This window comes from Anabrus simplex, chromosome 6 (assembly GCF_040414725.1).
Source record: "Anabrus simplex isolate iqAnaSimp1 chromosome 6, ASM4041472v1, whole genome shotgun sequence".
NCBI classification, from domain to species: domain Eukaryota; kingdom Metazoa; phylum Arthropoda; class Insecta; order Orthoptera; family Tettigoniidae; genus Anabrus; species Anabrus simplex.
The window spans coordinates 88,544,055-88,616,143 of record NC_090270.1 but is presented as its reverse complement, the minus strand read 5'-3'; the positions used below and the strand labels follow the sequence as shown (position 1 = coordinate 88,616,143).

Sequence of the window (72,089 nt, the reverse complement as noted above, 5' to 3'; positions counted from 1 at the left end):
AGGTCAGGTGATTCGGTCAAATAGCTTAATGATTCGGTTCAGGTTCTGTCAGTACTGGAGGTCGGAAGCAGGTACACTTCATCGGAGCCAGAGCTGCTTTCACTAACGCATGTGTTCGAGGTAAGATAGTTGAATGTAGAATGTAGTAGCATCGATGGTAGTAGAGTTAAAACCACCTTATCTACTTAAAACTGAAGACCATTTATTGAACATAATATATTCGCAACGTAATTACATGCCGGTACCGGTAACAACTCAAATAGCAAAGCATGTGTCTGTAGAAATTTTTATGTAAAGTAATAAAATTCAAAAACTTAAGAGTGTCTGTCCTCACGGTTTTCGTCTTCATCGTGATGTGATGTCTTGCAGATGTAAACGGCTTGTGTACTCGTTTACTTCTATTCCCTTATTTTCAGCCCAGGGTATTCATTGCATGATAACAATGAACCTATCTCGTGGACTTCCTGAACTAGTAACTACATTCGTCCTTTTGTGTGTGGATTTCAGTTAATTTAAGCTACATGTTCGCTTTCCTATCAACTCATTACTTTTACTGACATCTAAACTTTAGAATGTGCCTGGAGTCAGACGACTTTGCAGTTCTCGTTAGGTGTATTACTCTAGGCGTAGCCCTAATTGATTCTTTTTATCCCTAAAGTGACTTGCTTCCTGTCCTATGGACGACTGAGTAAAAAAAAATCTCTAATCCGCATTTTACCTTAAACGTCTGCTGCAGAAAACTTTCGGTCTGCTTGTAGCATCGAGTGAAATGGTTTTTTTTTTTTTTTTTTTTTTTTTTGCTAGGGGCTTTACGTCGCACCGACACAGATAGGTCTTATGGCGACGATGGGATCGGAAAGGCCTAGGAGTTGGAAGGAAGCGGCCGTGGCCTTAATTAAGGTACAGCCCCAGCATTTGCCTGGTGTGAAAATGGGAAACCACGGAAAACCATCTTCAGGGCTGCCGATAGTGGGATTCGAACCTACTATCTCCCGGATGCAAGCTCACAGCCACGCGCCTCTACGCGCACGGCCAACTCGCCCGGTAGTGAAATGTTTAGACGTCCAAGTAAGGCAATGGGTAACATTCAATTTCACGAAGATTAAACTTTTCATAACTTAGTCGCACTATATAGGCCTAGTCGTGCCCCGAATGTCATTACTCAGCACCACTCGTGTCTCGGCAGTTTCCATATTGTCACAGCCATGGATGAGACTGGGACTTCGCTGGAAGCTACACTTTGCTCTGGCCTGTGCCAAAAGTCAGATACAAAAATATAACATCAAGAAAAGGCAACATGCAGAGATGATGGTACGTTACTGTAATTTATAGAACTTATTGCATTTAATGTTCTAGGTAAACAGGCTCAGTTATACTGAACAGAAATGGGTTGCATGCAACGACGGCCGGTCCAAATGGGGCATGGAGGGCTCGTGGCAGGTATCTACATTTCTACAACATTGAAGACTCGCATTGGCGTTCTCTTAGCAATACATGCATACCTCGAGGAAACTCCAGTCCAATTATTTAGTTTCATTATTACCCAGACTTGCAGGCCTCCCAGTCTGATAGCGAGCAGCCATCACTGGTTACTTGGCATCCATATTGAGCGATTTTATTGGGACTGAGGATGCAATGATCTAATAAAAAACATAACTCTGTTGTGAGTACGAATAGTTTTACTAACCATTCAGTTGGCAAACTTCTGTGAACTGTTTCTTTTGAATACATGTGAAGGATAATGTTGGCCTTGCTTAGACATGTTTCATGTGACAATTTGGCGGGGTTCGTATTTGAATGTGCTAAAATACGATAGACTCGTGTCGGTAGAATTATTTGGGAGGCCGGGGTGTTGAGAGTACGCAATTGAGGCTGCCCATTGAAAAAACTTTTAAATCTGTCGGCTGTTATACGAGGTTTAGCTGGAAGTAAGGTACTCAATTTCTAATAGGCTTGGGGTTTTAAAACTATGCCTCGAGTACCCCTAATAACGCAGATTTAAAGACAGTTTCTTCAGTGTGGAGGTTTTAACACATAGTCAACTAGCGGTTCATGTACATGCAAATTATAGTCTAACCTGGATATGTCAAACCTCCGTTACTCGAATGTTCAGTATCTCGAAGTAACTTAATTTCCCGGCCGTTTGTCCTATTCTTCACGTGTATTTCTCTATTACTCGAAATTCGGTTACACGAATTTGATTTCTCGAAGCAAACATTTCCTCCCTTGAAGCACAAAATACTCTTAACTCGAATTTTATTAAACATTAACAGTGCAATACGGCATTTGTGGTTTGTGAGGAACAGTTAACCAGTAAAAAAAAAAAGGGATACAGTGATGCTGGGAGCTAATGACTGGAACCGAAAAAACAAACTCATAGTGATAGGAAAATCGGCAAAGCTTCACTGTTTCGCTGGTTACTGGTCACGTACGAAAGCAACCCCTGAAGTCACGGATAAACTCCATTTACGAATACCATCTGCGTACTATTCACGTGAAGTTTCGACGTTAAGGGAGGAAAGGTTAACAGTAACAGAAGAGACTAACGGATTTTTTCCAAAGATGTTAACGGAGGTATATTCTGTTTCTTTCACAACTGGTAGTACTGTATCCTGTCTTCTAAAAAGTTACTATAATAAAGGTTACCGTATACATTGATGCCGTAAAATATTCTATATATTAAATACTGTTAAAAATAATGTATTCAGTATAAGCTCGGAGACGCATCTGGTTCAATTATCTTACTATATATGCTCAAGAACGGTGTTCTCTATATCTCGAAATTTCGATAACTCAAAATAAAATTTAGCTCCCGAGGGGGTTCGAGATATGGAGGTTCCACTGTATTTGTAAAAGAAAATTAAGCCAAGTAGGCCTATTCCCATCCCGCACAGGCGAATAGGACTGGAATTGATACAAAAAATATTCGCATACCCCATGTTGTACTATTGGGAGCAATGAACAATGTAATATGCAAGATATACACGTAGACAGAGATACGGTAGATACACAATATTACGTTTGACACTATGCAGGGACACGAGCAACGAGCGATTTCGAAAGGAAAATAAAGTATTAGAATCGCCAAATTATTGGCACAATGGAGCCCTCGTACGCCTCTGGTATGTATCTTCATCGTCACTAAGGCTTGTTTACCAGTCAGATGGTAGATGTGTAGTGCTCAGTACTGTCAACATGGGACCAAAAAAAATCATCTGCCGTTCGAGAGAACATTGTTACTGCACTCACAAGGCAGACGTTAGAGAGATCGGTAGAATGCTTACTATCAGCTCTTGCGCTGTGCGATCTATTATACACAAATATAAGGAGCATGGATCTACAGAAAACAAAGCCAGATCAGGTCGCCCACGAACACTCACACGATAGAGACGGCGCATCGTACGTTTAGTCCAAAAAGATTAGACAAGAAATGCTGCCTCGTTAGCTGCGGACGTCGCCGCAATATCTAACAAGACGGTAAGTTCAGACAGTACGGAATGTCTTACATAGCGCCGATATACATGGCAGATCCCCACGAAAGAAACCACATGTCTCAGAGGTAAATGGGAAGAAACGCTTGCGTTTGCCAAGGAATATTGTGGGAAACCGCTGGAATTCTGGGACAGTCATATTCTGAGACGAGTCGAAGTTCAACCTGTTTGGTTCTGACGGACGAAAGAAAGTGTGGCGAAAACCTAACACCGAATTAAACCAACACAGTGCCAACAGTAAAGCATGGTGCTGGACATGTTATGGTTTTGGGGGGTGCATGGCATCCTCGGGAATTTGAAAGCACAAATACATTGGTGTGTTGCGGGTTAATTTATCCAACAGTGTACAGATGCTCGGCCTGGATAGGGTCTTCCATTTCCAAGAGGAAAAACGACCCCAAATACACTGCTTTGAAAACTCGACAGTGGTTAATGTATAATGCCCCCAGACGACTTCTTACTCCACCACAGAGCCCCGATCTGAATCCCATCGAGCATTTGTGGGATCATCTCGGAAGAGGAAAGGCCAAGCGCCGCCCGTCTGGTAAAGAATTGAAGAGGGTCCTACAAGATGGATGGCACCTGAAACGAGGAAGTTGGTGCATTCATGGCTGAAACGTCTGGAGGCTGTCATTCGTGCTAATGGCTTGCACACAAGATACTGAAACGTACGCACGAACACCTACAGTGTTTAGTACTGCATACTGTGCCAATACTACTTGTTTTGCAGTGTTAAAGTGGATGTCCTTGTGTAACTACATACGGTACTACTTTTGTTATTGTGATGGCAGTGTATTGTAGTTTGGTTGTACCGGTACATTATATTAAGGGCTACACACGTTTTCTTTCACGCTTGCTGTATATCGATACACATATTTTGGGAAAACATAGGGTGTGCCAATACTTTTTGTAGCAAGTGTATATACTGTAGGCCTACTGCACATTTTGATGTAGAATAAGTGCGGAAGGCTACGTCCATAGTTTCGTTCCAGACAACCTTCAATATTTTCAAAACTATAGGAGCTAGCAAATCTATACAAATAAAATCGTAACGACCGTGTCTGTACATAGATTATTTTGGCGAAATTTTCAGTTAATCCGGTTCAGGTGAAATAATGACCATCTGCATATTTTTTTTGCTTTGGTGTCTGAGTTCTTATAACTTAAAAACTACCGGAGATATTTCAACCAAACTTAATATTTAGCATCCACCTGTCCAAAGGTGCGTTTTCAAGTTCATACCATGTCAAATTCCCGGAGTGGGCCGGGGGTTTATACGGAACCGAAACAGTGATTTTACTCTCCCACAATACATACCAGACCTACCTGACTGGAAATCGACCAACGTTAAAGAAAATCCGTTTCTAAAACACATTTCTCATGTGCATTTTTTCGATAGGATTAATAAGGGAGATATCATGAACGGTCGGTTTTGTAGGCTAGCCCAAAAGGTGTTGTACGCGGAACAGATTCCTTATCTATATAAATAAAATTGTAACGAGTGTCTGTACTTTGACTATTATGGCGAAATTTTTCATTCAGTTATCCCCGTTCCAGGTGAAATGACCAGCTGCATATTTGTTAGCTTCAGCTTACTGAAAGTAATGGGTTTCCCCCCCCACCGCCCCCCTCCCTCACTCCTCCACCGAAAGCAAGATTGCGGCACAATCTGCCAGACAAGTTCGCCTGTAAACGACGGAAAGCTTCCAAGATTTTTAAATATTTAACTTTTTACCCCCGAAAAATATCGAAATATTGAGGCAATTTTAATGTCGGTGCAGACCTTCGTTTCGAAGTATTTCTTGGATAAACGGCAAGTCTCATCACAAAACGGATGGCACAATCTCCGTTCAATTTGTAGTGATCCACAACTTTGGTCCTATGACGTTTTGTCGTATCTCTATTCCTTAGACGTTGTCTGGCTCCATGGCTAAATGGTTAGCGTGCTGGCCTTTGGTCATAGGGGTCCTGGGGGGTTCGATTCCCGGCAGGGAATGACAGAGGAGCCCTCTGTTATATAAACAGGATGTTATTGCCATGATAGTCCAATCCCCATCCCATTGTGTATTTGTACGATGTAGTTAGTAACGTTCAAAGAAGTGACAAATTTATTTTTTAAGCGGTGAATAATTGTTTTCCTAATTTATAGATTTGTTTTGACAATGTTTTGTTGTAATGTGTGCTTGTTGTCCAGAAACATACACCACTGCTTTTTTAAGCTTCAATTACCTGGGCTAGATATAGATTTAAAGTGTAGTACTTAAAACTTCCTTTTCAACATTATCATGCATGCAATTTCAAGATAGTAAAGGAAAAATGAATTATATGCATAGTTCCAGCAAATTCTTCTACTGCAGAAACCAAAGTGGAGAAAGTGTCTGGCCCTCTTTTACTGTAATGAACAAATTGTTTCCTGTTTGAATTAAGTTTGGTTTTTCCTCAGCCTAAAAATTTTGCTATCTGCAGGGTATGGGATACCACTGTTTCATTTACACACATATTTCACATCAGTTTTCTTAAATATTTCTTAATGTCCCAGATATTAAACATTTTAATTTAGCAACATTGACTATAGGAAACTGAAAACAAAGCACCAGAAAAGCTGATCTGGAATTATTCAAACCTGCAGGGATAAGTTACAACGAATTGGAAAGATCACGTCAACAGAATGGGAAGAGAAAGAATCGGTAAATCATAAGATACCAGTCCAGAGGAAATGTGTATCAGATGTCCAGCTAAGAAATGGATAGAGGATGTAACAAGCCACTTGACTTAATAACCTGCCATGATCATTCTTTTAAAGACATTTGAAATTTTGCAAGACCTACAGTATGTTAATCAAAACATATTTGAAGGGTACAGAGAAAGAACGATCAGTCAAAGAAAGCTATTTTTTAGTTATTGTTACCATCGGATTCATCACTATGTAAGGCATAACCACATGCAGGCAATCCAGAGAATAAACGAATGTAGTCCGTGTTATGCGCTGGAAAAGATTTTGTGCACAGAAGTATCGATCAGTCAACCTCAAACAGCGAAGAAACGCACAGTCAGGATATTGCCTAGCCTGCCCCTGCATACTGCACGTGGCGCCATAGCTTGCCAGTTGAAACTCATTCCGAGTTTATGGTGGTTGTGAAATGAAAAGTCACCTGTGATGTTCAAAAGGCACAAGAAGTTAATATAGAAAAGGCCAAAAGTAACTCTGCAGATCCAGAGAAAATTAGGGAATTTGATCAACAATTGAAAACCCTTCACAATGAGATGCAGCTTCATAAGAGCAACGCTGACTGGTTTTACCGTGTGAAATGGAATGCCAGAAATCATGCACAGATGAAGGATACGAAGCAATCACTGTAGACTTTCGTAAAAACTTGCCTGTTCCAAATATAACGACGAATAATCTGTACTACAAAACACAACTGTCTTTTTATCTCTTTAATGTACACATTCTTTCCAATGGATCAGCTGTTTTTTACACTTATGATCAAACAGTTGCCAGAAAGGGAAGTGATGATGTATCTATGCTTCACCACTTTTTTACAAACTTTCTAAGCCCTGAAGTCCGTGAATTACACATTTTCTGCGATGCCTGTAGAGGACAGAATAAGAATTTTACAGTTATTTGATTTCTGCATTACACAATGGTTGTGTTAAAGAGGTTTGACAAAATTAGTGACTTACCCTGTGCGAGGGCATTCATATATAGAATAGGATCAAAATATGGCCCTCATTAACCAAAAGACGCCAGCCGAAACTCCAGGAGACTAGCGGGACGCAATTTCTAGTGCCAGGGTCAAACCAACACCCTTTGGAATTGTGGAATGTGCTTTGGAAAAGTTCAAAGCTTGGGGAAATGCCTTGCAATAAAACTACAGCAAGAAGTTGGCAGTTGCTACACGCCCTATAAAGCAGATTGTGGTTACTGCTGAAAATGCTCAAACGATTCTGCATCGGGACACGTACAGTGGTGCATACAGATCAACAGTCATTGTAAAAAAACAGGTAAACAAAGTAACAAACAAATTGATCACCTTCGGCACATAGAACCCGAAATGTTATATAAGGAACGTATTCCTTTCAATGCAGCAAAATACAGAGACATTCAATCCTTGAAGAAATTCTGCAGACAAGAAGCACAAAATTTTTCGACACACTTCCAGTAGTTGGAACTGAGAACTACCCAGAGGAGAGGGACAGCGATTACCAGAGGTATGAAATTTGACATCACTCTTCACTTCATCACTCAGAACTTCTTAGAGAATAAAAAGTATATTAATTTTTTTTCCATTTCAGACACAAAAATCAATGTCTCTTCTAAAACAGTAAGAAAGAAAGAAAACATGGACATTCAAGGAAAATTTAACATTCAAATTATAATATATATGTAGTTCAATCCTCAGTTTATAACTGCTATCATTAACATAACAGAAATTATTGCTAGTATTTTGAGTGATCTACAATCTCTATACCTAGTGATACAGAGAAAGAATGATCAGTCAATGTAGAGGTGGATAAAAAATTATTTTGTACTGTATGAACATCCAATAATGACGTTTTTTACTAAAAGCTTATCACCAACAAGTTCACACACCCAACGAAATGTTTAAAACTGTGATATATTCAAAACTACAATCATAAAAGCGTTTCAAAGTTTAAAAATGTTCTCCTTGAAAATGTGGTCTCCCTGACTCTGTGCATTCTTTCTCTGTACCCTTCATTTGTTCTTACTCTGTCTAATTAAGTCCTCATGTCATTTGTGAGATTGCTAGAATGATTTGTTTGAATATCAGTGACAAGTATTTGTATTTTTGTCTACAGATGCTGTTAAAGCTCCCAGTTCATGCAGACCCTTCAGTCTACATAAATGAAGTTGGTTGGTTGGTACTGGCCACAAAACTGTAAACTTGCACTTGGAAAGTGGTGGGTTTGAACCCCACCATTGACAGCCCTGAAGATTTCCTGCAGTTTTTTCTCACCTTAAGGCCACAGCAGTTTCCTTGTTGGTTTCATTACTGAAAACCTAGGAGACTGCGTCATTAAACCACGAGCAAAAGATCATAAACATAACCATGTTTTATTTAGGCCTTGTCTGTGACTAAATTCTTTATTTATAAAGGAATAGTCAATCTGCATCCATGTAATTGGATGTATGTACCTTTAGAGTAGAATTAGATTTTTATAACTGTCTAGTTTTTCCAGTCTGCCAAAAAACAAAATGTCTCTGAGGACACAACATACCAGTAAAATAATACATTAGTAACAGAATGATGGGTTTTGTACATGTTCAGACTGGAAAATCTTGGAATTTATACTAGCAGAGTTGACTCTGAAAAAGAATGGCTTCCTTAAAAAAAGTATTAGGTTTGTCATTGCAGTTGTTAAAGCTAGATTATGATATCTGATAAAAATTTGTTTTGAAAATTTGTTTTGTTTGCTAGAATTTCCTATAAAGTTGGTTAATCTTAAAGGAGTTTTGAACTCAAAATATAATATTATAGAATAAACATTGTAATTGTGGAGAAAATTAGACAAATGGAAAGAACCAAAACATTTCACGATAAATAGATTGGGCTTAACAAACCTTTCTTTGCATGGTATCACTGCGAGTGACTGGAACTTTGCAGCACAGCTTTTGAAGCAAACATGAGGCCACTGCAAAGGTCAGTTCAGCAATAAATTATATATCAGTCTTTGATTCAAAATTATTTAGTTTGTATTTCTTAAAATGACACATTATTGTTGGCTGAGACTTTTATCAGAGTATTCACATCTCTCCTGAGATTCCTGCAATATTTAAATTCAGGTTTGCAGATGCCTTTGATGGCATGAAGCATGAAACATCTGACCATGTTGGTTGCACCTTGTAGAAGTGGAGATTGTGCTACAGCCTGATGTTATGCCTTTTGACATTTTTCTACCATCTCTCTGATGTACATGCTCTAATTGTGCAACAGCAGCTGCAGTAGTTTGGTCTTCTGCAATGATGTACCAAATATTTCGATCAATGTCAGTGCTCCTGACGGTCTTCTTAATCTGATCTTCATAGCACTTAAGAGGGGAACCATAGGGTTTCCTGCCTTTACTGATTTTACTATGCAGCATTTTTTTGAGTAAGTCTGTCATTCATGTGCTGTATATGCCCAGTCCATCGGAGTTGGTGACCATCGATGGTGGCTTCTATACTGTTTATCTTTGCCCTTTCTAGAACTGTTGTTTGGAATGTAGTTGTTTGTGGGGTATACTGAGGGCTACCAAGGCTATCAGTGAAGCCCAAACCTCAAATGAAAATGATGGGAATCTAAAGCACATTATAATGTAATAATCTGACACATTGTTCCATTTACAAAACTTAAAGCGATGAGACAAACTCTCATTTCCAAGTGCAAGGCATCGGAGACGGACATTGCAGCCCAAGCATGCTGTCAATCTCTCCTAGACTTGCCCTGTGCAGCTTGTTGCTGAATGTCTGATAGGTGTGGGGACCAAGGGGATAGGTGTGCAAGGCTTCGTTCCATCAGTTCACTATATGAGAGGTAGCTCAGAGACTCAAAGTTCTCTGGAAGCCTCAGAATGGACACGATTGACAACCATGCTTTCTTCATCGTATAGACTTCCTGACCTCATACTTCTGAGTTAATTATATAGATAACAGAGTGCTAGTATTTCACTCCCATCTACTTTTACACCCTTGTAGTAACACTGCAGGGCTGCTGTTATAGTAGTAATTTTTTTGTAGGTGGATGTGCTACAATGGAATGCCATCTTTCAGGTTGTTGTTTGGAATTGAAACCATGATCATTGGTTGGACACCACCATAAATGTACAGAGAAAGCTAATAAACTGGTGAATGATGGGTATGACTGCTGGTAATGCTGTAAAATTCTATATTTTAATGTAATAATAATAATAATAATAATAATAATAATAATAATAATAGTGCATAGCTTCTGGAAAGGTTTGGTGACTTGATGAGGATGAAATGAATGGTGAAGATGTCATAAATACCCAGCCCCAAGCCAGGGGAATTAAGAGTACAAGGTGGTTGGTTCCAAGAATTGAACTGGGCCCATTGGACTTTCTAATTTCATTTCACAGCAATATACAGCATAGAATCCAGGTTTTACATTCATAGAGCAGAGTGGAGATGACAACTGCTGGATACACCATCAATTTTGTACATCTTAATACGTAGACTTTCACGACCACTAAATGACATTATGATAATTATTTGGGGATATTAGGCCGTGTAATAAATAAATAAATAAATTTTGCGATTTCACCTCTTAAGCTTCCGACGGAGGAGATCATCTGTGGTGTTGAGGCTTCTCTAAAGCCCTTACTGGATCATATTGCTGAGGAGATTCGTCTTGAAACCGCCACCATTATCAGACATTTCAAACCCCCTTGTCCTAACCTTACTTCCAAAGAGAGATATGCTCTTAAACAACTAAAATTGAACAAGGACTTGGTGGTGTTGAAGGCTGATAAAGGCAATGCTACTGTGGTTATGAACACTGTTGACTACAATAACAAGATTGAGGAACTTCTCAGGGATCCCACCTATAAGGTGCTACAAAATGATCCTACCAACGCCATTGATAGGAAAACAGAGTCTCTTCTTAAAGCTAGCTCGATTCCGAATGATGTTTCTCGTGGTTTGCGACAGCAGGCTTCCCCGACTTTATGGCCTTCCTAAGATCCATAAAGACAGAGTTCCCCTTAGACCTATTGTTAATAGTAAAGGTTCCCCTACATACAACCTGGCCAAATACCTTGGAGAACTTCTCAAGCCAAACATAGGTAATGAGGCATCCATCGGGAATTCATCGCATTTTATTGGCATTTTATCCAATCTGCGTGTTTCTCCTGGTGATATTCTAGTCAGTTTTGATGTTGTCTCTGTTCACTAGGGTTCCAATCAGACACCTTGTCTCTGTTGGATAAAATCTTTCCTGGTGACATTGTTAATCTGTTTCACCTTGTCCTCACTACCACAAATTTCAGTTTTCATGGTACAATATACGAACAAATAGATGGTGTTGCCATGGGATTGCCATTGGCACCAGTCATCGCTAATTTCTATATGCAAGATTTTGAAGAGCGTTGTCTTCAATCTTGCACGCTCAAGCCGTCCATCTGGTTGAGATATGTCTGACACATTTGTTATCTGGCCCTGTGGTGAACATGAATTATCCATATTTTTGGATCACTTGAACAGCATACATCTAAACATTAAATTTACCATGGAGACTGAACGTGGAGGATGTTTGCTGTTCTTGGATGTTTTGGTTTCTCAGAAATCAGATGGAACTTTAGGTCATTCGGTTTACCGTAAACCTACCCATACTAATAGATACCTTCATGGGTCCTCTCATCACCATCCTTGCCAAAAGCGTGCTATGCTTAACACTCTTATCAGCCGAGCATGGGAGATTTGCGAGGAGGATAAATTAAACGGTGAACTTGAGTTCCTAACCAGAACATTTCTGAGCAATGGCTATTCAAGGAAACAGATTGTCGAAGTGCTACATCCTAAGCCAAAAGACAGATTGTCACGTGATTCTCGTCCTTTGAGTTTGGCCTTCTTGCCATACGTGCAATCTGTCACGGATTGGCAATATTCTCAGAAAGCACAATATTAAGACCATTTTTAAACCTAATATCAGCATAGGTAATTGTTTGCGATCTGTCAAAGATCCTATTGGTTTAAACTGCGCTGGAATATGATTCCTTGCTCTTGTGGATCGGTTTATGTTGGCCAAACATGTAGGACAGTAGCAACAAGGGTTAAAGAACATCGCAGGCACTTGCGTCTTTGCCAGCCAGAGAAGTCTGCTGTGGCAGAACATGCCATACATAATGACCATCAAATAATTTTTGATGCAACTTCTGTCATTTGTAAAGAGAAACATTTTATTCCCAAAATCATTCATGAGGCGATAGAAATTACTAAATGCCTGAATAATTTCAACAAAGGTGACGGCTATATACTGAGTAGATCATGGCTACCCTCCATAGTTAACTCGTCAACATCTTTCTCCGTGACTCTGGAGGCCCTGGAATGAACTATATTTCTAACAGGGTCTCTCTATCTTGAGTCTGGTTACTATGGAGTGACCGTAGCCATTTAGCTTTGGTGTTGCTCTGAAGACTATCTTGGTTGCAGGATTGAAACATGTCAGCTGGTATTTATTACACGACCTAATATCCCCAAATAATTAAAATGTAATTTTGTACATATTCTTAGATCTTTATTCAGGAAGAGCCGACATGTAGCACGTCCAAAAGCTATATGAACAGCACGTATTCTCCATGTCCTCGATTGCAATTTAAGAATCTCATAAGAAATATGTAAATTTAAAATGAAACTTAGTCAATACATGAATGTTAATTAGAAAGAAATGTTTTGGCACTTTAGGGCCTACTTCAGTCTTGAAAAGAATATAAAGTTTGTAGAAAAGGATCTAGAGAAAACACTACATTAAAAGTCCATAAAAAAGAATTAATTGTAAGAAATGAAACATGACAAAAATCAAATAATATTCAAAATACTTGAAGTCTTACAGAAATATGAATTTATCAGAATATTGTGTAGCAGAAAAGTAATGAAGGTGACAATTAGAAAAATGAAAAGTATGTAGTCAATATGGAAGTAAAAGAAACATAGCATAAAACATGAAACTGATAAGACTTCCTAGCAGGCTCCTGTTTCTTATGCCATTTTCACTGTAAGACCTGTCAGTGCAACATAAAGTAAATCATTAAAAAAATCTTTCAGGTATGGTTTCAGAGGCAGCCTGATATCAGTTCGAGAGTGGTCTAGTCACTGGATCTGAAAATCTCAGAATGTATGGATGGCAAAATGAAGGCTAGTTATGGGATAGTCTGGGAAGATCTCTGAAGATGAAAATTTCTGCAACTTGGACTCTGTGATGTAAAGAATCAAAAGAATTCTGGAAGCCCTGGGCATGTGGACAAAGTATTAAAATTGCATGCCTGTTTGTTATGCGTCAAGTTTCCTCTTCATTTTGTGGAAGGAAAATGGGTCTTGTCGAAATATATTTTTTCTTTCCTGTCTGTCCTAGTCCAGATCAGTCTAATATTAGCCCATGGGTTATTAGGTACAAATACTTGCCTTTTTGACATTTCTATAAGGACAGCCATATGACTGCAACATCATTGCCTGTAACAGTACTAAACTAGAGGGAGTTTGGTTAGAACCTGTGTTTTAAGACGCTTCTACCGAGCTCGATAGCTGCAGTCGCTTAAGTGCGGCCAGTATCCAGTAATCGGGAGATAGTGGGTTCGAGCCCCACTGTCGGCAGCCCTGAAGATGGTTTTCCGTGGTTTCCCATTTTTCACACCAGGCAAATGCCGGGGCTGTACCTCAATTAAGGCCATGGCCGCTTCCTTCCACTTCCTAAGCCTTTCCTATCCCATCGTCGCCATAAGACATATGTCTCGGTGCGATGTTAAGCAAAAAAAAAAAACTTCTGACGCTTGAGCTGCCGAGACACAATGGACACAGTTATATGTATTCCTCTTAAGTGCCCAGCCTAGTCCAATATTAACCTTGAAATGTTGGGTAGCATGAACTGACTGCTATAATGCCTCTTGTAACAGTCTGTATGCAACTTTCACTTTTGCAACTATGGAGATGGGTCATTTCTGGTATTGTTTAGTAGAGTGCACAAAAATTGGCCATTGTGGAAGATTGCTTTCCTTCAAAATCCTTTTTTTGAAATAGTATGAACATATTCTGCAGGTGGCATGATTTAAAGAATAATCTTTGGTCAGTGGCTACCCACTCTTCATGCATATCTTCTTTTTCTTAGAATGTATAAAATGATTCTGCTGCTGGCCAATTTTTTGTGCACTAGTTTACATATTCCCCTGAATATTCATTATCCCATTGGGACCCTTTTCTCCTCTTGTGTTTGTCTTGTGTTCATATTCTTTTAATACCTGTATTTCTTTCTAATGTCTCTTTTTTTTCTGTACTTAGCCCCACATGAAGACTAAAGACCTGTTGAGTGTTGATACCTGCCCTCCTGATGAAGCTGGAAAGCAGAAATGAGCTTGATGGGGGCTGAAAAGAGCTGGGTGTAGAACTGGGATTGATGAACATGGCAGTGCATGAAATTGTGGAGATTGTCATTTTGTTTCCATGCTTGTCCTTGTCTTATCTGTTGCTCCTTCCCATACTGACCTCATTTGTTTCTTTGTGTTCCTTTATCTCAGGGAGAGTTGTATAAATATTCTTTATTATAATGCCTATTCTGTTACATAAAATTTACATTTTTTTTTCTCTTTCTAGGAAAAACTGACATCAGATTACCACTCCTGAAGAACAGAAGTGCTTACCTGGAGGAGTCTTAACTGTAGTGTATTAAATAGCCAAGATATGTGTTCATTCTTTTGGCTTGTCCTCAGGCTTTAACAGATTTTCAGCCTATTTATTTTTTGCTTAAGAGTGCTTCAGTAATTGCCCTGACTGCTCTTGGGCAGGATTATTATGAAGTGATTTTAAAAGTTCCTTTTGGCTAAACAATGTTTTTACTTATTTATATCAATGCTTATAATTAAAATATTTGTAGGAAATTCTAAAAAATCTATTTTTTGTATGTTTTAACATGAAGTTGTGCTTTTACTTTTTCTTACTGAAGTTTTTTAAATCTTGCTATGTAGAGTAAGCTATAATTGAAGAATATGGCATTTGCAAGAAAGTGTGAATCTGTCAACAGGTGGAGTTCAGCTGGGAAGTTGTAGCATTTCTTGCATGGACTTTGTTTTGGTCTTTCTGAAGGGTGTTAAGTTTTAATTTGTCCAGCTGGTAACTTAACTGTATCACTACTTCCCCTTTTTTCTAGCCTGAGTCATTGTGGGCATATTTTTGTGCCATGACATTCTGCCACAGCTCTAGTTTGAGACCTTTATTTTCTAAATATTGTAATTACAACTGTGAAATATTATGTTGGATAGGAAATGAACTTTGTTACATATCTTGGTGGTTAATTATTTCATGTGTAGGTTCATTAGTTTGTTACATGATTTGTGTGATCACTTAGTTTAATCAGTTTTCAAACATTGTGTGCTAATTTTGTCTCATTGATATCCTGAAACTAGTACTGTCAAAAATAGAGGAATGTTATTGTACAAAATATTTCTGTACAGTGTAAAAACATTATTAAAATAAATTGAACTTACTACATAAAATGCAGTGTATTATGAAAAATTGCACCTTCCAATAATCCTGAATATTGATTCAATCCTCTAAAATTATAATAAATTTATTTAAATAAAAATTCTTAGTCTTGTATCAAAACTTTATTCACATTTTGGACTTAGGTTTTTTTTTTTTTTCCCATGATACAGTTCAATTAATTAAACAAAACTAGCACAATTATAAAAGATCAATTAAAAAAAAAATACATCAAACCTGCAAAAACTCCTCAATTTTCTGAAAAGTAATGGCCAAAATTGATTTTTTCCTTGATTTTGGTGGAAAAATTGCTTTAAAAATATCGCCTAAGTCCAACACCTCATTTCATGTGTCCAGCCCCAGCGATGAAACTCCTATGAATCGCAGACTTCCCTGTTCAAAAAGAAAAAAATATTACAAAAGCGATTACATACGTACCCACTTCTAATGTAGGAAAGGGAACAAGAAGCAACTATAATGCAATAGATAAAACAAAATATAACATTGCTGATCAGCCAAGAATGCAAGAAACCTTGTTTACAATTTGGACTTAGTTTATTTTGGCTATCAAACCCATCTTCACCCACTGCTTAAAATTGCATTATATATGCTCCATGTTCTCTTTCCTACATCAATCATGAAACATCACTACTGCCACACAATGTAAAACAAATTTAGATGGTGTTTAAAAAAGAAAACCATTTTACATGACTGAATATATGCCTGCACATTAATTACTTGTGAGTAGGGATAGGAAGTGAGAGTGCATCTTCCAAAACTCTCAAGAACAGGTGAGTACGCTTCTGCCATTACAAGATATACTGATAATGAAAGCATGCACTGATGTCTCTGTCAACAAAATTAATTGGGTGGAATGGTCTTTAATTCATTGCAAATTAGTAAACCATATACACATATATGCATGGGAGAAGAAAAGCAGTAGGAAGACTGATTTACCTCAGTCAGCCCTTGATGCAGTTCACAGAACCAGTCATTCTGTTTGAGCTTTAACATTTGATTTATGGTGGATGAGAAAGACCATAATATTTTTAGTGCACACTGATGGCTGCGAAAATAAAATCATGAGCCTAGGAATATTTTGCAAATGTGCCAAAAAATAAAAGTGTATAGTAGTTTTTCCCAGTGTATTAATATCATTAGCTATGAAACATTTTAAGGCAATCACACTTCAGTTAATAGCCTTTCTGCTTTGGGCACTGGATTTGTATCTTAAACAATATTCTGTTCTACTAAATTATTTTAATAATCATGTTATTGTTTTTACGTCCCACTAACTAATTTTGGAGGTTTTCCGAAGTGTCGGAATTCTGTCCCGCAGGAATTCTTTTACGTGCCAGTAAATCTACCGACACAAGGCTGACCTATTTCAGCACCTTCAAATACCACTGGACTGAGTCAGGATCGAACCTGCCAAGTTGGGGCCAGAAGGCCAGCGCCTCAAACGTTTGAGCCACTCAACCTGGCTTTATTCCTTTGTTTGGGAACAAGTAGTTTATATTTGACTGGAAAATTATGAGTTTTTATAACAAAACAAGAGTAAACTAATTCAAGGGAATAACAACACTCAATTTTTATTTAATTGCAGATTATATGTTGTCTGTTTTTGAAGATTTCCTAAATCAGGTTTTGTTATATTTCATTTTGGTTTGCAAGTAAGTAACTTAGTTAATACTGATATTAACAAAGAAGATCCAATATATGGTATTCTGAAGGCAAGAAATTCTAAACAGATGCTGCGCATGTGATACAATAGATTAACTTAAAATGTGATTGTCAAAAAGTGTTTGATCATGCTGTGATTTGTACACTCGCATAGAGGGCACAGCGCTATTCACTTTTACTCAATATTTTGACTGCCAGCCTCGAGACTCTCAAGCAAAAAGAATTCCCATCCCTACTTGCCAATGTTACAAGGAAAGTGAGTTTGAATTCCAAGTTAAATGGGAAATATCAAGAATGACTGGAACTACTGGAATTGTATTTTTCTTAAAATGTTCACTTCTTTCATTTCTCATCCCATCCCTAATAAGTCTGAAGTATGTACATTAAAACAGACACCACGGTAACACACAAAGCAACACTGTCATCCAAGTAGCCATAGTTCAAATTCTGGCCAATGTACGTGGAATTTTAAAACATGTAAAAAAGTTACATTCTTATGGTTCAGAATCCACATAGAGCAAGAGGTGCTATGATCATGATATTAAGTCATGTAAAAAAGTTTTCTTTAAACATAATTCACATGGACAATTAAAATCTGTACCAACTGAAGAAATATTAATGTGCTAAAATTTTGTGTGGAAAGCCAGCTGCTTGACATGTCACTAAATCTACTGTATGGTATTGATCCACTTTTAAATGCCAACCTATAAAGAAATAATTATAGACATGATACTGTATAGGCTTTGGGCTTAGGCCGTGTCAAGAAAATAAGGTGAAATTCTTTATGTTTCACAGAGAACTGTGCTCTGCGTCCTCAGAAGAAATCTCGACTGTCCACAAGAAAGGCTCGTATCTATACCATACACCTGTCAATGTCATATGTTATGTACACACATTTATGTGAACCACTTAGACTGATTCTATGGTTCGGTCAGCTTCCACTTCGAACGCTAGTGTTCTGCCTCGTCCTGGGAGCCATCTGGTGGCAAATGAACGTACCATTTCCACTTCTGTTATAACGTCTAAATTTTAAAGAGTCATTGTTTATGTCGAGATTTCTTCTGAAGATGCAGAGCACAGTTCTCTGCGAAATGTAAAGAATTTCACCGTATTTTCTTGACACGGCATAAGCCCAAAAGCCTATACAGTATCATGTCTATAAGTACGGGCTGGGAAAGCATCCATGGCAACAAGAAAGAATTACTTTCACAATATTAACCTATGCAGTTGATCCTGCATGAGACATGCATGGAAAAGCTGACAACTATGTACTAAACCCCAGAATGAAACATTCTTTCCAAAGGAATAAAGTCCTACAGGTATTGGAGTTGAGAGAAAGAAAGTAAGCTCCATTCTAAAGAACTAATTTCAGAAAGTTTCCAACATGGAATGGGATTCAAAGTACATCCTTACTGGCCAATGCACCAGACCAATGTTCTATATTAATGAAGCTTGTACTTCTAATTAACATTTTTCCCTGTGTGTTAGCGATGCTGATTCCATGGAAGCCACTTAACATGACAAAGCAAGACCACCACTTTGTTTACAGTTTACAGCATCATTATATTTAAATTCTGACAGTAGTCTACTATATAGTATAGTGCTGTATAGAGCATATTCCAAAAAATTAGTCATAACTAGCCAATTAACATCAAATAAGCTGAAATTAGCCTCTGTGGCTCAGGCGGCAATGCACCGGTCTCTCACCACTGATTCCGTGGTTCCAATCCCGGTCACTCCATGTGAGATTTGTGCAGGACAAAGCAGAGGTGGGACAGGTTTTTCTCCGAGTACTCTGGTTTTCCCTGTCATAATTCATTCCAGCAACGCTCTCCAATATCATTTCATTTCATCTATCATTTATTAATCATTGCCCCAGAGGAGTGCAACAGACTTCGGCAGCCGGCACAATTCCTATCCTCACCGCTAGATGGGGGCTTCATTCATTCCATTCCGGACCTGGTCAAATGACTGGAAACAGGCTGTGGATTTTCATTTTCAAGCTGAAACTATTCTCATATTTAGGGTGGATTTTCTTTTGTCAAATAGAATGTCTTTCAAGTCATGTAAGACTAATTCCTTACAAGTCTTTACCATATGCAGAGATCTATAGTCTCTTAAGATACAGCTGTTAGAGAAACACAGTATATAGAATACAATACTTCAAAGTGGAATGTTCTTAGAGTCAAATCTGTTCTAAATGTCAAGTTCTAATACTTCACGCTCCTATCTGTCCAATACCGGATACAGATGATGGATTATCTACCCAAACCAAATCACAGTGAGAGGTATACATTTTAAGAGCTTTGAAGGTATATCTGATTTCTCATATGTTTGTACAAAAGCCGTTATTTCCATTTTCCAATCCATACTGAGAACACAAAAGTAATGAAAACAATTTCACCGTCTGGCAGATAAAATAATAATAATCCTAAATTATTGATAGTATATCCTCACCGGGCCTTAATGAATCAGATGTTTCCAGACCTTTACAACTATTAGCATTATAATTGTAAAATGCTTACTGACTTTTATTATTATTAATAATAATAATTATTATTATTTATTTTGCACACTTTCAAGCAATTGTAGAGTTTTAGAAAATCAAAGCACAATAAATCTTAATTTACACTACATTTTTACGCAGAAGTTGAATCCATACATTTCTGAACAATTCCAGTCATGGCAATGACCACCGCATTCTGCACTGTATTGTAGAACTTCTTCAGTCCTTCCACCCATAGTTTTAGGTATAACAGCTGTATGTGAAAGGATGATTGGTACAATTATCACCTCTTCACAGTGCCACAGTCTTTGAATATGCTCCACCAGTGGTGTATACTTGTTGATTTTCTCTGTATACTTTTCATGGGGTTCCCAATGTTCGAAACAGCTATGTCAATCAGAGTGACACGTTTTGTTTTCTTCTCTAACACCACTATCTGCGGTCTGTTGTGGGTAGTCATCTCATCTGTGATAATTGTTCAGTCCCAGTAGATTTTGATCATGTCATTTTTAGTACAGTTTCAGGGCTGAACTTAAAATAGGGAAGTCTTTCAACAACCAGTCTGTATTTAAATCTTTCATCAACCAGTCTGTATTTAATAGCAAGTTCTTGCTGCAAAATCTTGGCAACCGAGTCATGGAATTCCTTATACTCACTTCCTGAGAAGTGTGAGCATCTGGAAGTAACATGATGGATGGTTTTTTTCGTTTAGCAGCCATATCAGCACGAGTTCATCACGACTGTTAGGTCTCTTACCATGTTTTTCAGGTAGCTTCCAGTTGGAATGACTTGGTCTTCTTTAACCAACATAGAACCTTCTGTTTCGGGGAACATTTGTCCTGCATTCAGCCAAAAGTTTGATGCTTCTAAATCAACACTGTTTTGTCTAACTAAGAAGGGATGCTTCCCATGTAGTGGTTTTGCTAGCCATGTGTCCAACTTCTGCAAATCAGTTCGTACTTCTCGCTCTAGGTCTTGGTAGTTAAGAAGTAATTGAGTTATATCATCCACTTCACATATCATTTGGTGCATATCTGAGTATTCAGCTGATGTATGAAAATACTCCCCCCGTGATTATTATTATTATTATTATTATTATTAATGTCCTGCTCCACGGCTAAATGGTTAGCCTGCTGGTCTTTGTTCCTAGGGGTCCTGGGTTCGATTTCTGGCTGGGTCGGGGATTTTAACTTTCATTAGTTAATTCCTCCGGCTCTGGGACTGGCTATTTGTACCATCTTTAGCATTAGAATTCATCATAGTTAGGGCCCCATCCTCACACATGTGCTCGTCACCCGTACAGTGTCAACTCAAAAGACCTGGACCAGGCCTCTCTGGAGGCCACAGGCCATTATCATTAATAAAACTGTATGGCCTCGAGTACTGTGTACAGGTATTTTGATTTGATGCCATCGACATTGCCTGTGTATCAATTTTGATGTTTAGTTTACTCAACGAGATGGTAAAAAACAGATCTCCATTGGGTGATTTATGACTTAATTTTAATTAATTTTGTTTGGTAAACAAAGATCTTTTAGATGCTGACATCTGGCATGGAGAGTCAAATGTACCTTTTTCTGCCCTTCAAACATTTGACTACCTCTGCCAGTTCTCCTATAATCATGGGGTCCAGAAGATGACACTCCAACACCGATCCACAGAGCTTGCAAAACTGTGCCTCAATAATGAAAGAAACAACACCATGCCCAAGATCGTACAGCTCAGTCGCAATGTTACTTAGGCCATTGTTCTTCACGGGAAAGAAGAAGTCAATATAGCTTATCATGAGCTTTGGCCTACTAAAATTACTGCTGTTCAGTCAAATGGCCACCAGATTTGGAGTTTTGTGTAATAACTTCCTCAGCCATATTATTTGGCCTTCCTGACCTATTATATCAGACAGTTCCTCTACTACCTCAATTGAAAAGCTATTCCAACCCTCAGACCAAAATTTAAATCTGTAAAGAATACCATTTTCATCATAATTCCTGTAAATCCTGGCCACGCTGCCATTCTGCGGGATATTTGTAGTATACCATTGGAGGTTACAATAAATCAATCAATCAATACTGATCTGCATTTAGGGCAGTCGCCCAGGTGGCAGATTCCCTATTTGTTGTTTTCCTAGCCTTTTCCTAAATGATTTCAAAGAAATTGGAAATTTATTGAACATCTCTCTTGGTAAGTTATTCCAATCCCTAACTCCCCTTCCTATAAATGAATATTTGCCCCAGTTTGTCCTCTTGAATTCCAACTTTATCTTCATATTGTGATCTTTCCTACTTTTATAAACACCATTCAAACTTATTCGTCTACTAATGTCATTCCACGCCATCTCTCCGCTGACAGCCCGGAACATACCACTTAGTCGAGCAGCTCTTCTTCTTTCTCTCAATTCTTCCCAACCCAAACATTGCAACATTTTTGTAACGCTACTCTTTTGTCGGAAATCGCCCAGAACAAATCGAGCTGCTTTTCTTTGGATTTTTTCCAGTTCTTGAATCAGGTAATCCTGGTGAGGGTCCCATACACTGGAACCATACTCTAGTTGGGGTCTTACCAGAGACTTATATGCCCTCTCCTTTACATCCTTACTACAACCCCTAAACACCCTCATAACCATGTGCAGAGATCTGTACCCTTTATTTACAATCCCATTTATGTGATTACCCCAATGAAGATCTTTCCTTATATTAACACCTAGATACTTACAATGATCCCCAAAAGGAACTTTCACCCCATCAACGCAGTAATTAAAACTGAGAGGACTTTTCCTACTTGTAAAACTCACAACCTGACTTTTAACCCCGTTTATCAACATACCATTGCCTGCTGTCCATCTCACAACATTTTCGAGGTCACGTTGCAGTTGCTCACAATCTTGTAACTTATTTATCACTCTATAGAGAATAACATCATCCGCAAAAAGCCTTACCTCCGATTCCACTCCTTTACTCACATCATTTATATATATAAGAAAACATAAAGGTCCGATAATACTGCCTTGAGGAATTCCCCTCTTAATTATTACAGGGTCAGATAAAGCTTCACCTACTCTAATTCTCTGAGATCTATTTTCTAGAAATACAGCAACCCATTCAGTCACTCTTTTGTCTAGTCCAATTGCACTCATTTTTGCCAGTAGTCTCCTATGATCCACCCTATCAAATGCTTTAGACAGGTCAATCGCGATACAGTCCATTTGACCTCCTGAATCCAAGATATCTGCTATATCTTGCTGGAATCCTACAAGTTGAGCTTCAGTGGAATAACCTTTCCTAAAACCGAATTGCCTTCTATCGAACCAGTTATTAATTTCACAAACATGTCTAATATAATCAGAAAGAATGCCTTCCCAAAGCTTACATACAATGCATGTCAAACTTACTGGCCTGTAATTTTCAGCTTTATGTCTATCACCCTTTCCTTTATACACAGGGGCAACTATAGCAACTCTCCATTCATCTGGTATAGCTCCTCCGACCAAACAATAATCAAATAAGTACTTCAGATATGGTACTATATCCCAACCCATTGTCTTTAGTATATCCCCAGAAATCTGATCAATTCCAGCCGCTTTTCTAGTTTTTAACTTTTGTATCTTATTGTAAATGTCATTGTTATCATATGTAAATTTTATTACTTCTTTGGCCTTAGTCTTTTCCTCTATCTCGACATTATCCTTGTAACCAACAATCTTTACATACTGCTGACTGAATACTTCTGCCTTTTGAAGATCCTCACATACACACTCCCCTTGTTCATTAATTATTCCTGGAATGTCCTTCTTGGAACCTGTTTCTGCCTTAAAATACCTATACATACCCTTCCATTTTTCACTAAAATTCTCGAATTCTCGAATAGCAATAAGGGGAGCTGTTAATATTTGAACAGTACTGCAGAGTGTAGCCCATTATTTCACACCATAAGGTGTTTTCTGGCATTTGTTATAATTTTTACTGTATTTCTCTTCTACTTCTGTTTTCCACTTTAATTTCTTGCTTCTGCCTTGTCTCTTTAGGCTTAAGTAATAACACCACAAGTCATCTTTTCATCTGTTTACCTAAAATCCCTGTGCCTAAATTTCTCCTCTGTTACTGCCTTCTTATACCCATAACCCATATCTTCACAATTTAGTAACGGACAATTCATTTTCCAATACATCCACTTCATATTTACATACTTTTCCTATCTGGCTGTCCTCAGTTATAATCCTATTTTCAATTATTTTCAACTTTCTTAACTGTATTACCTTCTTGCCAAATTACTCCGTATGTATGTAAGTGCTAATCCCAAAACCTGGACACTCTTTCTTATGAGGAAAAATTCCAAGCTGTTCAAATGTAGGCTACAACTTTTTGGTCCCAGAAAATATCAAAATACGGATGCAATTTTAATGACGGTGCTGACCTTCATTTCAGGGTAATTGGTAGCTAAACGGTAAGTAAAATCACAGAACAGATTACACAATCACTGCTCAATTCTTAGAGATCTCCAACTTTGGGTCTATGACTTTCTGTCGTACCTCGATTCTTTATCATTTAGACAGTGCTGCATTTCTCGATTATAATCAAATCTCTCCAACTCAACTGTGATTGTCATTAGGAATAGGGGCCTTTATTTGTAATGAAAATTCTCCATCTCTACTGTGAATGACAGTTGGCGAGTGGGCCTGCCATTTTTGTAGAAACTCACAAATTCGATTGTGAATGACAGAAGGAAATGTGGCCTGCCATTATCATCAAAACTTCCAGAATGCCCACCTTACATCAGAAACAAAGTATGGCATCCTCCCTGTTTCTTTTCTCGGATAGCCGTAAGAGACGTGAAATTTAATATATCTTACTCACTGCGCGTACAGTAATTTACGTAGAAATCCGTATACATGGTAGAATACTGTAGCGAAGCACAGATACATTTGCTAGTATGGAATTATGTATTGGTTTTATGCCCCATTAACTAACGAACTAACTTTTCTTAAGGGTTTTGGAGCCAGGCTGAGTGGCTCAGACGGTTAAGGCGCTGGCCTTCTGACCCCAACTTGGCAGGTTCGATCCTGGCTCAGTCCGGTGGTATTTGAAGGTGCTCAAATACGTCAGCCTCGTGTCAGTAGATTTACTGGCATACAAAAGAACTCCCGCGGGACTAAATTCCGGCACCTCGGCATCTTCAAAAACCGTAAAAGAGTAGTTAGTGGGACGTAAAACAAATAACATTATTATTATTATTAAGGGTTTTGGAGATGCTGAGGTGTCAGAATTTTGTCCTGCAAGAGTTCTCTTATGTGCTGGTAAATCTACTAATATAAGGCTGGCATATTTGAGCATCTTCAACCAGCTATCTTGAGTTCAGAATGTTAGTGTTCTACTGTCTGCAACACCCAGCCCAGAAAAAGGGAGAAGGAATCTGAAGCAAGTTAAAGTTGGGCAGTATATTTCATATGTAGAGAACTGACTACGTTTTTCAGAGAAAAGGACTATCCTTCCTATTTTATATCACTCCTGATTATACTTGAATTTTCTAAGACATGTCAGACAGCATGGTACTAAATGCTACTGGTGCTCTGCCGATGACTGGAGAGATATTCTAACAAACTCACTCATTGTTTCACAGCAGCAGGAAAGTGACCACAGAAGCTGTCTAAAACCAACATAGACTGCTTTTCAGTTTTCATGCATGACTCCTGGCCATCATTCCCCCACTCGTTATGATTACTATTAGTTGGGGAGCTACTGAATAACACTACTTTCCTAGACCAGTTTTTTAATTTCGTGTGGCTATTTCTAGCCGAGTGCAGCCCTTGTAAGGCAGACCCTCCGATGAGGGTGGGCGACATCTGCCATGTATAGGTAACTGCGTGTTACTGTAGAGGAGGATAGTGTTATATGTGGTGTGTGAGTTGCAGGGATGTTGGGGACAGCACAAACACCCAGCCCCCGAGCCACTGGAATTAACCAATGAAGGTTAAAATCCCCGACCTGGCCGGGAATCGAACCCGGGACCTTCTGAACCGAAGGCCAGTACGCTGACCATTCAGCCAACGAGTTCCTTGACCAGTGTGGTCCATGGATCAAAAGATCTGTCTTCTGCCAGCAATTCAAAGAGATTACCCCATTCCTCCTTCATCATGGAAATACACCTTATGGTATTCCAAAAACTAGGATGTGATAATTAACTGTACATTATATTATAAATGTAACTCTTCAGAGTTGGAATGAAGCACAACTGAATCCAAACTAAGCATGTCAGTTTTTCATTTAACATTAACCTTCAATTATTAAATAAACATTCCAATCAAAGATGGTGTGAAGTGTTTTTATTCTTTTTTTTTTTACAATTGGCCTTACATCGCACCGACACAGATAAGTCTTACAGCAACGGTGGGATAGGAAAGGTCCAGAAGTGGGGAGAAAACAGCCAAGGCATTAAGTAAGAACCGCATGGCCAACTCGCTCGGTGGTGTGAAATGTCACAGCAATATTAATGAAATCCACACCACAAAATATCACAAATGTATGGTATGTCATAGTCTAAGAAAGACTTTGAGAGAGAGAGAGAGAGAGAGAGAGAGAGCCATGACAGCTGAGTGACATTGCCATAAAGTATGCCAGACTTAATTAATTAAGTCATGTCTCCATGTTTCAAATACCATATAAATATCAGAATCTTGAGATTAGGACAACAATAGCAATAGTCATGTATAAATCTAGCATGATAATTCCTTATTCATCGTGCGAGTTGGCCATGCAGTTAGGGGCACACAGCTGTGAGCCTACACCCGAGAGATAGTGAGTTCGAACCTCACTGTTGGCAGCCCTGAAGAAGGTTTTCCATTTCACACCAGGCAAATATTGGGGCTGTACCTTAATTAAGGCCACAGCCGCTTCCTTCCCACTCCTAGGCCTTTCCTATCCCATCCTCACCATAAGACCTATCTGTGTCAGTGCAACATAAAGCAAATTGTAAAAAAAAACATAAATACTTGTTCACTCATCAAGAGGTCAAAAATATCTAAATATGTGTTATCATCATCATCATACGTTAAAAGCAATTCCTGGCGTATATATTGAACACTTACCTTAACAGACAATATACGTAGCAGTTGTGTGAACATGTTCTTGGATGTTGACTTCACGAGAAGTGAGCAACTGGCAATAAAACATTCACGGCAGCATACTTCATTGATTCTAGAAGTAGTCAGAAAAGCTATGAAAAGAATATATTTCTATCAGATACACATCAGTCTATGAAGAGCAACTGTTCAAGACACATGGTAATTTTAATGATGGAATTATTACAATTTTGTTATGCATATAAACATAATGTAAAAGAAAAATGTTAATATATCAACACACTTGAGATTAGCCATCTAATAGTACCTACTCAGTCTGGCAATGTTTGAGCGTAGATTTTCTGGTATATCAAAGAATTCCTTTTTGGTGCAAAAATCCAGCAGTCTGACACAGAATGAATTGGAATTAATGATTTCCATTTTTCATACTGCAAAGACACTGGCAATACTCTACTACTTCCAGTCTTATATTGTCTTACTTGTACAGTTTGTCAGCTGACTAATATAATGCACCACTAGTAGCTTATTATAATGACCAGTGTTCATTTCAGTTGGGAAAACTACTAAGACAGTCTTCTGAGGATGTAAAAAGGCACGTGGAGAGTGAGTGTCTGCCATTAATGAAAACTCCCCAACCTGATTGTGACTGATGGTAGGCAAGCGGGCCTACCATTTCAATGAAAATTCCCTAACCCAGTCTTCATATGAGAAAAGACATTTGGTGACTTCCCCGTCATGTTTCCAGGGTAACGTTAAGAGCTATGCTATTTAGTACAATCTTGCTCACAATATGTACACTACCTAACCTAGAATTCTTTATACAATATAGAATTCCATAATGAAGCACGGGTACATCAGCTAGTAGTCCTTATTACAAGTGCTACAGATGTGAAAAACCAGTGTGCTTGGCTATCCCATCGTCTCCATAAGACCTATCTGTGTCGGTGCGACGTAAAGCCAAAAAAGGACTCTAACTTGGGTATTACACCTAAAGATGTTTGATAACCACTTCACTGAAAATTAACCACATATGAGACTGATTTCTTGTTGGGATGGAAATTGCAAGCACTGAACTTGGGCCCTCAATGCTACTCTCACTCATCACATTCAAAGCAGATCTTTCTTGTACACGCACGTTGGGGAAGTTTTGATGATAACAGCAGGCCACATTTCCTACTGCCATTCACAATCGAGTTTCAGAGTTTCTACTTTAATGGCAGGCTCACTTGCCAACTGCCATTCACAATAGAAACGGAGAGTTTTCATTATGATGATCTCTTCGATTTGATTATAATTGAGAAATGCAAGCGCAATCTAACATATAAAGAAGAGAGATACGATAATAAGTTATAGGACCAAAGTTGAAGATCTCTCCAAATTGAGCATCGATTGTGTAATGTGCTTTGTGAAATGACTTACCATTTAGAAAGTAGTTAACCTGAAACAAAGGTCTACACCGTCATTGAAACTGCCTCCATATTTCAATGTTTTCCAGGGCTTAAAACTTATACATTTGAACAGCCTAGAATTTTCCCTCAAACGAAAGAATGTCCAGTGACAAAGCAAAATTATGTACATAACAAAAGTTGTTTAATACGAAGGGACGTTTCACATATAGTCCATGGATTTTACACAAAATCAGTAGTATCTCTTAAAGATGGACATATGGTCAATATGACCACAATGGAAAAATAAACACATACCACACCTCACTTATCCTCCTCCCAGTATATTTGCTTACAGTACATTTCTATTTTAAGAAGACCTTTCCACTGTATTTATCTTGACTCTCATACGTAACCATGCAGTCGAGATAACAAGCTGATGAGTTTTGTAACGGCCTGGGTGACTGCATGTCCATAGTTTGAAACAGTCATCAGTTGACAGTGCTGTGTGCAGCAATGATTCAGCGTGCAGGTACTTTGGCGAGTGTCCAAACATGTGATGTAAATTACGAAGAAACAATTACCGAGTGGTTTGAAGAAGACATGAGTGATGTGGATGATGGTGATAACGAAACAGAGAGTGATCACAATACTGATACTGAAACAGATGGAGAGGTAGAAGAAGATGAAAGGTCTGCGCTACTGCCTGATGATTCACATTTTAAGTGTTTTTATGGTAGAAATAGACACAAATGGTCATCTTTGGAACCTCCACAGATTGTGCATAGCCCTCGTCACAATATTGAGATTCACCTTTCCGGTTTGTGACCTTTAGCTTGAGTTGGAAACAGTGTGGATCCTGTTACGGCATGGACACTAATATTTAGTGAAGAAATGGTGAACTTATTAGTGCGATGGACAAAAGTGAAACTCAGTCCAATGAGAAGTAATTACCAAAAGTCTACCAGACCAAAATTGCAATATTTTGACACGGTTGAAATGAAAGCTTTTCTAGGCCTCCTTATTTATTCGGCACTTTTCAAATGTAACAAAGAGGACATAATTTCAATCTTTGCAGCTGGTGGTACGGGTCGAGAAATAGTTCGTGTTGTGATGCCAGGTACGAGGTTTTACATTCTTCCATGCAGCCTGCGTTTTGACAACCCTGAAGACAGAATGCAGCAGAGAGAGAGAGAGAGAGAGAGAGAGATCCTACTGCACCCATATCTGACGCTTCTGAATATGTTGGTGTAAGTTCAGAATGTATATGCTGAACAAGCCTGTGAAATATGGAGTGAAACTGATGTGCCTAACTGATGCGAGACACAGTTACCCGCAGAATGCATATATTTATGCAGAGAAGGACAGTGATAGAATAGGTTTTTCAAAGGAAGATAGGAAATTTTCAAAGCCACCTCAGGCAGTTCTTCATTTATCAGAACCAATAGGAATATAACAACTGACAATTGGTTCACCTCAATAGACCTTGTTCAGGAACTCAGGGAAAGGGGACTCACTTATATTGGGACAGTAAGGAAGAACAAGAAGAAAATTCCAACTAACTTCTTGCCTTCCAAGCAGAGAAAGGTCAGTTCCTCTGTATATAGCTTCAAGAAAGACATAACGCTTCTCTCACACATTCCAAAAAGAAACAAGGCTGTTTTGTTAGTATCCTCTATGCAGCATGGGAAAAGAATTGATGCGGATATGGGGAAGGAAGAGATGATTTAGTTTTATAATTCTGTGAAGTCTGGAGTAGATACTTTGGATCAGTAGTCAGCCAACTACTGCACAGTTAGAAGAACAAGAAGGTGACCGATGGCAGTCTTCTTCAATATCGTCAATATCGCGGCTGTGAATACGAATATCTTGCATCAATCCTATCGTGAGAGCACCCGAATGACCAGGCAACATTTTCTGAAAGAATATGCTGCTCAACTCACTAGGCCACACATGATAAGAAGATTATCAAACCCCGGGATCCCAAGAGATATATGAGGCGCTATCTCTAGAATTACGAGCATCCCTGAGGAGCATATCATCATTGCTGAGGAGAAGCTTGAAAAATGGTTAACTAGTTGTCTATGTCCACCAGCAAAGAAGAGGAAAACATATTACAAGTTTCTTACAAAACTGTATAAAATTACTGATATCCTCCTAGTCAATACTAAAATGAGATTCATCTATATACAGGGTGGTCCACTTAAACGTTTCACCGCAGATATATCTGGAACAACAAAATATATTGAAAAATGACTTTCACAGGCATGAAGGCAGGGAAGGGGCTAATTAAAGTAAATACTATGAGTCAGTCAAAAACGTAGGAAAATAGTATTTTCAACATCAACTTACGTTTTTTCAAATGGAAACCCTGTTTTATTTCATACGCAATCGTTAACATGAAAAATCACATAAGCAATGGCGTTTGTTTCATCGCAATAGGTCAGTTACATCCCGAGATATTGCAACTGAAGTTGAGATAAAGGAAACGCGCAGCAGTTGCACATCCCGAGAGTCAAGCGCGAAACTCACGGTCCTCTTACTCACGATATGATTGCCGTACTACGATGCGACAGGCACTGTACTTAATGCTATTTGCACTGTTATCAAGAGGGATGAAAATAAGAGAAGGGTTTCCTGCCACAGCAAAAGGATATGTAAATAACGGTTTCTTCTTGCGTGTTTTATTTACCTACATAGTACATTGCAGTACTCTGTATTGTACTACTTCAGAATGTACATAATTTGTACAGCAAGGTTACTGTAACAAAATTCTCTTATTTTCATCCCTCTTGATAGCAGTGCAAATAGCATTAAGTATAGCGCCTGATGCATTGTAGTACAGCAAGCATATCGCGAGTAAGAGGACAGTGAGATTCGTGCTGGACTCGCGGGATGTGCAACTGCTGCCCGTTTCGTTTATCTCAAGCGTCAACTTCACGTTGCAATATCTCGGGTTGTAATTGACCTATTGCGATGAAACAAAGGCCATTACTTATGTGATTTTCCATATTAACGACTGCTTACGAAATAATACAGGGTGTCCATTTTAAAAAAGTAAGTTGATGTTGAAAAATACTATTTTCCTACGTTTTTGACTGGCTCATGGTATTTACTTTAATTAGCCCCTTCCCTGCCTTCATGCCTGTGAAAGTCATTTTTCAATATCTCTTGTTGTTCCAGATATATCTGCGGTGAAACGTTTAAGTGGGCCACCCTGTATATAAAATAAGAGCTTTGCCTGTGCATTTTTAGAATTTCAAAAGAATGGTATTTCTGTATCAGTCATGTCCACAGTAACAAGGAAATACACTTTTTACTTTTCCGTAATTTCTGTCTGTCTGTCTGTCTGTCTGTCTGTCTGTATGTATGTATGTATGTATGTATGTATGTATGTATGTATGTATGTATGTATGTATGTATGTATTATAACCTTCCAATGTATGTCAGGATGAGATTGGTGGACACATTGGAAGCTTATGTCGAGAAATGATGTCAATGAAATCTTATATCCGGTTATCACACCTCCAGATGAATTAGAGGGCAGTTGATTTGTCTAATTACGTGAACGGCATCGCCGAATTGAAGATATCAGCAGATTGATAATCAGCTCTAAACCCCGTGGTATCTCGGAAATATTAACAGAAAGTTAAACATCGTGAAACATAGGGCAGGATTATATGAATAATACGCATTCTTCAAGTAAAGTTTCCGGAATGCATGAACGGCAGTATATCTGCGACAGAATGTTACTGAGGGCCATGAAATATGTAAACAATAAATTTATATGAGAGGGCCATACCTTGTACATCTAGTCTCGCACGATCCGACGATCGAGATGAAGAAAGGAAACTGTCGATTACTAACCTAAATACGAGGCGGCAATTATTAAATAAGTTCCTTTACTAATACAGCTGATTTGTACGAGATCGTCTTACATTATGTGTCAAATGTTTCCAATTGTCAGAAACATATGGGAGCTAGAAGCTGAGAAGAATTCTGAAAAGCAAACCGTCTGCAATTATTATGTTGTGGTAGAATCTGTTTTGTCTCTGAAGAAGTTGATACTCTCAATCTGCACATCAGAAAGATCGGAAGCAAGAATTCATAGGGAAAAGATTGTATTGAAAGGAGTTATTAAAGAGATATTGGCATATTATAAACATACAATATTGTAAAACAAGATATCTTGTTATTGAATGAAAAGGCAAGTGTATCGCTTGAACTGTTAAAATTGTATTAAGGTGTATGACCTTGTTCTAATTGATATCTCTAAGTTTCAGGTAATATGGAATCGTCAGCGGTTTATTATTCAGATGCTATGTGTGCACGTATCAACATGAACAACTAAAATAGAGGGACCTCAAAGGATCTGATCTGAAATGTGATGGACAATACTTGATAATGTTATTGAGTGAGAGCTGAACTCGGAAGGTGACACCGTCGTGGAGCAACAACCCAGGATGAGTACTTGAATATCTTATACATATTCCGCCACGTAATTGCTTATTGTAGTTGTAGAGTAGTATTTATTTTGTTGTCAATTTTGACATGAACAATTTTAACTTGAAAGCGACCGTTATTTGTTGGACATTGCGTTGTAATATTTATGATCGTTACGTCTAGTGTGGTGAGCCAGACTACGTTGTGATAATATGCGATAGTTGAGTAAGATTTCTTTAATGTTTGCTAGCAAGATTTTACGAAAGTTTCTTCGACATGGATGTTATTGGTACCGTAATGGTGTTATGGTAATGAACGTTAATTTTAACATGTAGCTCAGAATACCTCGGAGGAGCTCGGTATTTTGCGACGTGCGATTCTGTGGTCTTCAAAATGTTATGTGCTTGTGTGGAAATACAGTGTTTGATAATAGAAGTGTGATACTATTGTGGTGATATGGAATTAATGCGGCAACGTATTTTGTAATTTTACGTAATTGCCTGAATAGATTGTTCTTTAGTATTGTGAATTCGCTGTGCATGACGAGTTGTGCGATGTAATAAGGTGTTAGTTACGGTAGGATCTTTGAAAATATTTACGTGGATAGAGAGATGTGATGATCATAGACGTGTCATTGGGATTGCGAATTTTATGATGATGTTATGTGAAGGTCCTGATGATGGTATTGACGGTAGGAACTATGTTGGTCATGCGTGAATTTTGATGTTGTCGTGATGAATAATTTACTTAGGTACGAGGCCGTATTTTAGAATAATGTTATAGGATGTTGCACTCACGAACACTAGTAGTTGGTCGTCACATTTATCCTATTTAAATACAAGATTGACCAGAGCGCACGATTTTAAAGGGATGTTTAGGATCTTCGCAAGATAATCGGTAACGTAAAGATATTAAGGTCATGTCGTAAAGGAAATATGATCTTCTATGATAAGTAAACCATTTCTTTGCTAGTTGGATTTTGTAGATCATTTGTGTTGACGCCTAGTGCTAATGTAGTATTCCAGGTCAAACGTCGCAGTGATGTCCGGAGGCGCAGAATCAACGTAGTTAGACAAGGTTATCGTAGACGTTGCAATGTCTCTTGATGTTTTTTTTTATCTAGGTGCAGTCACCGATGGACGTACGAGAGGATCGAGTCTGTCTTTTAAATGCATGATTTTGATGGATATTACATTATGTTATGATCCTGTGTCTTTCAAGCATTTCTGTCGCATTTATGGTGATTTTATGAAGTTAGAATAACGGTATTTTTCAAGTTGCTAGATAGACAGATACCGACATATATGCGGTGATTTTTAAAGGAAATGACGGAATATTATGAGATATTTGGGTAGTAAATAGCATTCTGAAGTGGAAGATTCTATAATTCCCAGTGATTTATTTTGAAAATGCGAGGTTGATGACTGATATCTCACTGTAAGCCTTCAGCAGAGGGACACTTTGTCTCTTTTTGTTTTCCGATTTACGATGTTGTATTTATTTGTAACAAGAGCCTGAAGTTAGGTGTTTATTTTTCAAGTTAACAGAATATTTTCCTTCCTATATTCATTTGTGTTGCCAATAATTTGTTTTTAATGTAGTTGACGCATTTAAAGTTATTTTAAAGTCATTAAACGGGAGATCCTTCCATAATTAAAACATTTTACAGAGTTCTCATTTAAAGTAGCGTAGGAACATTAGGATAGTTATTTAATTTAGGATAAGATAAAATGTTGGTCAATGTATCTCGTCGAATATGCCAATATCCTCGATCTCTTAATACTCTATTGTGGAATATTCACGTAATTTAGGCAGAAATGATCATTACATTCTACGTTTAAAGCCACGATGATAACAATCCACTTATTTAACCTGTGTCCCAACTCGTCGGACTTGCACGTCCCTTGAGTGGAGCCTTCATGGATCTCCGACTGCATTGCTTCGCCGCGGCTGAACCCAACACTGAGATATAGAATTAAAATTTACAGCATGGTCACAGGGACTGCTGTCAGGGCACATATAGGTTATATAATTTTACTTGACACCCAACTGTGGGGCCAGAGTTGAATTGTTTTATTACCGAACGACTAGAGTCGAATTACTTATCGCGTGGCAGTGGACTTAAAGAAAGGAAAACTCGAAAAGACATTGGTAATCAGAGAACATTGAATCTACAACGTTGTTAGTGAAGAATGTTTGAGATATTTATTTAATCATATATTTTATGAGTAATATTGGAAGGATTTGACCGTTAATCAGTACTACGATTTTACTTAGTTTCATTTTGTGACATTATGGAAGGATTTTCCGTAAAGTTTCAGCTCTTGTTAATCGGGATAATGAATCATTTAACTCGGATAAAGCGATAGGTTGTTCCGTGTCACTTATTGTAGGATGTCCGTCATATTTCGGGTCAGATCCGGAGAGACCCATACGTTCATTTATTGAATTTAGTTCGTGAAGTGCTAGGCAGGTATAGGTGTTGTGGAAACACTAGATAAAGACTGTAGAGTGAGATTGAGAGTGATATATTATCAATAAGGAACGATATAGGAAATTACGATGGCGTCTCTTGCTCAAGTAAAACTGTTATTGGAGGAGCTCGCTGGAAAAATGAATAAAATGCAGGAATCGCAAGAAAGTACAGAAAAGAGAATTCAAGAAGTACGAGAATCGCAAGAGAGTACAGAAAAGAGAATTCAAGAAGTACGAGAGTCACAAGAAAGTACTGAGAAAAGGATTCAAGAAGTACGAGAATCGCAAGAGAACACTGAGAAAAAGATTCAGGAGGCACAAGAAAATACTGAGAAGAAAATACAGGAATCACAGAGGACTACTAGAGCAGAAATTCACGAATCACACGAAAAAATGCAAGGAACTTTCGACAGAATCACCGATATGGTGCAAGAAAATATGAAGGTGATGCAAGAAGAGATTGTATCGTTAGGATCGAAAGTCGCTGAAGTACAAGGAGAAGTATTAAATTTAAAAGAAGAAGTGAATGCAGCGATGATTGAGAATAAGAGGAATTTTCAAGAAAAATTCGAAGAATTGAAAGATGATTTTAAGTCAAGCATCCAAGAGTTGCGAGTTCAAGTCGACTATGACCTTAAAGAGCTCAAAGAAGAAGTAGACGGGATGCAGGAGAAGATAAAAGAGTCTGATAATAGTTGGGATGGAAAACTCAAGAAGGTATCGGATGAAGTCATTATCACCAATGAGAATATACGGAAAGAGATAACCCAAGCAAGAGAACAGATCAATGACAGATTCAATTTGATAACGGAAGAATCTGAAGAGAATAAAGCTTTGATGAATCAGCAAATAAAAGGATTAAAAGACGATTTAAATGCTATTCAAAAGGACGTACAGAACCTGAGGATTGAAAACGAAACAAATAGGAATTTGGTATCATCGTTGAACGACCGACAGACGATAATTGAGGATGGAAGGAAGACTGAGGTAAACAGTCAATTTGAGATACCTCAGTTTTGCGTTGATATTAATGACAACGGGACAATTCATACAGGAAGTGGAACCCAGATTGTTAACATTATACGCACTTATGAGGATAGGCCTAAGAAATTTAATGGAAATATAGGATCCAGTATGACTCCTCGTGGTTTTCTAAGAGAGATTGAGGAATATTTTAGGGAAACAAAGGTATCTACAGAGCGCCAGTTAAAGACAGTGGAGAAACACTTAGAAGGTGCACCACTCATTTGGTTTAAAGCTTTTCGCTACGTTTTTGAGGATTATGCAGGCTTTAAACAAGCTTTCTTGGATAAATTCTGGGGGATCGACGTACAGCAAGGAATCAGACTCGATCTATACTCAAAGAAATATTCTTTAACAGGACCGAGTAGGTTTGCCGAATACTTCACGATGCAATTTCATCGACTAAAGGAGCTTGATTCTCCACCTACAGAAACAGAAATGGTACGAGCAATAATCAAACAGTTCCCTGCGGATATACAGAGATTATTGACGGCGGCAAACATTCAATCAGCCGTGCAAGCGGAGTCGATACTTCGGCAAATTGACAGCACGTCAACACATACTAGTAGCCGCATAGTAAGACACGTCGATCCGACGGTAAACGTGGTAACACCAGCAGGAGATGAAGGTGTAGAAAGAAACCAGGGATACAATAGTCACGGTCAAGGAGATAGACCTAGGACGAATGAAGGCTACAGAAGAGTGGAACATAGGGATGAGAGGAGTGACAAGACACGCCAGAAGTGGGCACCGTCTCGAAACGAAGAGCGGAGATATCCTAGGTATTATAGAAATACAAGGTGGAGTCGAAACAGAGATAAATGGCCGTACCGCAGAGATAGGTATCGAGAAAATTCAAGACAATCAGATATTCGACAGGACGAGGAGATAAACAAGGAAAGAGAAAGGTACCTTGGCGAATTAAGAAAGCAGCAGGAATGCAAGCAATGGGAACGAGCGATATTGAATCAAGATATGAACGCTGATTGCGTGGGCGCGACTAGTCTGTTGTATCAGCAAGAACAAAGAAAAGAAAGCGCTGATAAAACGTTAAATCCCGCAGCCACACCATTTGACAAAAATAATCAAGGCAATGACGGGGTGAAAAAAAAAACTTCGTTTTGGAATCAGTAACAAATAATAGAATTAGTAAGTTAAATCCAAATTATGGGCAACACGAATGGGTCATAGCAGGAATCGAATCGTGGGAATTTGAACCCGAGGAATTGTTGCACGAAGACGGTCTACCTAAAGGAATAAAATTAAAGAGAGGACTGCCCGTTATTTACGTCACAATATTGGGTATTCGAGTATTGTCATTATTGGATACTGGAGCAAGTATAAGTATCATCTCCAAACTACTATTCTCAGAGTTACAAGACAAAGCACACTTGCCTGTAATTCCGATTGCCAACATGAAAATCAAGGGCATAATTCCAGACAAGGTCACGAAATGCAAGATACAAACTTATTTGCCAATAGAAATCGGAGGAAATTTAATGGAACATCCATTTGTAGTCATGGACAAAATCCAATATAACTTAATTATTGGATCAGATTTTATCAGGGAAAACAACATAGTAATTGATTTAAAGAAAGAAGAAATAAGGATCAGATGTGACGGTGAAAGAGGACAGGACATTACAGCTAGAATAGAAAACAAGGAAACGAGCGAGCTACAGAAAACCATGAACATTTCAATAAATGAAGCTGCCCATGTTGCCGAGAAGATAATGGAAAGATACGACACAGAAGATGCTGTGTGTGGTCAGACAATCGACAGTGGAATAGGAGGAAATCCTGAACAGCAAGGGATAATTGAGAATCTGCTGAAAAGGTATAGCAATGCTTTTAAGAGCCAGCCTGGAGCAATAAAGAACTTTGAGTACAAGTTATTAGTGAAAGATTGGAGGCCATTTAAGGTTAAACCGTACCCTATACCAGATAAATTCATGCCCGAGGCTAGGAAGGTAATACAGGAGATGATGTATAATGGTATAATATCTAAAGCACATACACCATTCGTTAGCCCTCTGGTAGTGGTAAGAAAAAGCAATGGATCGATTCGCGTGTGCATTGATGCGAGACAGGTCAACTCCAAATTAATTCCTGAGTATGATAAAGCCCCAGTAATAAAGGACATAATAAGAGGATTTCGGAACAAGAGATTTTTCACGATTTTAGATCTGACTTCCTCATACTTCCACATAGTTTTGGAGAGTAAATCCAAGCTATTTACTGGTTTCATGTTTGATAATCAAACGTATATCTTTGAAAGGCTCCCATTCGGCATTTCTAACTCTGCGGCTGCATTGGTACGAGCTTTAGACAGGAACTTGAAACCGGAAGTAAAAGAATTTATAACCATTTATGTTGATGATATCGTACTGGCGACAGCAACTTTCGAGGAGCATGTAGTCAAGTTGGAACAGTTGCTAAGAAATTTAGATGAGGCTGGATTCAAAATCAATCGATCCAAGTCAAAGTTCTGCCAATCTGAAATCTTGTTTGTTGGACATGTAATTGATGGAACTGGAATAAGACCAAACCCAGTTAAGATACAGGCCATATGTAACTTTCCGAAGCCCAGAAGGATTAAGCATATCCGACAATTCTTGGGAATGACGAGATTTTTCGCTAGCCACTGTCCAAGGTATACAGAGATATTAGCTCCCCTGCAAGATTTATTGAAGACCAATAATCGTTGGCGGTGGAATGAGAGTCATGATCGAGCTTTTCTTAACGCGAAGGAATTACTAGCTAACAGTATAAAACTTGGATATCCGGACTTCGATCGTGAGTTTATCATTCAATCTGATGCCTCAGCGGTTGGAGTTGGAGCTGTATTGTATCAGGAGAGTAATGGGGAGAATAATATAAACTATTTGGCCTTCGTTAGTAGGAAATTAAGAAACCATGAGCTTAATTATACGACCACTGAGCTTGAGATGTTGGCCATTGTTTACGCATTACAACAGTGGAGGAAAATAGTGTATGGGTATCCGGTAGTTGTTAGGACGGACCATAAAGCACTAACGTTTGTGTTAAAAACCACATTATCCAGCGAGAGAGTATCACGATGGGCACTTTATGCGCAACAATTTAATTTAAGAATTGAGTTCTGCCCAGGTAAAAGTAATGTGTTGGCAGACAGTCTAAGCCGAAATCCAACAGAAGAGCCTCTGGAGGTCAATGTTATTGAAATAACTCAAGAGGATGAAGAATGCTTGGAAAGCTTAAAACGATTGCCGGAGTTGCAACTTGAAGATTCATCTCTGAAAGAGATTATTGAATATTGTCTAAGAAGGTCAGCTGATGATGGACCCGAAGATCAAATAAATGATTATGTGCTGACGAATAACATCTTGTATAAGTACATAGACAAAGATCGGAAGAAATTAAGAGTGGTGGTGCCACGCAAATTAAGATGTAAACTCATATGGTACATCCATAGAATGATTGGTCATGGTGGTCTAGATAAATTAGCGGCTACAATAGGAGAGACTTTCACATGGACTGGATTCCGGAGAACCATCGGGAGAATAGTAAAAACCTGTGATATATGCCAGAGGGTGAAATACAACTCCGTATTATTGTATCAACCACCGATAGCTGTAATACCAGACCGACCTAGGGAAGTATATGCCATGGATTTGTATGGGAGTTTACCCGTAGGTAAACGTGGAAACCGTTTTGTATTGGTAGTCCTCGATGTGATGTCAAAATTTGTATCACTTCAGCCCATTAGGAAGGCCAACTCTAAATCCATAATTAGGAGTTTAGAAAGAGTAACGATACCAAAGATGGGTAAACCAAAATGCATACTAACGGACCATGGAACACAGTTTACGTCAAACGAATTTGCGGAAGCTTTAAGGAAAATGAACATTCAACACCGGTTTAGTTCCATAAGGCACCCTGAATCCAATGCAGCTGAAAGGGTCATGAAGGAAATTGCGAAATATTGTAGGATTTTCTGCCATGAACGTCATTGGACATGGACTTCTTGTTTACCGACAATAGCCGATTGTATAAATTTTACATGGCACGAGTCTATCGGCAATATTCCAAGCGTTCTTCACATGAACGAGCAGCCAAGACGTCCCTGGAACGAGATCATTGCTAGACCAGTCGAAGAAAGTCCTAGCGTCGAAGAGAACATAAAGCAAGCTCAGGCATGTATGAAAAGGCAGGCCGAAAAACGTCTCAAGAAGTTAAGGCATAAAAGATTTCGAGAACCTTTGGAGGTTGGAACCTATGTTCTTGTAAGAAAACCAGCCGTATCTTGTCCCACGGAAAAATTCTACTCCAAGTTTGCACATTTGTACATCGGGCCGTTCAAAGTTATTGAAGCACTGGGCAATAACGCATATAAAATACAGAGTTTAGAGTCCAACAACATTGCTATTTTCAATGCTTCAAGTCTTAAACAATACAGTTTCCCTATCGTTGAAGAGGAGGAAGTCAATATCATCGTGGAAGACGAAAGAAACGGAGATGCTTGGGATGTTTATTCGCTGACCGACGGATCAGATGACGAATGATGAAGTCCAGACAGGATTCGAAGACAGGATATGGAATAACAGTATCTCAAGACCAGAGTTAGTTTTGTTCATTTCAGACGTGATAAAAGAAGATTTCATTGAAGAAGAGAATTATGATAAGATCTGGTATGAACATGAAATTTCTCCTTTCATACGAAATTTCATTTTTGAGTAGAGGAGGAATATAACCTTCCAATGTATGTCAGGATGAGATTGGTGGACACATTGGAAGCTTATGTCGAGAAATGATGTCAATGAAATCTTATATCCGGTTATCACACCTCCAGATGAATTAGAGGGCAGTTGATTTGTCTAATTACGTGAACGGCATCGCCGAATTGAAGATATCAGCAGATTGATAATCAGCTCTAAACCCCGTGGTATCTCGGAAATATTAACAGAAAGTTAAACATCGTGAAACATAGGGCAGGATTATATGAATAATACGCATTCTTCAAGTAAAGTTTCCGGAATGCATGAACGGCAGTATATCTGCGACAGAATGTTACTGAGGGCCATGAAATATGTAAACAATAAATTTATATGAGAGGGCCATACCTTGTACATCTAGTCTCGCACGATCCGACGATCGAGATGAAGAAAGGAAACTGTCGATTACTAACCTAAATACGAGGCGGCAATTATTAAATAAGTTCCTTTACTAATACAGCTGATTTGTACGAGATCGTCTTACATTATGTGTCAAATGTTTCCAATTGTCAGAAACATATGGGAGCTAGAAGCTGAGAAGAATTCTGAAAAGCAAACCGTCTGCAATTATTATGTTGTGGTAGAATCTGTTTTGTCTCTGAAGAAGTTGATACTCTCAATCTGCACATCAGAAAGATCGGAAGCAAGAATTCATAGGGAAAAGATTGTATTGAAAGGAGTTATTAAAGAGATATTGGCATATTATAAACATACAATATTGTAAAACAAGATATCTTGTTATTGAATGAAAAGGCAAGTGTATCGCTTGAACTGTTAAAATTGTATTAAGGTGTATGACCTTGTTCTAATTGATATCTCTAAGTTTCAGGTAATATGGAATCGTCAGCGGTTTATTATTCAGATGCTATGTGTGCACGTATCAACATGAACAACTAAAATAGAGGGACCTCAAAGGATCTGATCTGAAATGTGATGGACAATACTTGATAATGTTATTGAGTGAGAGCTGAACTCGGAAGGTGACACCGTCGTGGAGCAACAACCCAGGATGAGTACTTGAATATCTTATACATATTCCGCCACGTAATTGCTTATTGTAGTTGTAGAGTAGTATTTATTTTGTTGTCAATTTTGACATGAACAATTTTAACTTGAAAGCGACCGTTATTTGTTGGACATTGCGTTGTAATATTTATGATCGTTACGTCTAGTGTGGTGAGCCAGACTACGTTGTGATAATATGCGATAGTTGAGTAAGATTTCTTTAATGTTTGCTAGCAAGATTTTACGAAAGTTTCTTCGACATGGATGTTATTGGTACCGTAATGGTGTTATGGTAATGAACGTTAATTTTAACATGTAGCTCAGAATACCTCGGAGGAGCTCGGTATTTTGCGACGTGCGATTCTGTGGTCTTCAAAATGTTATGTGCTTGTGTGGAAATACAGTGTTTGATAATAGAAGTGTGATACTATTGTGGTGATATGGAATTAATGCGGCAACGTATTTTGTAATTTTACGTAATTGCCTGAATAGATTGTTCTTTAGTATTGTGAATTCGCTGTGCATGACGAGTTGTGCGATGTAATAAGGTGTTAGTTACGGTAGGATCTTTGAAAATATTTACGTGGATAGAGAGATGTGATGATCATAGACGTGTCATTGGGATTGCGAATTTTATGATGATGTTATGTGAAGGTCCTGATGATGGTATTGACGGTAGGAACTATGTTGGTCATGCGTGAATTTTGATGTTGTCGTGATGAATAATTTACTTAGGTACGAGGCCGTATTTTAGAATAATGTTATAGGATGTTGCACTCACGAACACTAGTAGTTGGTCGTCACATTTATCCTATTTAAATACAAGATTGACCAGAGCGCACGATTTTAAAGGGATGTTTAGGATCTTCGCAAGATAATCGGTAACGTAAAGATATTAAGGTCATGTCGTAAAGGAAATATGATCTTCTATGGTAAGTAAACCATTTCTTTGCTAGTTGGATTTTGTAGATCATTTGTGTTGACGCCTAGTGCTAATGTAGTATTCCAGGTCAAACGTCGCAGTGATGTCCGGAGGCGCAGAATCAACGTAGTTAGACAAGGTTATCGTAGACGTTGCAATGTCTCTTGATGTTTTTTTTTATCTAGGTGCAGTCACCGATGGACGTACGAGAGGATCGAGTCTGTCTTTTAAATGCATGATTTTGATGGATATTACATTATGTTATGATCCTGTGTCTTTCAAGCATTTCTGTCGCATTTATGGTGATTTTATGAAGTTAGAATAACGGTATTTTTCAAGTTGCTAGATAGACAGATACCGACATATATGCGGTGATTTTTAAAGGAAATGACGGAATATTATGAGATATTTGGGTAGTAAATAGCATTCTGAAGTGGAAGATTCTATAATTCCCAGTGATTTATTTTGAAAATGCGAGGTTGATGACTGATATCTCACTGTAAGCCTTCAGCAGAGGGACACTTTGTCTCTTTTTGTTTTCCGATTTACGATGTTGTATTTATTTGTAACAAGAGCCTGAAGTTAGGTGTTTATTTTTCAAGTTAACAGAATATTTTCCTTCCTATATTCATTTGTGTTGCCAATAATTTGTTTTTAATGTAGTTGACGCATTTAAAGTTATTTTAAAGTCATTAAACGGGAGATCCTTCCATAATTAAAACATTTTACAGAGTTCTCATTTAAAGTAGCGTAGGAACATTAGGATAGTTATTTAATTTAGGATAAGATAAAATGTTGGTCAATGTATCTCGTCGAATATGCCAATATCCTCGATCTCTTAATACTCTATTGTGGAATATTCACGTAATTTAGGCAGAAATGATCATTACATTCTACGTTTAAAGCCACGATGATAACAATCCACTTATTTAACCTGTGTCCCAACTCGTCGGACTTGCACGTCCCTTGAGTGGAGCCTTCATGGATCTCCGACTGCATTGCTTCGCCGCGGCTGAACCCAACACTGAGATATAGAATTAAAATTTACAGCATGGTCACAGGGACTGCTGTCAGGGCACAGTATGTATGTATGTATGTATGTATGTATGTACACACATCACAAGAAAACGGCTGAAGACAACTTAATGAAAATCGTTATGTAAAGACGGGGAATGAGCCCCTACAATCTAGGCAATAAATTATTTTATTCACACTGAGTGAAATGGTAGTTTAAGGGAAGGCCTGAAATTTAATTCTCAGATATTTATATTATTAGTGGTCCTATCAATAAAATACTACATAACTAAAGTTATATAGAATAAAATTTCTGATCATTTATGTCAGATATTCATGAATTTGTATTTTTGTTGCTAAGTCCATATCAACGCCGAGCTACGAGAAAATGGGTAAACAGAATTTAATGAAAATCAGTATATACAGTTGGGGAATAAGAAACTACAGTCTAATCTCTAAACAATTTTATTCACCCTGGATGAAGTTGCAGTTTAGGGGAAGGCACCTAAAATTTAATTTTTAAATAACTATGTTATTGGTCCTATCGAAAAGTACTACTGTACATAACAAAAGTTATAGAGAATACAATTTCCGATCATCTATGTTTTATTCAGTTTTACCGTACCGACTATGATAAGAGTGTTATTTCAGAGTCAGAAGAAAACTAAATGTGAAGGCCTACAATATCGAAAGTGCATAACATTTATCAACAATAACATTACATTGACCACTGTTTGTTGTGATGATCTTTGTCTCTTATGCTGCCACTCAACTCTGACAGATGGGATTACTGCTGCATACCGAGTATAACAGCCTGACTGAATATCGGCGGGAAATAGCTGGGGAGTTAGAAAACTTTCTTCTTTAGCATGCCATTCCTCTGCTTCATACATTTCCTGATACTGCTGGTACATAACACACTGGTTCATCATAGTACTTCAGCTATTTGATCCCTACTCTGACACACTGTTTTGAATGAGCAGAGGCTCACTTAGTAGTAATAGTATGACCTGGTCTAGAATTACAATTTAGGCCTATTCCAAATTATAGCACCATAATTCACTAAGTAACTCAAAACTCAACCCTAAAAAGAGCCGTTTCTTAAGGAAAGTTTCTACCTCTTCACTTTTATTAAATTCTACAATAATTTTATTCCAAATTAGCAGTGAAGAGGGGGTATCTCCTCTGGCTTGGAGGAAAAATTTGCCTCCAAGTCAGATAGCTTTTTCCGCCGCGAGTGTAGTGAATTGAGATTTTCTGACTCATCGGACAATCCTAGGAAACAGATTAGTAAAAGGGCATAGTTTTTGCCCTGGGATTCTCCCCCACCCCCACTGAAAAAAGACGAAGAGTGTTCACGGATCACGGCTGTCTGCGAATTGGTCATTCCAGCTCTGGAACTTTGAACTGTTAGATCGGCAGCGTAGTACTGTTCGTTAAAATTGAGAAAATGTGTGGTTTTTCATTTGATTCATATGAAAGCATTGCTTTTAATCGCGCCATTTCTACTGACGTCATTATAATGACCTGTGTTCATTTCAGTTGGGAAAACTACTAAGACAGTCTTTCTGAGGATGTAAAAAGGCAGGTCGAGAGTGAGTGTCTGCCATTAAAATGAAAACTCCCCAACCTGATTGTGACTGATGGTAGGCAAGCGGGCCTACCATTTCAATGAAAATTCCCTAACCCAGTCTTCATATGAGAAAAGACATTTGGTGACTTCCCCGTCGTGTTTCTAGGGTAACGTTAAGAGCTATGCTATTTAGTACAATCTTGCTCACAACATGTACACTACCTGACCTAGAATTTTGTATACAATGTAGAATTCCATAATGAAGCACGGGTACATCAGCTAGTAGTCCTTATTACAAGTGCTACAGATGTGAAAAACCAGTGTGCTTGGAGTGTACAAGAAAGATCTGCTTTGAATGTGATGAGTGAGAGTAACATTGAGGGCCCAAGTTCAGTGCTTGCAATTTCCATCCCAACAAGAAATCAGTCTCATGTGTGGTTAATTTTCAGTGAAGTGGTTATCAAACATCTTTAAGTGTAATACCCAAGTTAGTGTCTTTTTTGGCTTTACGTCGCACCGACACAGATAGGTCTTATGAAGACGATGGGATAGCCCTTTCAGACCGTGTACACACAATTGTGCGGGTTCGTATTTTATTTATGTCTGAGCTTATTTGACGTTTTCTGGGTGATAGACCGGACTGCAGTGCTTGTGTGGGACACGTAGCATGTACATCAGCTGTTTTTATTTAGTATTTGACCACCAGGGGGCAGGAAGAAGAGTTTAAAAATACAGTTCATTAGTAAGATTGCGGAAAGCAGTAAAGGCCTAAAGTAAGTATTTATTTATTGCATTCATATTAATCTAGAAGCTTTACTGAATATCAGAATATAATCAATGAAGTGTGTAAATTGTGTAGCAAACGTAAATTGTGAACTTACAACATCGTAAGTAATACCATGAGGTTTTGAATGTTGATACGCACATATGTGCGGGCTAGGTTTCCTTACAGACAATGTATGCAGGAGTGCTGGGTGCTGTCACAAAAAGGACTGTGAAAGCAAAACTCGTACTCTACATGAGAAATGTAATGTATAAGATTTTAATTGTTTAAAATTGTTTCACACTGTAAAATAGAACATTTGATCATGTACATGTGCATATTCACATGTACTAAGTTGAATTTTTCAATTTTTTTATTTTTTTGCAAGTAGTGAATGAAGTTCTGACATGCACAATTGTGTGGGTTCTGTTTTTCAGCCAATAGTTCTTATTTCGTAAACTAAACTGTAAAAACATGTATATGAGAGCATTTTAGTAAGTTTTTGATACCTCCAGATTTATTTCAGGTCTGACAACAAGTTGCTGCTGCCAAAAGGGCAGTAAAAGCAAAACTCTTCCTCTATGTAGAAAATGTAACGTTTACTTGTGTTTGAACGAAGATTTAATTGTTTTAAATTATTCCCCACTGTAAAACAGAACATTTGATCATGTACATATGTATATATTCACATGCATTGAGGTAATTTTTCTTTTTTGTAAGCATTGAATTAAGTCCTGACACACACAATTGTGCGGGTGCTTTTTTTCAGATGTTAATTTTTATTTTGTAGAATAAACTAAAAATATATGTATTTAAGAGCATTTTAGTCAGTTTTTGACATACAAACAAAAATTCACACCGCCAGTTTTCTTTCAGGTTTGAAAGGGATAGGAAAGGCCTAGGAGTTGGAAGGAAGCAACCATGGCCTTAATTAAGGTACAGCCCCAGCAATTGCCTGGTATGAAAATGGGAAACCACGCAAAACCATCTTCAGGGCTGCCGACAGTGAGATTCGAACCCGCTATCTCCCGGATGCAAGCTCACATTGCCGCATGCCCCTGACCGCACGGCCAACTCGTCTGGTCCATTTTTTTGGTTTGATAGAGTAAAGGATATGTGTGTTAAATGAAACAGTGCATTCTAAGTAATGTAAATTGCTGTGACTGTAATCTGAAGGTAGATAGATAAATAGATCATTTATTTATCCTAGCAAAGTTAAGGCCAGCTGTAACAAATGGAAAATGTTGTTGTGGTTTTGGGTTGAATAAAGTGTAATTAATCAAATGAAAACAGCTGGAAATTTCTCTCATTAACCGTCAATTCTGTAGTCACATCAATTTTGATGCAGTCTCTGTGACCTCACGTCCATGTTGATGTCACAGAAAATGTACGCCCATAGTTAAGGGGTACAAGAGAAAATGGAAGAAAACTGTTGTGGTTTTCCTACAACCCCACCCCAGTCTGTTCAGTGATTGTTAAATCATATTCATATCTAAACCTTTCCCTGGATGAGTATATTTTAAATGTGAAGTTTGGTCGAGATCGATCCAGCTGTTTCGCAGTGATGATGGAACAGACGTAAAAACAGACATGAAAGCTTAAAAGATAAATATCCGAAAAATTGACAAAACAAATTAAATTATAGACAGCAGACTCTCTACAACTTTATTTACTGTATATAGATAAGCATGGGCACATTTATAAGTGCAGACATTCATTTCGAGATTTACTGCTTTTAAACAGTGCGTCATATCAACATATGGATTCTGCCACGAGGCGCCTCTTTTAGTGTTCTACATGGTTGGTCCTATGACATTTTCTCCTATCTCCTATATTTATGGGTTAGATTGAGTTAGAAACATTGAATAAGGTAACATTTGGGTACAGTTTTCACACATTACCTTATTTTTCAGATACTTATGCGGCAGCTGGAATCATAACATTTGGCTAATATATGACCACTGGTTGTGTCAATGTGCATATCAAATACGATGATTCTATCTTTCCTATAAGTGTGTCGAAACATAAGGTATACGTGTAAAAAGTACAAAATTAACTTAAAATTGAGAAACACAGCTCTATCTAACGTACAGTATAAGGGATGGAGGAGATATGACAAAATGTCATAGAACAAAAATTATAGATCTCTCCAAATTGAACGGTGATTGTTCTATCTGTTTTGTGATACGACTTACCATTCAGCCACAAATTACCTCGAAACAAAGGTCTGCACAGTCACTTAATTGGCTCCATATTTCGATATTTTCCGGGGCCAAAAAGTTATACATTTGAACAGCTTGGAATTTATCCTCAAAGGAAAGCATGTCCAGGTTTCAAGATTAGCACTCGCATACATACGGAGTAATTAAGGAAGAAAGTAATACAGTTAAGAAAGTTGAAATTAATAGAAAGTAGGATTATAACTGAGGACAGCTAGATAGGACGAATATGTAAATACAAAGTGGATGTATTGGAAAATGAAATATCCCTTACTAAATTGTAATGATATGAGTTATGGATATAAGAAGGCGGTAACAGGGGAGAAATTTAGGTGCAGGCATTCTTAGGTAAACAAATAAGACTTATGCTGTTATTACTTAAGCCTAAAGAGGCAAGGCAGAGGCAAGAAATTAAAGCGGAAAACAGAAGTAGAAGAGAAATACAGTAGAAATTATAGCAAATGCCAAGAAAACACCTTACGGTGTGAAATAGTCTGCAGTACTGTTCAAATATTAACCAGGCCCTATTTAGGCTAGTGCTATTCGAAGACAATTATAACCTCCAACATCATTCTGCAAATATACCGTAGAATGGCAGCCGGATGTCTCTCTCGCCTTCTACGCAAGGAACAACCACGAGTTTCAAGAAATGTTGACGAAAATGGCATTACATTACTTCCCTGCTGGCAAGCAGCCAGAGACGTTGCCATGGTAACCAGTAGGTATGTTGTTGGTCTGTCGGTCACTCAATGCAGAGTATGAAACCCACAGAAAGTAGTAATTTTCTCCACCATTTGAAGAGTAAACAAAATTATTCTCATAACAAAAGTTATTTAAAATGAAGGGATGTTTCACATATAGTCCACGGATTTTATGGAAAATCAATAGTTTAAAAGAAAATCGAAGAAAACTGTTGTGGTTTTCCTATAAACCCCAGACTATTCAGTGATTTTTAAATCATATGCATATCTAAACCTTCACCTGGATGAGTATACTTTAAATACGATGTTTGGACGAGATCTATCCAGCCGTTTTGCTGTGATAGTGGAACAGACGGACAGACACAAAAGCTAAAACCACTGACATGGTCTTGAGTTGACCTAAATCGGATAAATATTTGAAAACTTGACAAAGAAAATGAAATTACAGATAGCAGAACCCCTACAACTTTATTTATATAGATTTTGAAACAGTGCTCACTTGAACTGTTTTGACACACCATTTGTATTCTATTGGTCTAACAACATCATTTGATGATTTCTATACTGTGCAATTTCCCAGATCACTACATCTCTGCAAACAACAATATTTTCATATTTCCTCTATATATTTCCTTTGTTTCCTTTAGAATTTCATCCATTTTCAGTGCCATTTATTTATAAATAAATCAACTGTGACTGCACAGTAGACAAGGGGACTTCTATTATAATGACAAACTCCCCAACTTGATTGTAAATGGCAGTAGGCAAGTGAGACTACCATATTGTAGAAACTCCCAAACTCAATTGTGAATGGCAGTAGAAAAGGGGGCTTACCACTATCATAACAACTCAACAAATCTCACCGTAAGGGAAACAACGCATGAGAACCTCCCCATGGTGTTTCTCAGATAACACTAAGAAACATTCAATTTAATCAAACTCACTGCATGTACAGTAATTTACGCAGAAATCTGTATACAACGTAGAATACTGTAGTGAAGCACCGGTACATTTGCTAGTCATTATGAATATAAGTGGAGACAATACACTTCCCTGCCTTAGTTCAGTTTTGATTCTAAACCAATCTGCTCTATCCACTGGAGTCTGGACAAAAGTGGAACAGCTTGTATACATTGCTTTCATTAATGCCCTTGATTGCTTTCCACATCCTTTCTTTCCAGGGTTTCCCACAAGTTTTCTCTATTAACACTATTGTATGCTTTCACTAGATCAAGGAATATCATCACCATATCCCTACTGTTTTTCCATCAGAAGTCTCATGGTAAATATAGGGTCTATCATTGACCTGCCCTGTCGAAAGTCATACCGCTCTTTTCCTACATTTCTTTCCACCCTTTCTCTCATCTTTCTCTCTATTATTCTTTCCAATATAGTTTTCACACTTGTCAGCATCTGTTTTCTTGGAAATAGGTATAGGGTTGACACTTTTTCCTGTATCATACATCTTACACACTAAATGGAATAATATCGCCATACTGATTATTTCCTAAGGCAGTCCATAATTCTGAGGGTATTTCATCAATTCCAGGTGCCTTGTTGCTATACAGGTCTCTCAATGCCTTGTTGAATTCCGACCTCAAAATTGTGTCTCCCATTTCATCAGCATCAGAAGTCTTTTCTTGATCCATAACCTATCATCCACCTCTTTCCCTTATACAGTTGTTGAATATATTTCTGCCATCTTTCTGCAATGTCTTCTTCCCATAAAAGTTTTTTTTTTTTTTTTTAATCTGAGCTGTTAATATTCATAAAATTAGTTTCCCTTGATTTTCCTGTATGCATTTTCTACCTTTCCTGCAACCAATATCATTGCACCTTTCTGTTAACCATTCTTCCCTAACTGCCCTGCACTTTCTATCTACTTCATTCTTTAACCACCTGTATTCTTTTCTACCCTCTGCATTTTTTGCATTCTTGTACGAAGGCTGATCAACAAAGACGGAGACTGATTTTTTCCTGTAGCTTCCGTGATAGTTCCCTACCTGTAACATAAATATTTGAAAAGAACGGGTTTTTATGTATAATGTCCGTAGCCAGCAGCACTCTCGTATTGGTAGGTTGGTAGTAATGCTCTATTTTGTAGACGCTACGTGCAGTTCTCATAGCAGACAATGGAGGTGATGCAAGAGGAGCAGTAGAGCGCAATCCAATTCTGTTTTCGTTTAAACCATACAGCCACTGAAACTTACGAAAAGCTGAAGCATCATTATGATCCTGAAGGAAAACATGCCAGCATAGTGTGAAATTTGCCAAAAAAGGCAAAAGTTGTTCTATCTGCAGGGAAAGTGATGGTGATCACATTATTTGACTCTAATGGAATGATTATGATTTACCAGCATGCAGTTACCCCTCATACTGTTGTTACTATACATCAGTATTGGCTACACTGAGAAAGCACATTGCAAAGAAACGACCAGAGCTTTCTCGGACTGGGTGGTGACTTCATCATGACAATGCACAGCCTCACGTCGCAAATCAAGTCATGCAGTTTCTGGCTCAATTATACATTACCTGTGTACCGCATCCACCTTGATCTTGCACCCTGTGATTTTTTTAAAAATTCTCATCACTAAAGGCAAAGCTTAGGGGCATTCAATTTTAGAACACTGAAGCAGTGCTCAAAAAAAGTGAGGCGATTCTCAAGGACCTGACAAAGAATGGTCTGCAACATGTGTTCAAGGACTGGCAGAAACGCTATAAAAAGTGCATTGAAGTAGGAGGGGACTACTTTGAAAAAGATCAAGTAAACATTTGAGTGGAGTAATAAACATCTGTGAAAAAAAATCAGTCTCAGTCTTTGTTGATCAGCTTTCATACTTTTGCCATTCATTTAACACATATAATTTATAAAGTTTATTCCACCTACTCAATACTGTACAAAAATTGCAATGTCTATAAATACATTACAATATGACATAGGGTTGAAACTAGTACCTTGATAACATATTGTAATGTACGTAGGTGGATCAAAAGGTTAGCTGCACTAACGCGCAGCAGCAGCGCGCTCTGTGTCACAAATGTGGGCACAGCGGAGAAAGGGACAGATGCTGCCCACATGTCTGTTAGGCAGGTCGCTGTGGTGTCTCGTCCAGTATTGTATGAATAGCGGCCAAATGCAATGACGTGTCAACTGGACATTCACTCCAAATATGAGGTGCGTGCGACAATCCGATTCCTATGGGCCAAAAGGAAGAATTGCACGAACATTCATCGTGAAATAAGTGCTGTGTATGGGGAGTGGGCCATTTCCCGGCAAGGTATCGTAAAGTGGTGTCAGCAATTCGAAGCTGGATGCAAGGATATCACGGACAACCATCGCAAAGGCAGGCCCGCAACGTCCAGGACCCGTGTAAAGGTCAAAAGTGTGAATGCGATCATTAGACAGAACCGGCACATTAAACTGAGAGAAATCGTGACGCAGCTGAACATTATACCTCAAATATTATTATAATATTTATAGATCCACCTGTTCAATAAATATAAATATAATAATAATAATAATAAATATATATATAACAAATTATAATAAATATTACAATAATATAATCATATTTGAGATATACGTCAAATTCAATACGGAACCAAAATGAGAATAGTTACTTGCAGCTGAACATGTCGTATGGCAGTGTGTTCGCCATTGTTCACGAGGACTTTGGATATAGTAAGCTGTGTCAAAGATGGGTTTCACGTCTTCTCACCGATGAGCACAAGGGAAGTTTCCAATCCTGCCTGGCATTTTTGCACGCTATGCCGCAGACGGGAACGGGTTTCTGCGGTGTGTCGTGTCCACCCAGGGACTTGAACCCAGGACTGCTATTCCCTCCGAGGATCGAACCCAGGGAACGTAGGAGGAATAGCTGTACCTGATGTATTGGGATCAGCCTGTAATAGAGGCTAGGAGTCAGGTATAGGCATACCTAATAGGCGTACCTGATAATAATTAAAAGAGGTAAAATAATTATATTCATGGAATTGAATAGAAGAGTGGAAATCATGTTTCTTGCATGTTAGGAAATCTTGAGTAACAGAGAAGTTTGTCATACAGGACGTGAGTCATGTTGACCAGGGCATGGTTCAACTCTATAGACGCAGTAAGAAAGTACTAGAAGGTCTCTTGGATACAGGCCTCTGATTGGCCAGAATTTACGGAAAGTTTGTCAGTCACGTACGCCGGTTTCGACAAGCTTCGAGAACATGGGGTGTGGCCCCGGAGGCTATATAAGGACAGGGAAGTCATTATTCAGGGCTTCTATCATTCACTTCGCGGACCAGTTGCCAGCAGAATCCCTGCCGGTCGGTAGGACGATTACGCAATCCGTAATAATAATAATAATAATAATAAGTAATATATACTTCAACGGACGGCTAGTAGACAGACTTCTCACTCAAGACTTGCCAACATTAATCTTTATTTAAATTGTACATAGTGTACATATTGTAGTCAACTCTCAGTATCAGAATATATTAACTTCGTGGGAATCCACTTCGTCGACTTCCTCCTGATCTGCACCTTAGTTGAAACTTCCCAACCTACACGTTCCAACCGCTCGGGAACGATCCAACCAACCTGACATTTCCTACGAGCTCACTTATAAGCTCAAATCCTGTCTTGTCATGACAGGCGAATCGTCACAGGCGACGAAACGTGGGTCCACCACTTCACCCCTGAAACGAAGCGAACATCAATGGAATGGGTGCACCCCCCATCACCACAACGAAAGAAGGCCAAGGTTCAACCTTCTGCCGGTAAGGTTATGGCAACAGTGTTCTTTGACATGGAGGGTTTGCTGCATGTGGAATTCATGCCAAAAGGAACGACGATCAATGCGGCGTCGTATTGTCAAACGTTGCACCGGTTGCGTAAAGCGATTAAAGAGAAGTGCCGGGGGGAAATTGAGCACCAGTGTGATTTTGTTGCACGATAACGCAACATCTCACAAGGCCCGCCAAACGAGAGAACTGCTGCAGCGTTTCAAGTGGGAGGTCTGGCAACATCCACCCTACAGTCCCGACCTAGCGCCATGTGACTTTCATCTGTTCGGTAAGCTCAAAACAGAGCTTGGTGGTCGACGTTTCCAGACCAATGAGGAGGTGAAGGCCGCTGTATCCAAGTGGTTGCAGAATGCTGGAGGAAAATTCTATGCATCCGGCATCGACAAGTTGGTTGTGCGTTCACAGAAATGTCTGGAGTCTCTTGGACTATGTGGAAAAGTGACGTTACAGTGTATGTCGTTATAGTCGTGTTGCTGTTGTATAGGTGGTGTAATAAATGTCCATAACTGTGAAGTGCATTTTATTTCCTGATCTGCCCTCGTTTTTATAGACATTGCAATTATTGTACAGTATTGAGTAAGTGGAGTAAACTTTGTAAATTACCGTATATGTAATCCTAATTCAATACGGAACCAATAACGAAATTTATAACAGTGAATTCATTAATCAGGTCTAGCATCACCTAAGTTATCCCCTGATTCTTACTTGATCTTACCTTTCTTCCTAACCTTCCTTCAGCAACCCTACTGATCTCATCCTTCACAACTGCCCAACAGTAATAGAATAATTAAGGAATATAGCATATTAGCTAAAGTACCCATTCTTCATACAGATTTATGAGCAAGGATAAAAGTGGTTAAATTAAGGTGTTTCAGTTATATGGATTACCCTGTCTAACATTGCTTTCTAACATGAACTCCCTCCCCTCTTTGTCTATCCACATTAATTCTGATATTTGACTCATGTTTGGAAGGGATCATTATGTCGTAACATATCTGTTCATAACCGTGCAAGGGAAATAAAAACAAGGAGTCAGGTTCTGCTTCTACCCTTATAAACTTGTTTCAGCTTATCTCAGGTATTTCTGGGCTCACTGAAGTCACCCTTGCTTATTTTGCATTTTGACCAGAAGACCTTTTTGATGCCATGTGACAATTGAAGATTTCAACTCATGAGCCACTGGGATTCGAACCTCGGCTGTTTAGGTGGAAACACACTGGTTATGCTGGTGTTCATCTTACCTCAGTTATTTATGAGTCGAAGAAGCCACCCTCATTCTATTTGGTTTTAAACCATAAGGCCAGCTACCCTTCTTGCCATTATGTGACTTTTCAGGTGAAAATTCCATCCTAGGATTCACCAGAATCCAAACCTCAACTGTATGAGGGGGAATACCAGCAATTAAAACAGTTTATGTCACTATGGTCAGCAGAAATATACAAATCAAAGAGCCTTCATCAAATGCCACTTCTCCGTTCAAAGACAGAGCCATAGATGGAACATTTCTGTTTCAGGAGGATAGAGAAGTGCAAACTTATAGACCACATTACAAACTCTTAACGATTCTACACACACCTACGAATATACAGTACACTGGCACCATCTGGCATTTTTTTAAAATAAGAGAATCCTTAAAACCCAGTTCATCGTAAAGAACAATATCATATTACCATCCTTTTTCAATTTCAATCTGAAAGGAACTTGCAGTTATCTACTAGTGCAACATAACAAAGCAGTATTACTATACACAGTACCTAGTGTTTTAGATATGGGCCCAATACTGTTTGTCTACAAATGTACTTGTTTTTCTGCTAATGGTTTAACATCACATTAACACATCAAAAAGTGTTCCAGAATGCAAGGATACAAAGGGCTGATTGCAGAAACAGTGTTTAGACAATGCCTATGGTTAAACAATGCCTAAATATGGCTGCCGCATTGCAGAGACGTTTTTTATCACTTAGACACTGTCTAAAACCGATGTTCAAACGGTCATGTTTAAACACTGCCGAGAACACTGTTTAACCTCAAATTAGAGGAGTGAATCACAATTAGAGGTTATGTACCACGAAACATGTAAGTTAATTTGTATTATCGTGTTGAGACGATTCTGGGAAGAAAGGTTAGTCTGACGGCCTCTCTGTGGGTCGCCCACTGCGAAATCACAGCAATTCATTTGAAATGTACGGAGAGGTAGAGCTTACAATAAGATTTTGCACTTCAAGAGACTTGTTTCTTGAGACTGACAAAGGGACAGTCCAGTAACTGTCAACTTGAATACAATTCTTGGCAACCAATATATTTTATTATACATGGGGTAATTTCCATGGAATTATAGGTCATTCAACTACATACATGTCAGAATTACTTGTCCCAATCATCAGAGGACTGTCACATACATCAACCAGGAGGGATTCACTTAATATTTACTGCCAAGTAAGCAAACATAATAGTGAAAACTAAAAAGTAGGTTGTATGTGGTTTATATCGTCGCACTAATTCAGATTTTTTGGCAACTATGAGATAGGAAAAGGAGGACTGGGGAAGAAGAGCCATGGCCATAATAAAAGCCCTAGTATTTGCCTGGTGTAAAAGTAGGGAAACTACAGAAAACAATCTTCAGGGCTGCTGATGATGCGTTTCGAACCTATAATCTCCAGAATGCAAGCTACATCTATATGGCCTGTACAACACATTCAGTTACACATTGCTATTGTTTCGCCTTCCCTTCATCAAAGCTATTTACAAGTAGATTACACTCACCGCAACAAAGTTATAATCAAAGCTACACTTCCTCATACGGTGGCGTCGCTTTAGTGTCTATAATACTATGAGATCGAATTTCCACCGAAAGCGATAGTCTTATCTGTGGACAAGTCATGCTCATGCTTAGCCATTTTTCAGTAATGTTTAGGAAGACAAACGGCTGAATAGTGTTCGACGTGCGCACCGACAAATTTCATTGGTTGCGACAAGCAAAGAGTTCTATCTCCATTTTCAAACCAATATTGAAACTTTAAACGATGTCTAGTTAAACACCAGCTGAGCATTGTTTATGAATGGAAGATCATGCTCGATTTAGACGCTGTTTAGGTAGACGTTGTCTAAGGCTCAAAACTAGTCATTGTTTCTGCAATCAGCCCAAAATGTCTAGGATTGGAAAGGTAGCAGCCATGGCCTTAATTAAAGTACAACCTAAGCATTTGTCTATCATAAAAATGGGAAACCACAGAAAATCATCTTCAGGGTTGTGCCTTGAGCATTATATACCTTGGTTTCAATCCACCATCGCCCAAATGTAAGCTCACAGCTGAGCAGCCCTAATTTTGAAATATACTCTTATTCTAAACACTGTAAGGTAGAAAAAAAAGAGTAGTAATTCTGGGAATGTGATGTCTTACCCAGATGACTTGGAAAGTTGTATGGTTTGAATTCTCTCCACAATGAATTTGTTCGAATCACGAAGGACTGGTTCACCCATTCTGGTTTGTTGCACTCAGAGGCTGTAAATCTTGCAGTTATTCACCTTAAAAATGAGAATTACCAGAATTACCATCTAGCTGCACTCACTACAAGCAAAGTTATAGGTAGGAGAGAGCGTTGTGCCTTGAGCATTATATACCTTGGACCATTTTTGTTCCATTTGGATCTATCTAGGAAATAAAACTCAACAACCATAAATTGTAAAAAATGCCAGTAGGTAGCACGGACAGTAGTTCTGATTTTTTATGTTTACACTTGTGGATGTTGTAGATAAAACAAACTGTTTAGCATCTCAAATAAAGTAAGAATTTCATTATTTATTATAACCTCTAATTTAGAGAATCAAATTTGTTGAAATCTGCATCTTATTGTACCTTGGAGAAAAAACATCATGTAACACAGAACTTTTTCCATGGCACAGGATGGTATCGTTTCTTGTATACCGAGAAGTAAGGTGGGCGTCCATAGGGTACTGGATGATCCGGATGTCATAAAGCAAGTTGCTGAAACAGCTATGGCTCCTCCAGAAACCAAAATCTGTAAGAGAAAACTTGCAAAGTATACAGTGTGAAGTCAGATAAACTCTGATAAGAAATTTGCTAAAATTTCAAAACTGAAACTTTCTGATAAAACTTAAATGAAGATTAGATAGCAGAAAAGTACAATATTTTCTGACACCAAAGAAAATTGTTTGTTTTAATACATAGAAACAATTGCAAAAATTAATTATGTTTTAACCAGAAGGGGTGTTAGGGAACTAGCTCATAAGTTCATCCTTGCCAGCAATTAGAATAACCCTCAGTTAGGGAATAAACAAGAAATAGCTGGAGAGGAATGAAATGCCATCCTAACCTATCCATAAAAGCTCAAGATTCACAAGTTTAAGCAGGGTGACCAGTTTGAACTAAATAAATAAAGCATTGTTCTTTGACAATGTTCAAAGCACTCATAGTCACCATGGACCCATCCCACCAGAAGAAATATGGAACTGTGGCAAGCCTGGAGTGTCTAAAGTTCAAAAACAAGGAAAGACAGTGGCTCCAAAAGGAACAAGGCATATTCGGGGTTCCTCTGGGTGGTCAAACGAAGAAACCTTCCAATATGAATATTTAATTTTCAAAACCGAATTGTATTCAAAATAAACTTTCAACATATCAGGTCATGTTCAGTAACAGTATATAGTACCTATTGAAAAGACGTCAAGTACAGAACAAAATTGGCCAATTGGACACCAGTGGGATAGGAAGTTTGGTTGTTCGGATCCCACTGGTGTCTAGTTGGCCATTTTTGTTCAGTATTCAACATCTTTTCAATAAGTAATATATGTACTGAACATGACCTAATACATTATAAGTTTATTTTTACATTTTTGAAGAATTCTATTAATTTGTAAAGCCATACAAAAGGGAACCCATTCTGTTATTGGTGGACCATGAGACTCATCTCAGTATAACATAACCTTTAGAACTCCATCTTAACAAATCACCTGAGTATGCAAGCCCTTGCTATAGCATTTGATTTAGGAATCATAATAATCAATTTCCTCCACCATCTCTCATAAACTACAGCCTCTCGATTGACTGTTTATTCATCTGTGTAGTCTTGCTACCATCAATGAGAAATGTTAAATCCGTTGCCAAAATGTTATTCCAATCCCTAACTCCCTTTCCTATAAATGAATATTTGCCCCAGTTTGTCCTCTTGAATTCCAACTTTATCTTCATATTGTGATCTTTCCTACTTTTATAAACGCCATTCAAACTTATTCATCTACTAATGTCATTCCACGCCCTCTCTCCGCTGACAGCTCAGAACATACCACTTAGTCGAGCAGCTCTTCTTCTTTCTCTCAATTCTTCCCAGCCCAAACTTTGCAACATTTTTGTAACGCTACTCTTTTGTCATGGTTCATGTTTGTGGGTTACTGTAGTCACGTCCTAGTTTGTGAACCATGGGCAATGGCTGAGTGGCCTAGTAAGTGGTCCTGAGAGTCGGGATACCAGTTGCTATGGAATGGGAGTGGGCATCTCGGACATATTCTGAGTCGTGGCCCTCCTTGTGCTCAGGCGGCTAGGACTATACAATTCACCGGTGGTCCATAACCCGTTAGAGGAGAGATCCTCACTTGGACTATGTGCAAGTAGGGCAGCATCCTGCTTCATGAATTTACCGAGCTCAGAACACTTTAAGCAAGCCTTGGACCTATGGGAGTAATGGAGTCCCACTCCCATTTGACAGGCGAGGGACTCCTTGGAAACAACTTGGCGAACGAAATGGAATTCGATGGGGAGCTATCAATATTAATGGGGCTTATGGAAGAAAGAAGGTAGAACTGGCTGAGTCAGCAAAGAGGATGCATCTGGATGTGCTAGGAGTAAGTGATATTCGGGTAAGGGGAGATAATGAGGAAGAGATAGGAGATTATAAAGTGTACTTGACGGGTGTTAGAAAGGGAAGGGCAGAGTCTGGGGTAGGGTAGGGTAGATTTGTCAGTGGGAGGAATTAGGACAAGAATTGTGTCCGTGTATTCACCATGTGAGGGGTGCAGATGAGGATGAAGTTGACAAGTTTGATGAAGCATTGAGTGACATCATGGTCAGGGTCAACAGCAAGGATAGAATAGTGCGAATGGGCGATTTCAATGCGAGAGTTGGGAATAGAACTGAAGGATACGAAAGGGTGATTGGTAAATGTGGGGAAGATATGGAAGCTAATGGGAATGGGAAGCGTTTGCTGGACTTCTGTGCTAGTATGGGTTTAGCTGTTACGAATACATTCTTCAAGCATAAGGCTATTCACCGCTACACATGGAAGGCTAGGGGTACCAGATCCATAATAGACTATATCTTAACAGAATTTGAATTCAGGAAATCTGTTAGGAATGTACGAGTTTTTTGCGGATATTTCGATGATACAGACCACTATCTGATCTGTAGTGAACTAAGTATCTCTAGGCCTAGGGTAGAGAAAGTGAAATCTGTCTGCAAACGAATAAGGGTAGAAAGTCTCCAGGACGAGGAAATCAGACAGAAGTACATGGATATGATTAGTGAGAAGTTTCGAACAGTAGACAGTAAGCAGGTTCAGGATATAGAAAATGAATGGGTGGCATACAGGGATGCTGTAATAGAAACAGCAAGGGAATGCCTAGGAACAACTGTGTGTAAAGATGGGAAAAGGCGAACATCTTGGTGGAATGATGAAGTGAGAGCAGCCTGTAAACGTAAGAAGAAGGCTTATCAGAAATGGCTCCAAACAAGGGCCAAGGCAGACAGGAATTGGTACGTAGATGAAAGAAACAGAGCGAAACAAATAGTTGTTGAATCCAAAAAGAAGTCATGGGAAGATTTTGGTAATAACCTGGAAAGGCTAGGTCAAGCAGTAGGGAAACTTTTCTGCACAGTAATAAAGAATCTTAGGAAGGGAGGGAAAAAGGAAATGAACAGTATTTTGAGTAATTCAGGTGAACTCATAATAGATCCCAAGGAATCACTGGAGAGGTGGAGGGAATATTTTGAACATCTTCTCAATGTAAAAGGAAATCATCATGGTGGTGTTGCAAACAGCCAAGCTCATGGGGAGGAAGAAAATGATGTTGGTGAAATTATGCTTGAGGAAGTGGAAAGGATAGTAAATAAACTCCATTGTCATAAGGCATCAGGAATAGATGAAATTAGGCCTGAAATGGTGAAGTACAGTGGGAAGGCAGGGATGAAATGGCTTCATAGAGTAGTAAAATTAGCGTGGAGTGTTGGTAAGGTACCTTCAGATTGGACAAAAGCAGTAACTGCACCTATCTATAAGCAAGGGAACAGGAAGGATTGCAACAACTATTGAGGTATCTCATTGATTAGTATACCAGGCAAAGTATTCACTGGCATCCTGGAAGGGAGGGTGCGATCAGTCATTGAGAGGAAGTTGGATGAAAACCAGTGTGGTTTCCGACCACAGAGAGGCTGTCAGGATCAGATTTTCAGTATGCGCGAGGTAATTGAAAAATGCTACGAGAGGAATAGGCAGTTGTGTTTATGTTTCGTAGATCTAGAGAAAGCATATGACGGGGTACAGAGGGAAAAGATGTTCGCCATACTGGGGGACTATGGAATTAAAGGTAGATTATTAAAATCAATCAAAGGCATTTATGTTGACAATTGGGCTTCAGTGAGAATTGATGGTAGAATGAGTTCTTGATTCAGGGTACTTACAGGAGTTAGACAAGGCTGTAATCTTTCACCTTTGCTGTTCGTAGTTTACATGGATCATCTGCTGAAAGGTATAAAATGGCAGGGAGGGATTCAGTTAGATGGAAATGTAGTAAGCAGTTTGGCCTATGCTGACGACTTGGTCTTAATGGCAGACTGTGCCGAAAGCCTGCAGTCTAATATCTTGGAACTTGAAAATACGTGCAATGAGTATGGCATGAAAATTAGCCTCTCGAAGACTAAATTGATGCCAGTAGGTAAGAAATTCAACAGAATCGAATGTCAGATTGGTGATACAAAGCTAGAACAGGTCGATAATTTCAAGTATTTAGGTTGTGTGTTCTCCCAGGATGGTAATAGAGTAAGTGAGATTGAATCAAGGTGTAGTAAAGCTAATGCAGTGAGCTCGCAGTTGCAATCAGCAGTATTCTGTAAGAAGGAAGTCAGCTCCCAGACGAAACTATCTTTACATCGGTCTGTTTTCAGACCAACTTTGCTTTACGGGAGCGAAAGCTGGTTGGACTCAGGATATCTTATTCATAAGTTAGAAGTAACAGACATGAAAGTAGCGAGAATGATTGCTGGTACAAACAGGTGGGAACAATGGCAGGAGGGTACTCGGAATGAGGAGATAAAGGCTAATTCAGGAATGAACTCGATGGATGAAGCTGTACACATAAACCGGCTTCGGTGGTGGGGTCGTGTGAGGCGAATGAAGGAGGATAGGTTACCTAGGAGAATAATGGACTCTGTTATCGAGGGTAAGAGAAGTAGAGGGAGACCAAGACGACGATGGTTAGACTCGGTTTCTAACGATTTAAAGATAAGAACTAAATGAGGCCACAACACTAGTTGCAAATAGAGGATTGTGGCGACGTTTAGTAAATTCTCAGAGGCTTGCAGACTGAACGCTGAAAGGCATAACAGTCTATAATGATAATGTATGTATGTTTGTATGTACTCTTTTGTCAGAAATCACCCAGAACAAATCGAGCTGCTTTTCTTTGGATTTTTTCCAGTGTTTGAATCAAGTAATCCTGGTGAGGGCCCCATACACTGGAACCATACTCTGGTTGGGGTCTTACCAGAGACTTATATGCCCTCTCCTTTACATCCTTACTACAACCCCTAAACACTCTCATAACCATGTGCAGAGATCTGTACCCTTTATTTACAATCCTATTTATGTGATTACCCCAATGAAGATCTTTCCTTATATTAACACCTAGATACTTACAATGATCCCCAAAAGGAACTTTCACCCCATCAACGCAGTAATTAAAACTCAGAGGACTATTCCTATTTGTGAAACTCACAACCTGACTTTTAATCCCGTTTATCAACATACCATTGCCTGCTGTCCATCTCACAACATTTTTGAGGTCACGTTGCAGTTGCTCCCAATCTTGTAACTTATTTATTACTCTATAGAGAATAACATCATTCGCGAAAAGCCTTACCTCTAATTCCACTCCTTTACTCATATCATTTATATATATAAGAAAACATAAAGGTCTGATAATACTGCCTTGAGGAATTCCCCTCTTAATTATTACAGGGTCAGATAAAGCTTCACCTACTCTAATTCTCTGAGATCTATTTTCTAGAAATATAGCAACCCATTCAGTCACTCTTTTGTCTAGTCCAATTGAACTTATTTTTGCCAGTAGTCTCCCATGATCCACCCTATCAAATGCTTTAGATAGGTCAATCGTGATACAGTCCATTTGACCTCCTGAATCCAAGATATCTGCTATATCTTGCTGGAATCCTACAAGTTGAGCTTCAGTGGAATAACTTTTCCTAAAATCAAACTGCCTTCTATCGAACCAGTTATTAATTTCACAAACTGTCTAATATAATCAGAAAGAATGCCTTCCCAAAGCTTACTGGCCTGTAATTTTCAGCTTTATGTCCATCACCCTTTCCTTTATACACAGGGGCTACTATAGCAACTCTCCATTCATCTGGTATAGCTCCTCCGACCAAACAATAATCAAATAAGTACTTCAGATATGGTACTATATCCCAACCCATTGTCTTTAGTATATCCCCGGAAATCTTATCAATTCCAGCTGCTTTTCTCTTTTTCAACTTTTGTATCTTATTGTAAATGTCATTGTTATATGTAAATTTTAACACTTCTTTGGCCTTAGTCTCCTCCTCTATCTCGACATTATCCTTGTAACCAACAATCTTTACATGCTGCTGACTGAATACTTCTGCCTTTTGAAGATCCTCACATACACACTCCCCTTGTTCATTAATTATTCTTGGAATATCCTTCTTGGAACCTGTTTCTGCCTTAAAATACCTATACATACCCTTCCATTTTTCACTAAAATTTGTATGACTGCCAATTATGCTTGCCATCATGTTATCCTTAGCTGCCTTCTTTGCTAGATTCAATTTCCTAGTAAGTTCCTTCAATTTCTCCTTACTTCCACAGCCATTTCTAACTCTATTTCTTTCAAGTCTGCACCTCCTTCTTAGTCTCTTTATTTCTCTGTTATAATAAGGTGGGTCTTTACCATTCCTTACCACCCTTAAAGGTACAAACCTGTTTTCGCATTCCTCAATAATTTCTTTAAACCCATCCCAGAGTCTGTTTACATTTTTATTTACTGTTTTCCATCGATCATAGTTACTTTTTAGAAACTGCCTCATGCCTGCTTTACAGCCATGTGGTACTGCCTAATAGTCCTACTTTTAAGACCTTCCTTTCTATCACATTTATTTTTAACTACGACAAAAACAGCTTCATGATCATTAATACCATCTATTACTTCAGTTTCTCTATAGAGCTCATCTGGTTTTATCAGTACCACATCCAGGATATTTTTCCCTCTGGTTGGTTCCATCACTTTCTGAATCAGCTGTCTTTCCCATATTAACTTATTTGCCATTTGTTGGTCATGCTTCCTGTCGTTCGTATTTCCTTCCCAATTGACATCTGGTAAATTCAGATCTCCCGCTATAATCACATTTCTTTCCATGTCGTTTCCTACATAGCTGATTATCTTATCAAATAATTCTGAATCCCGATGTACTATGACCCGTACTCACTTTCTGTCTCGGCATAATGGATAATCATACATAACCAAAATCAGTGGATATCTATATTAATTTTGATTATTATACCGTATCCTGTGCTATGTACACAGACGAAATTTGAAAACATGCCGGGATGCGTCAAATTAACAGTGGAACACCCAACACATCCACACCTCTCTAAAGTCTCAACTCGACTGTTAGCAGCTGAGTTACGAAATGAAATAAATGTCGATACACAGGAATTCAATTCCACAGACCTGTATCTCCATATGACCGATTCTTTTATTTATCAACATAAAACAGTTTACAAACAATGGAAGATAAAGTTGGAATTCAAGAGGACAAATTGGGGTAAATATTTGTTTATAGGAAGGGGAGTTAGGGATTTGAATAACTTACCAAGGGAGATGTTCAATAATTTTCCGATTTCTTTGCGATCATTTAAGAAAAGGCTGGGAAAACAACAGATAGGGAATCTGTCACCTGGGTGAGTGCCCTAAATGCAGATCAGTAGTGATTGATTGATTGATTGACTGAATTCAGCCAGAAGCAGTTACTGTGCACGTGATCCAGACCAAATTGCACTCTCATCGAGCTTCTGATTGGCTTGGCTGTTGGCGTGTGACGTTACAGTGCGCGGGAAATTTGAATAGTGGGCGCGGTTGTCTGACAGATGTTACGCCACGTGGAGGTAGGTGGTGCACTCTGGAACAAAGCCTTACTCGCTTTATCTCTTATTAAGAACTAGAGTGCACCGCATATGCAGTCACGTACAGTTGATCCCATCCAATCAAAACTCTGAAACTTTGATGTGATGTAAAAAAAGTATTACTAAACAAAAAGAAAAAGACATCTGTATGTTTGTCATACTCCTACCCTATATGTTTGCAAATATATAGAATTTAGTACAAAACGTATTTGCTTCATGTCAAATCTGTGTCAAAAAGCACCTGCACTTGTTGATCAACAACACCACGTGCTTCTTATTAAAATGTCTGCTTTCTCCCTCCCTTCCTACCAACATCGCCTTGCACCTTCTTGCTCTACATCCCCTACGCTTCACTCCAACCTACTTACCTACACAGTCACACACAAGCTCACCGGACAAAAAAAAAAAAAAGTCACTCCTGGAGAAATCATTACAAGCATCATATAATGCCGTGTAACTCCACCTCTGGACTTCATAACTGCCTGGAGTCGGTTAAGAAGTGAGTCCAAAAAAAGTTGTGCAGGTACGTCGCATCCAGATTAAGCCAGTCGCTGAGGATTTGATCGCGCAATTACACCAAATTGCGGAGATGCTGTTATCGGCGTTTTACCTGCTCATCCAACAGGTCTCACAGATTTTCAATGGGATTCAAGTCAGTGATTTTGCAGGCCAATCAAGATGTAATAGAGTGGGGGGGGTGTTCATAAAACTAGTCATATGTGCGTCCACTCTGGCTCCATGTCTAAACAGTTAGCGTGCGGGCCTTTGGTCCAGAAGGTCCCCGGTTCCATTCCCGGCCGGGTCAGGGATTTTAACCTTAATTGGTTAATTCCAATGGCTCAGTGTGTGGTGTGTGTGGTGTATTCAGCATTAGAAATCATCCTAGGTAGGGCCCTCATCTTCACAGATATGCAGGTCGCCTAATAGGCCGTCTACGAGAAAAAGACCCGCAACAGGCCTCTCCGGAGGCCATACGCCATTATTATGTGCATCCAGCCCGATGAACTTTGCTGTTGGCATCATGAAAAATTCGGGTATCAGTAGCATACTTATCATGCTGATGTTAACTGAAAGGCCAGACATGATTATCCAGAATGATTAAATAATGCTGGTTCATGTTAGTGGTCACCTCAGTGAGCGAGCCCAATCCATGATATGAAAAACAACCCCAAAATATCACAGATCCATCTGCGGCTTGAACCTGACTTTACACACATTCAGGATGAAATGCTTCATTTGGCCTTCGGTGCACTCGACGACATGCGTCATTGGAATAAAACGTGATCCGGCAGACCACATTACGTTCCGCCAGCCAGCTACTGTCCACGTTCGATGATTACTAGCACACTGAAAATGCGCAGCTTTACGTACCTGTGCGAGCAATGGCCTCTTGTGAGGTGACCGATTCCAAATGTTAATTGCATGCAGGTCCTGTCGCAATGTTCTCACTAACAGGTTGGGATGGACCTTCATTCACTGACCGCAGCAATTCCTGTCAGGTCTGGAAGGGATTTTGATTCACAAGCTGTGAAACGTGTCTCTGATCCCTCTCAGTCAGGATCTTTTTTCCAACCTCAATTCTAACGTTGTGTTTAGTGGCCACGTGTAGTACACCACTGCTTGTAGACACGCTAAGCAGTCCGCTGTGAAACACCAACAAATCCAGTACGTTCACGCAACATATGGCCATGCGCATGGCAAAACACGATTGCGCCTTCTTGCCACTCTGTCACATCCTTAGATTTACCCATGTTGATGTACACTGTCCGCTGAAACATTACTGTCTCACTGATCGCTACTGCCATATGCTCACGTAGAGGCAGTGCACATGCGGTTGAGCACGGGACATGTTTGCTGTGCCATCTGTACGAGGCTTAACAATCCATCCATTCGTGCGCACTATGGTGACTAATTTTTTGTCCGGTGGGCTTCTTTATCTCATAAAAGAGAAAAAGACATACTTCTGCTTAAGTAACATCCATATGTTAGTATAAAACACAGTTGCTTTATGTTAAATCTGTTGCCAAAAACCAAGTGCACTTATTCATAAACAGAATGGCTGCCTTCTCCTTCCCTTCCTTATCGTATCATGTTACATACTGATAACAAATGTCACGCCCTGCTAACCATATATGGCGTCTCTCTGCCCTCCACTCCTCCATGCTCCTCGCCTACATATTTATGCATATACAGTGACAAAACAAAGCCTTACTTGCCTTATTTCTCTTATCATTAAACAAGTTTCTTAAAACAAACTAATCGGGAGACAGTAGGTTCGAACCCCACTGTCGGCAGCCCTGAAAATGATTTTCCGTGGTTTCCCATTTTCACAAAAGGCAAATGCTGGGGCTGTACCTTAATTAAGGCCACGGCCGCTTCCTTCCCACTCCTAGCCCTTCCCTATCCCATTGTCGCCATAAGACCTATCTGTGTCGGTGTGACGTAAAGCAAAAAAAAAAAAAAATTTAATGCATGAACAGCAACAGCTTACAAAATCTCTTTGTTCATAAAAGGGCATAAAACAGATTGTTTTTTTAAAAAACAAGTGTTCCATGATTTAATTCGCATGCTGCCTATCAGAGTGCAGCATGTATGCATTTACCAAGCAAGAGTAACACTTTTGTGAAGTTTGTGTGTGCATAGCCTTGAATATCCTATTAATAATATTAGCACCAAAGTGAAATCCAAACCTGTATGGTTACTATTGCTGTCTTATAAACATCAAACTTAAAGTCTACACAGCTAGCATGTCTTCTGTCAAGCCTGGAAAGCCTTTTTGTTTTCACACTAGAGCACAGCACATGTCTCCTCGTGGCAAAGCATACTAATTTTTACATTGCCCACCAGAGCACTATGCAGCAGGGCATACTAATTTTCACATTAGCTACTAGAGTGCAATCGAAACATGCCCTACAAGTGTTGCTCTTCTAATGTTAAAGCATATTGCTAAATATACTATAATATTATTCATACATCCTATTCATATAATAATAATAATAATAATAATAATAATAATAATAATAATAATAATAATAATAATAATAATAATAATAATAATAATAATAATAATAATAATAATAAAATTGTTCCGAGGTTCCTGTGGAACAGCAGAGGTGAAAGAAGGTGCTGGGATGAACAGGTCTCAACTTACAAAATTAAAGTTAATTTAAAATTTAACAAAGGTTATATTTTCTTTTCGAGATCGAGAAATAACAAGTACAACAGGAACTCAGTTATATATATATCAACAAGTTAAGAATGTACAATTACAGTTTATTAATGGCTTTTGGGCTTCAAGCCCCAGAATCACAATCCCTGAGCAATGAGCCCAACTTTACTTATACACAAGGTTCAACAAAAGGGGCAGAAAACCCCAATCATACCAAGGAGCTCTAGCTCCCAATTACCCAGTAAAGCCTGCTCGAGGCACACAGAAACCAAATTTAAGAAAGAGCAACCCGCTCTCAAAGTTCAAGCCAATTCAAAGGCCACTCCAAACTCCACTTTCAAGCTGCCCTCCGGGCACACAAGAAGAGGGGTAATTATACCCAACCTACTGAAGCCTATTCAATAAAGAAACAGTTCAATTACATGGCCCCAAAATACCAATTTGAGTGGAGGCGTAACTTGCACTCCTAATACACCTTCTTTTTAAAACCTATTTGGCTCTAGGCCGCTTATGCAAGGGCTAATCCCATACTACGGAGGTGACACGATAGGAAAACTTTATTACATTATGAAACGAAGAAAAACGGTTGAGAAAACGTAGTCACCTAAAAAACAATATGAGAGGGAGCTCGAGAGGGTTAGGCACTCTCTATCCCGATTTGTAGTCAAAGAGACAGAATTTTATACCAAGTGTCTTTTACATTTTAAAGGAAAGTTAAATGATAAAAGTTTCGAACCTGCCCCGAGGGTTAAACTGCTGAGCTAGCAAGCAAAGAAGTTATTAAAAGGCCATTACCTGATGGATGAACCGCTGCCCGAAGAAAGAGGCGCTTCCCGCCCCCTGCTACATAATCACACTAGGAAAGATGTTACTGAAGTGGCCAGGAGACAAGAAAATCAGCAGTTTATATACCCTCGCAGAAAATTCGAGACGTTTCATGAATGATTACAACCCGCCCACAAAATTTTATTGGATAACAGCAAAAACTAATACACCAGACGAAGAAGAAACACCTTTTTGGTGGAAAATTAATTACAGAAATTCCTGATTGGCTACATTCAAAACAAGCGGAAAGAAAGGATTATATTGCCAACTCTCAAACCACAAAACAAAATTTAGCAAAAACAAAACTTATGAATGTTAAATTTCTTCCGGGCAGTTCATTCCTTTACACCAGAGAGCGTTATCAGTTTTGGTGGAGACATCTGTTAGAGAATGTTCAAAGTTCTTGCTATGGAGCAGACAACCACGAATCGAAATTGACATAGTTCAGAACACTTCAAAATTTACAGTAGAGACATCTTCTGAGAAACTTTAGAATTAACATGGTTATTAAAGTTCAGGCTTCCTCCAGTAGAGGAGTTTCAACTGGCGCAATGTTTGAATTAGCGGCGTGGAGGTGTACCGCCCGGTACAACAACAACAATAATAATAATAATAATAATAATAATAATAATAATAATAATAATAATAATAATAATAATAATAATAATAAGCCTAAAGCAAAATCCAAACCTGTATAATTACCCTCTCCACTTTTATACACATCGAACTTGGGTCTGTAAGGCAACCATACATAGCCCTCTCTCAAGTTGATAAATTTTGTAAAAGTTTAAGCATAGGGCCTACTGCTAAATACTATAATAATATTCATACAACAATAGCATTAAGCCTAGAGTCAAATCGAAACTCAATATAATTATCCCTTGCACTCTTATACACATCAACTTTAGGTCCACAAGGTTAGCATGTCTACTTTATTAAGTTGGCAAACCTGCACATAGCCATCAGAGCATTAAATCATTAGACACACAATAATTGAGAGTCAACAGCATACAGATACCAGGTGTATGCATAAGTCTTTTCTGGTTCACCTAAGAGATAGTGCCTGTGAACAGTACGCAGCGTATGAATTTGACACATACCTGTGTGTGTCAGTTTGTTCATCTGACATTAACCTACCAACACACACAAGTCGACTCCGTCAAACACTAGTCTCTGTGTTGTATCATTCAGTGATCATGTCGACATTTGTGCCTGAAAAAGAACATTTGCGGCCCGCATTGCCATTCTTATTTAATCAAAAGAAATAAGCTGTGGAATGTCATCGCTTGCTGATTTCACCCACACCTTTGAAATTAATGGGCAACGACTACGCGGATGTCCGAAGCAGCGCTGGCATGACACAGTGAATGCTGATATGAAGACTCTGGATTTAAGACCACATGATGCCCAAGACCGTGTAAAATTGTGAGCCAAGATTAGAACAGTGGAACCTGCACCAGCGGGAAAATGCTAGGAAGAAGAAGAAGAAGAAGAAGAAGAAGAAGAAGTAGAATAATAATAATAATAATAATAATAATAATAATAATAATAATAAGAAGAAGAAGAAGGTGCTGTCTGGTAGACCACAAAAGTGTGAAGACGAGCAATTGCAGGAGTTACTGGATGATGACCCAACTCAAACTCACGCTATCGCCAACAAATGATTATTTTAAATCACACACTGATCGAAAGACGACCAGAATGGGCCAGAAGACATGGCAAAGTGATTTTCTTACATGACAATGCACCATCTCACACAGCAAAACCAGTGAAAGACACGTTGAAATCGCTTGGATGGGACATCCTTCCTCACCCGCCGTACTGTCCCGTCCTGGCGACATCTGACTATCACCTCTTTGCATCAACGGGGCACATGCTCTCAGAGCAGCACTTCAGCAATTTCGAGGAAGTTGGAAAATGGCTCGATGAATGGTTTGCCGCACAAGACAAGCAGTTTTTCTGGCATGGTATTCAGAACTTACCTGAAAGGTGGGCAAAGTGTGTAGAAGCCAATGGCCAATATTTTGAATAAACAAAAAAAATGAATTTTCCTTGAAAATTACATGTTTCCTTTACCACAAAAACCGGCAAAATCTTATGCATACACCTGGTATAACGACCTTCACCTCATATTTTAATTGCATCATGATTTTTTAACAAAAACTTTTTTAACAACCACAGTATACAAAGATACCGTATGTCTAATGTTTTTAGATTACTATAATGTATTTTAATGAGGATGACCCTATGTTTGGGTTGAATCATGTCTAATTGAAAGCTCATCTTCACTAGATGTAAGTTATATTATGTATTGATCAGGAGGAAAATTAAACACAATTTGACAATTTGTAAAACGCTCAATATGGATCAAACATGAGATTTATAGTCTGTAAAGTTACACGAAATAAGTGTTACAGTGAGGGGCCTAACCAGTGATGGAACTTCTACTGATGTTCAAACTTGGCTGTGCAATAGATTCAACAGTGAGTACTTGTAGTTTTGAGCATGTTCAGATGGGTACTGTATTTGTTATTTTTGATCTGTGTCATATGGTTAAGATAGCCAGGAATACCCTCTCTGATAAGAAGATTACATCCTATACTCTTCCAAGGCTAATAG

The 72,089-nt window shown here is 38.6% G+C and overlaps 1 long non-coding RNA gene across 2 annotated transcripts; it reads right to left on the bottom strand.

Annotated features, from left to right (window-relative positions):
- Nucleotides 1-15,942: 15,942 nt before the first annotated feature.
- Nucleotides 15,943-59,626, bottom strand: LOC136875487 (uncharacterized). 2 transcript variants are annotated; one of them, XR_010860451.2, is made up of 4 exons: nt 57,886-59,626; nt 57,430-57,554; nt 26,964-27,091; nt 15,943-16,089 (listed from the first exon to the last, which is right to left on the bottom strand). It is a non-coding gene; the product is annotated as an uncharacterized lncRNA (long non-coding RNA). The 2 variants fall into 2 exon arrangements; XR_010860450.2 differs by having other exon boundaries at nt 26,964-27,072; nt 57,886-59,625.
- Nucleotides 59,627-72,089: the final 12,463 nt, after the last annotated feature.